Source organism: Dermacentor andersoni, chromosome 7 (genome assembly GCF_023375885.2).
Source record: "Dermacentor andersoni chromosome 7, qqDerAnde1_hic_scaffold, whole genome shotgun sequence".
NCBI classification, from domain to species: domain Eukaryota; kingdom Metazoa; phylum Arthropoda; class Arachnida; order Ixodida; family Ixodidae; genus Dermacentor; species Dermacentor andersoni.
The window spans coordinates 124,782,780-124,850,449 of record NC_092820.1 but is presented as its reverse complement, the minus strand read 5'-3'; the positions used below and the strand labels follow the sequence as shown (position 1 = coordinate 124,850,449).

General features: G+C 45.2%; 2 protein-coding genes and 1 non-coding gene across 4 annotated transcripts; 1 reads left to right on the top strand and 2 right to left on the bottom strand.

Moving 5' to 3' along the window:
* Positions 1-9,024: 9,024 nt before the first annotated feature.
* TRNAR-ACG (transfer RNA arginine (anticodon ACG)) lies at positions 9,025-9,097 on the bottom strand. The gene has a single exon. It is a non-coding gene; the product is annotated as a tRNA-Arg (tRNA).
* A 5,723-nt stretch (positions 9,098-14,820) lies between these two features.
* Positions 14,821-18,598, bottom strand: PolG1 (DNA polymerase gamma, catalytic subunit tam). The gene has a single exon (XM_050181061.2). The coding sequence runs from the start codon at positions 18,486-18,488 to the stop codon at positions 14,976-14,978; it is 3,513 nt and encodes a 1,170-aa protein (XP_050037018.1). The 5' UTR covers positions 18,489-18,598; the 3' UTR covers positions 14,821-14,975.
* Positions 18,599-19,148: 550 nt separating this feature from the next.
* On the top strand, positions 19,149-45,640 carry LOC126533873 (ubiquitin thioesterase OTUB1). Of its 2 annotated transcripts, none has more exons than XM_072289319.1 (8): positions 19,149-19,329; positions 19,718-19,770; positions 23,362-23,460; positions 31,562-31,680; positions 34,720-34,804; positions 38,989-39,092; positions 41,824-41,914; positions 43,140-45,640. In XM_072289319.1, the coding sequence occupies exons 1-8, from the start codon at positions 19,251-19,253 to the stop codon at positions 43,338-43,340; spliced, it is 831 nt and encodes a 276-aa protein (XP_072145420.1). In that variant the 5' UTR covers positions 19,149-19,250; the 3' UTR covers positions 43,341-45,640. The 2 variants fall into 2 exon arrangements, with proteins under 2 accessions (XP_072145420.1, XP_072145421.1); XM_072289320.1 differs by lacking the exon at positions 19,149-19,329 and adding an exon at positions 19,421-19,581.
* The last annotated feature ends 22,030 nt before the right edge of the window (positions 45,641-67,670 follow it).

The window sequence follows — 67,670 nt, the reverse complement described above, 5'->3', positions numbered from 1 at the left end:
GTTTTTGGTCCCAGCGAAATGCGGCGGGGTTCGAAACAGCGGACACTGTTGAAGTTTGGGCAAGTTGGTGCGACATTATTTTTTATCAGCGCAAAGGTCAAGGACGGGACAAGTGAGCCTACACAGCTATGAAATGTACACTCGTCTCGTCCTTGTCATTTGCGCTGTTGAAAAAGAGTCGAAACAGTGACTTCGAGATCAGCAACGCAACACCATGGCCACTGTGCCACCATGGCGTGCGGTTATTTGTCAAGGAAATTAAAAAAAGAGTGCATAAGATGAACGTAAGTACGTACGTAAGAGGAAAGTGAAAGTGGACACCCTCGGCTTGAACTTCGCAGCTCGAACATGTGCTCTAAAGTTAATGATCACAAAGTTAATTCGCGTTATTATGGTTGAAACTTTTCAAGCGGCCAAAGTTCGCCAAGCCAGGCAGCCTATTTTCGAAAACGACATGGGTACGTACATGGCATGTTGTTTTAAGAGTCGCACCGTAAAAAATAAAAAATAAAAAAAAAGAAGCACGTGGTTTGTCAACACATCTTGAGCGCTTATTGGCTCTTCAACTGCAACATGTTCAGAAAAGAAAATTTTAAATATGCAATCCGTTAATTAGGCATTAACTAGTGATTAACTCACAATTCCTAGTCTAAAGCGGTGTGCATTCAGACTTCTTTTACCGCCTTTTATTTTCTGCTACGTCACTGCAGCAGTCACCTTACACGACTGTCCTCTTTTCTTCGTCAGGCCTCATAACGTTTAAAATCTGAACACACACAGAAACACCCACACGCGCACACACGCGCACAGACACACAACGCGAGTTTGTCGACTAGGGGGGGGGGGGGGGGGGGTTTGTTTGCTGACTCGCTCGATATCTCTCGCAAAGATCGCACGCAAACTACGTTATACTCAGCCACTCGAAGTCTCCTGAGAACCATTCATTAAAACGGACCCCTCGATCCCTAAACTGAAACAGATAAATGATGAAAACAAACAGACACATGTCAAAACAAACAACAAAGCTACAGTGCTTATGAAGACGTCTGGCACGGTGATGTGACAAATGACGGGCGGGTTGCCGAACACGCGTTCGGAACGCGACATATGGCTTGGTTTCAGAGCACGGGGAGAAAGCGTTTTTCACTCAACTTTCTTTTTCTCTTTTAGTATCTTTTACATCCCGCTATCCGTTCCCTGCAGGAGGTGGCGGGCTCGACCGGGGAGACAATGGGCATACATTGGAAAGAGAAACAAAGCAAAAGGAAACAAAAGCACACACAAAAAAAGGCAGCGTCAAGGAAGCGCAGGTTTAATAGACAAAAATGAACCTACTCAATTCAACACTGTGGTTTACTCTGCATTGTTTGCTGTTCTTTTTTTTTCTTGTCCTTCCTTATCTCGCAACGTTTTTGCTCTTGAATGATACTTGTCGGTGTGCCGTCTGCTTCGATCGCACACTGCCGTCTGTTAGATGGATAACGATTCTATATTGTTTTCTATTTTTCGCTTGCTGATTTGGTACTTAGAACAGCTTCGAACGCGCAGTAATGCCCACGTGTCACGTGGAAGCTATCTGAACCTGAAGGTTCTTCTTTCTCCTTTCTCTGTTTCTTTCTTTTTTCATTTTCTTCTTTATTTTTTCTTGTTCCGTCATCTGTTAGTTTACGCAGATGCGCTTCTCCGTTGACGCGTCCATTTCAACAACAATGCCAAAAATACTGCGCTGGTTAAGAGAGCAAAAGCCATCGTCGGTTATCTCGTTAAAAAACGAAACAAGCAGTTTTTCAATAGGTCGTGTCACCTTTCAGACGCTGTTATCACTGTAAAAAAGAAGAAAATAGAAAAATAAAACGCTATGCACAGAGCAATATTTCAGTTCTTTGGAAGGATAGTGTTTCTTTGCCAGTTGGTGTTATACCCTTGTGAACTGCGGACGAGTTTGTTCAGCGTCGTCTGCTTGCATGAACAAGTATAATATTTGATGCCGGTGTGTGCTGTTGGCTTTGACAGAACAGTAGAAATCATATATTTGCATAGTATATAGCTGCAGGAATGTCGCCTTTTTTCGTCACGCTATCAAATCGCGTAAGCCACCATCACTATATAGTATGTATGAGTTACCATCGGAAACATATTTTGCGCCTTATCAGACATTCCGAGGAGTAAGGTGTCGCCTGCAAAAGTTATCTATGCGCAGACGACTGCGCTTTGTTATGTCTGAGTTTTTTTTTCCTTCTGGCGGGAAAAGTCATGCGCTTCGCACTAACAAGGCAATTGCTCTGCAAACACTCGCCATAAATCTGCGTGCTACATACATACATTACAACGCGTTACAACGCGTTACAATGCGTTGTAATGTGCGTGCGTGTGTGCGTGCGTGCGTGCGTGCGTGCGTGCGTGTGTGTGTGTGTGTGTGTGTGTGTGTGTGTGTGTGTGTGTGTGTGTGCGTGCGTGCGTGTGTGTAACAGCGACGTTTTCTGTCTGTACAGCCGCGCCATTCTTTCTGTAACTGCGCGTAATTAAAACAACTTTGACGAACAGCAAAGACACTTTCCTCATCAACGCTTCTCTACTGTACGCTGCGCAACTCGGCAGACGACAGAAACGGTGCGCTCTTGAACAGTACGGGGGCAAGAAAAAGAAAAGGAGCCGACAGAGATTCGGCCAAAGACGTCACTGCACAGAAAATAGCGCCCCTTTGGGCGGCCCTATATACGCAAACGCGAAGCCATCGCGGACAAAATATAAGAAAAGAGCCAGATTTGATGAGGAGAATCGGAAAGGAAAGGCGAAAGATGAATGAAGCTGCCGCGAAAGAAAGAAAAGCAGGAGAGAAATAAATAAGTAATGGACAAATGGGGCGCCAGTCTATGAACGAAAGGCTGGGAAGGGGGCTACGGCCTAACGCAATCCGACACCACCTGCTGACGACCCACGGACGGCGTCACCGCCAAGCAGTCATTTCTCTGCTTTTTCTTTTTATGTTACTGGCCCAGGGCTTTCGCCCTTGCGTCGTCGTCCATTGCATCGTCCCACTTTGCAGTGATTACGGCGTAATACGAGACGGTAATAATGCCTCAAGACCACCATCCCTCATTCCTTTCTATCCCCCCTATAGTTCCTTCTTCCCCGAAGCCTGCCCCGTTATCCCTCCATACTGCGAACTACTTTCTCGCTTTCTTTTTCTTCACTTGCGTCGTCTGCTATTCACTCGCCTTTCGACGCGCCGTTTTGTCGTCTGCTCCTTTTTCTTAGCCGAAACGACGCCTGCCGTTTGGCTTGACTTGACTTTGTTCTTATCTCACGTTATCTATGTGTTCCTTTTGTTCGCGCCTTACGTCGCGTGTTCAATTTCTTCTTTTTCTTTCGCGTACATTTATCGTCTGTTGCGCCTCTTCACTACATGCGGCAACGCTGTTCCTCTGCAAGGCGTCTGATCGGCTTGACTATGGCACTGGCTTGCCTTGCATTTGGCGTTCGTTATTTCACCCTTCGTCGCCGTTAGCGAACGTTAGTTCCCGAGTTTTTTGTTGCTTTCCTTTTTTTTTGGCTCTTTGAATATTGCCTGCTCGTCGTTTTTTCGGCGGTAGAATACACGGCCGTTTGTCATTCCAGCTTGCGTACCGCTCTCAGCGTCTCTGTTTGTAACTGTTATCGCACAATCAATGACATTTCTTTATGTTGTCATCGGAATTTGTCTTTGCCGAAGCGCGCAAAATATTTTCCTTGGTTTTCCTTTTACTTTAATGGCGACATTTACCCAAACCTGTACTCGATTACTTTCACAAATATTATTTTATCTTTCTTTATTCCCTTGTTGTAGGCCAGAGGCTCGTATATCTGCTTTCGCGCACAACAGCCATTATGCCACCCTCAATCATGGTCCTACTTCCCTTAAGACATGTTTTTTTTTGCTTTCATCAAATGTCATGATGTTATTCATCTCGTCTGAAACACTTTCCTCTATTTCTTTTTTTATCGCAGTGCTACAGTCAAAATGCCATTTCATTTCGGCCTGTAGCATAAGAAAGACGGAGAAAAAATAATAATTCTGGGGTGTCACAAAAATAAGACTTTTAAGAAAGGCAGGTAGCCTTTTCAATATAAAATCAAGCGCAAAAAAAAATATATGACTTCCCATCAAGTTAAACAATATCTGCCTTGTTCGGGTGTGTGGAGGGCTCACCGGTCAGTTGTGAATAAAATAAGCCTCTGACATTCTTTTTTAAAAGCGGAAGTCTTTCTTGGCGAATTACCTCCGCTTTTCCGTATCGGGTGTGGTTCTAGGCTCTTTCGGTGGGCCAATCCTGGAGATAGCGTATAGTCAGAAAAGTGTGGGTCAGTATGTGCGCTATAGTGGGTATATTGGCACTTGCACCTGGGGCCGCTGGTCTCCGTGGTGTTCCGAATACATCATCATCATCATCATCATCATGATAACGATAATCATCATCATATCTTTATGTTCACTGCAGGACGAAGGTCTCTCCCGGCGACCTCCAATTACCCCCTGTCTTGCGCTTGCCGATTCCAATTTGCGCGTGCGAATTTCCTCATTTCATCGCCCCACCTAATATTCTGCCGTCCTCGGCCGTACTTCTCTTCATTTGGCACCCATTCTGCAACTTTAATGGTCCACCGGTTACCCCCGTTTTCACTCTGATCCATATGTGTATTCATTATTTCTCCGACGGTCGGATTCCAGCAGAGGACCTCTAGCACAGAAGCCCAATACTGTAACCAATACGTCACGGACACCATTGCCCGACTATGGCGTGCCTCATAATCAGGTCGCATGTAACCTCGTGACCATACGTGAAAAATAAAGGCCCATCCCAAGGATAGTGTAGTCTAAACATATCGGCCAATCTCGAATTTAGTGCATTAAAAAAAAGTTAACCAGTGCGACGCTCCTACTCCCCATGAATTAGCTCCCCACTCTGACGAATAAAGTTGTCTCTCTCGGTCTCTCCCCTCACGGCAGGATGTCGCGCGCAGTGACCCTCATATAATTTTCTTAAATTAGTTGCTAGAAGGAACCTTGGCATCTGGCTCCATGGGGGTCATGTGCGGACTGCGCAGTACATTGATTTGTCTAATCGTCGTGCGTTCTTTCGATCGTTCTTGATTGAGAAGAAGGAAATCCGAGTGGCTCGATCTTTTATTTTCGAGGGGGGGGGATGCAACGACATGCAGCCAACACACACTTAGGCCACGGGAAGTATAGCGGGGACTTCGCTGGCATTTTTTAATTGAAATGTAAAAAATGATTAGATAAAGGGAAGTTAACATCGAGAAGGGTGAGTAACACATAATCAAATACACACGCAAGTATACGGGAGAGCAGCCTTTATTACCCTTCGTTAATGCAATAATTTATTGACTATTAAAGCAAATTCACTTCTGTGTCTAACCTCGAGGCGATATGGGCAAGTCGGAGGCGTAGCCATGGCGCCGACCTTTCCAGTAGGACACCGTTTAACCCCATCTAACCTACCTAAAAAGCCGTCGATGTGGCTGAATTGTTAGAACATCGCGGTTTAATTCAGCTCACACACACACACACACACACACACACACACACACACACACACACACGCACACGCACACGCACACGCACGCACGCGCGCGCGCACGCACGCACGCACGCGCGCGCACGCGCGCACACACACACACACACACACTCACACACACACACACACACGCACACGCACGCACACGCACGCACACGCACGCACGCACGCACACGCACACTGTGTTGTCCCTTGTGTCGTTGTTTGTGGGCTTCTTAAAATATATATATATATATATATATATATATATATATATATATATATATATATATATTGGCAGTATTGACACTGGCAGTCTTCGAATACCCGTATATATATATATATATATATATATATATATATATATAAGCTTGTGCTTCCATTGTTACACTGTCGCTTCTGTGCAGCAACTCCGACTGTATACCCTATATCCCTGAATGTGGGAATACCCAGGCTGTCCGAGCTATCCGCCAATTACTTCGCCCTCAACTTCCTCCGGAGGACTGCACCGAACAGCTCAGACCCGAAGGAGCATGCGACGGCTGATCCAGCGGGCACGCGAACCAAGGGAGCCCTGAGCCAAAGGATCTATACCCTGCAAGAAAGATGTACCACACTAATGTAAATTAATTATCTCCCTCTCGATTCTTTCTCCAAGATGTTCACTGGCAGTCTTCGAATACCCGTCACGCATGCGACGGCTCACTGTTCGTGATCAGCCGCTGCCCGTGTTCGCCCGAGTACGAAGAAAGAGCAAAAGGACTATAGGAGGAAGCGTCACGTGACCAACTTTATGCCTAGCCATAAAGACAGAAGGGAAATATTCATGGGAAATAAGCCCACGCCTGTTGAAGGCAAGCGCCAATTTTCAGCCGCCCAGTATGGAGCGGCTGGCGAGAGACGTGGTTATGTGTGAGAAAGGGAAAGGTTGACACTACCCTCTGCGGACCTTGAGAGAGTACGGCTTAGGGCCAAGTGGCGAGCGTGGAGTGGCGAAAGCCGATAGTGACGAGGGCGTCCACTAAACGCTACAAGGAATCAAACAATGCCTTTAGAAAGTCCGGCCACGATGGAGGGCCTGTTTTCTAACAACAGGCGCGCAGATAGACATCGAAGGGGGCGAGGACGCGGTGTCAGAGGAGGTTACCTTGCGTACGTTAGCTGCCTGCTGATGTCGTACCCCCATCTAGCTTTTTTTCCTTCCGCCATGCGTTCGCCACTGTTGCTCTTAGTGAGCTAGCTATAGTTGATTTTGCTCCTTATGCGAGGCGCAAGTTCTCAATATAAACGCACAACTTGCCGCAGCCTCGTCTTGCACGTGTGGTTACAGCCGTCGAGCATCATCCGTGGCGATATGTCGTTGAAAATGACGAACTTGGAAAAAGAAATACACAAGGTCGTTGAAGCCAGAACGACGAAGACTAGGCAAATCCGCGCACGACCCGCCATTCCCCAGCCCGGCCGAACAACTTGCACCTCCCGTACGCCACTAATGCCTATACAGTTACCTATTGCAATTTTGACGAGAAGGTCCTCTTAGCTGACTTCAAAGGGCTCTGGCGTATCTGAGTATCTTGTAACCACTTCTAGAAAAAAGGGTCGGTTAGGGGACTTGCAGATGTCGTATGAACATGAAAGTGGTATTAAGCGATACATCTTCATGCCGAGAACGTGATGTAATCATCAACGAATGATTCACATAAGCAAGAACGAGGGTAATTAGCCGTAAACTGAGTGGGATGCGTGTGTCTCTATGTCAATCTCTGCCGTGCTGCAGCCAAGTGTCCTCTTGCCTAAAGGGATCCTAAAACAATTTTGACGATTGTGCAGAAACGTACTGAGTTGGTAGGGTAGGTTTTTCTATCATTAAGAGGTAAATTTAAGTGCTCTGCGTGAAGCATGTAACAGAAAAAGAAAGAAAGAAATGACCTACTGGTATAGCACCCGCGACTGCCCTGCGTTAGAGTTGCTGTATTGCTACCAAAGGTTTCTGTTCATAAGACGCCAACAACCACAGATACCACGGACAACATGGGGAAGATTAGTTGTACAGTTGAAACTCGATTTAACCAAGTGACGACCACGCTCGAATTATTTTGTTCAATCGGGAAGTTCGTAAAATTGAGAAAGGAATTTTTCGTTCCTTCGAAATCTAAAATTGTAACGTATCGACACGCAAAAGCTACCGCGGGATTGCACTTGCCGCTAATCCAGCCATATGTCACATAAACCATGAAATAACGAAAGCAACCGCACCCGCCCTTACTTAGGCGGTGTTGAGACCACTATTCCGCGCATGGGTGCGACGTGCAGCCTCGTCAAAATAAAGCTAGGACCATTAGCATGGCGCCTATATGATTTAACGCGATAGCTCTAGAGCGCACGCTCGAAGAAAAGCACATCTGCGTCGAAATTAAAAAGAAATCACTGCTTTTTCTGCTCATTTATTTCGTTGAGTCGAGATCGGACAAGTTAGTTTCGCTAATTTAAGTTGATAACATTGAACCCTACGGGTACCTACCAGGGAACGGAAATTTCTTCGTTAGATCGGGAACTTCGTAAAATCGGGTTTCGTTAGATCGAGTTTTAACTGTACTTACCAATTGAATTAAAGGAATGAAAGGTCTCTGGTATCATATGCAGTAACTCTATCCTGCACAGCTCGAGCCCACCGCACTCGTAGACTGGTTAGGGCCCCCGCGCCTGTCTCAAAATGGTGCGTGCGCGCTCCCCGTGCAGACGGACACGTTCCGCCGTGGTCGGAGGAGTTGGACAACCCTTTTGTCTCGCGGGTCGATTCTCTTCGCGCCATTTCTGGACCATGCGCGTCGAGCGCGGCGATGCCGTAACCGAGCAAACGTGACGTTTCTGCGGAAAGTTGCGCACTCGTGGGTCTCGTAGCGCCATGGTGGACCCTGGTTTGAGTTTGATGGGTTATACCCATTATGGTTGAGCCAACTCTGAAAACTCTAAGCGTACTAGCTGCCGTACTCTCTGAGCTCCGTGCGAGAGGTTAAATTTAGCTCGGACTGCGTCATGCGTGGGCGTCATCCGTGCATGCGACACATTCATGATCGAGTAATGGCTTCCTTCCTCTACACAACGGTACCAAAGTAAGGCGCGTGGGATTAGTACTGTACGGCATCAACGAGGTAAACCATAATGCTATATAACATGTTTTCGTTGCATATACGCCAGACTTGCAAATATTCCAGCTCTGTGAAACAACGTGCTCCTTGGTGGCTCCGCGTTGCTTTGGGGATACTGAAAGTTGCGGTGCTTCTAATTGATGACGCTAAGGGTCGTTTTTCACGGAGAAAGCTAAAAGAAAAAATGCGGATAGGGGATGACGAAGAAAAGGAGGAGGGTGCAGGGCGGAAACATGTATACACGAGATGAGGTGATCAGAGAGCAAGCAAAAAATGATAAAACAATAATACATCATAACATAATGAAAGAAAAAAAGTTGCGAGCTTGCCAGGATTCGAACCTGGAATCTTCTGATCCGTAGTCAGACGCGTTATCCGTTGCGCCACAAGCCCAGACGACGTCAGGGACATTACATACACGTATTGTACTCCATAATTTTGCTAACGCTAAGATTTCGCAGTATTTTGCTGTTGAACACGTTCTTCTTGAAGAACGGCGTAGGGACCCGGTTTTGTAGTTAAGCATTCCACAATTTCCGAAGCATACTGGCTCTTTCTCTGGCACAAAATGTCAACGTATACTGTCATTGCTTTTGCTGGTAACCCAATGGTTTATTTGTGCTCAAGCTTTGCCCAGAGATAGCATTGCGTAGCCAATTTAGTTTTATGAAATGTTTGAGAGAATTACTTGCTTGCTTCGTGAACAATAATTCCAAAAAAGGGGCGTCGTCTGCTGTGACGTGATGATGATGCTTGAGGTCAAATCCCATTGAAGTGGGAGAACGACGCGCATTGACCGGTTGGGCCAAAAGAGCAAACGAGAAAGACAAAAAAACTACTTGAAAAGTTGAAGCCCTTCAACAGCTAATTTGACAGCATATGTGATGCAGGCGATGTAAATGCTACTAAACGTGGCGCCATCTGCCGTAGGCACAATGAACACTGTGCATTCAATTGTGGCCTCAGAGCTACGCGCGATTGCGGATACCCTGGTTTGCCTTAGACATGACAGATGGCGCCAACGTTATTTTTGCGGCAAGGCTACGGAGTCGAAGCGCGCTCGCACAAAGGGGTGCAGTTTTCAAAAATGTCCGACGTTTTTATCCGCATTAGTTTAGGTTGGGGAAGAGAAAGCATAAACAGGTTATGTACAACAGCAAAACAAGAGAAATCACACCACTGAGAGTTAAATCGTGCGATCACGCTGCACTTTTCGAAAATGTCCGACGTTCTCATCCGCCTTAATTTAGGTTGGGGAAAAGAAAGCACAAACAGCTTATTTACAAAAGCAAAACAAGAGAAATTACACCACTGAGAGTTAAATCGTGCGATTACGCTGCACAAGATGCACGGTCACCGCTATCGCCGAGCTGCGCTCCATGATTAACAGCAGGAAGCGTTAGCTCACGGCTCACGGGCGTATCGTTCTTCTCGGCAACCGCTGTAATAAATTTGATGAGGTATGTTGCATTTAAAGGAAGAAATTACAATATATTGGCTGTTAGAAGCAAATTTTCGATTTAGACAAATTTTTTTCTAAAAAATTCTTGAAAATTGCAAGTTTTCGGAAAATGAAATTCGCGTTTGGATAAAGCACGTCTTCAGAAATATGACGTTTACAACACTGTAAATCCGCAGTGAAAAAAAAAAAAAAAAGTGAAGAAAAAGGCTATATCACAATTCGGCAAACTGCAGTTGGTGTACGATACATTATTCTCAACTACACGACTAATATGTGAACAGGACTTCTACAAAACCCCTGAAAACAATGTAACAAGTTCACATAAGATATAAATTGATGTACCAAATTTGGCTGCTTTAGGTGCCCTAACGGGTACAGTTTACAGAACTACAATATATATTTTTAATGCAGAGGTAGAAATATGGAAACTTCGGGCTTCCAATTTTTCTTAAAGCTTACCAATTTCTCAAACTCTTCTTGAAGATTCCAGGCCATAAATCAAAATTCTGCTTCTACAGCCACTATAATTTTACTTTATTCTTCAAATGCAACGAATTTCGTTGACATCGGTTGAAATTTCCTCATAAAAGCGTTTCTGCATTTTTACATGCACTTGAATATATAGGCAGCAGTAGAGTTGGCCCAAACTAAAGCGACCAAAGCTGCTAAACCTTCCTCCTAAAAGCAACTGCTATGGCATCGGTGCAAGTGAAAAATAAAAATAAAGAACAAAACACAAATGAAAACAAAAGGTGCAGACCCCAGGGCGCAGATTCCTGCACGCTTACACATTTCCGCACAGACGGCGGCATCACAATTACGTGACTCAGCTCCACCGTCAGGGGCATGTCAGAGGCACGTGTATAATCTCCGGACCTCCACACCAGCACTCACTTAATGGCAAGATAAAGCATGTCGCTATCTTTAGTTTTATTAAGGGAGCTTAGTTGAAGCACATTCAAAAATTTTAGCAAGGCGCCCACTTAATTCGGATTTACAAGGGATGGGCCAGGTAAGCTTACAGTGCCCGAAAACGTCGGTCATTAAACAAGGCTTAGTACAACATGCAAAGAAAGCGAAAAAAAAAAAGAAAGGCGACGACCCGCCAAGTAACAACTTTTCCCATGATACTAGAAATCAGCATTAAAATCTTCATATCGAGTTGTTGTCTCAAATAATCTATTTGCATGGCTTATTGATAGCCTACAGCACAGAAATACCTGGAAGGCTAGATGACCATAAAATGCGCGCTGCTTTAAGTAAAGTTTAAGAGCTATGAATGAAATCGTTTGCGAAAGTTCAGTTGTCTGCTATGCATAAACGCCAGTTCTTACGATGCAGATTATATTGTTGAAATTCAGGGTTATCTAGAACACTGGCAAATTGTGTGCCGATAGGTCAATGAAACGGGAAAAACCAGTCATACCGATAGAAAACCAACTAAAATGCGAAAGAACCAGCAGTTTAGCAGCAATATTCCACGCACACATATGGTGCTCCCATTTCTGCAGCATTCAGTACGTTGCCACTGCAGGCAAAAGCTGCCGCCTATCCCGACGCGTGGTCTCGCGACCTCTCGCGTTCCCTGAAAGTGCGACCTGTGCAGCGTAGCCGCACGAGTTGTCACGATACACAAACCATGCCGTGTGGTTGCAATGGTGAAGTGCCACAGTGGAACCTACTCGTGCCATGTGAAGCCCACACAACTGTGAAGGTCTACAAATCGCCGAAACGGTGACAAGGGTGACGGGAAGTGTTGCATGGATGCTTTCAGACGGGGCACAAATGACCTGCAGCACTACACAGCTCTGTGCTGAAGCCAGGAAAGCCGGATGTAAATGCATTGGTGTTCTGGAGAGCGCACTCTTGGGAACCTGAAAACGGGACCATTGCTTGTGAAGTTTGTGCAGCAGCACAAAAGGGTTTTTTGCTAAGCCTCACACATCGCTCACACAACACGAGGCAGTCACCTGGCGAAGACTGCAAGCAGGTACGTTCTTCAACCTGCACACACTACACAAAATGTTCCCTACCCAGTACAGGGATACATGTCCGTGGTGCGGGGCAACCCCTGCGTTATACCCCATCATGTGGGAATGCAAGCGTAATTTCGCATTCCATAAAGTAAATAACCCAACTGCGGAAAAGTGGGAGGATCTGCTCACCAGCAGCGAGCTCGCAGCCCAACGGGCAATTGTGCAGCATGCCTGCGAGGCAGCAAGGCTCAGCGGTGCCCTGGAATAGGGGCGCCGACCTTGTGAAGCGGCCAGGACTCAAGACATGAAGACACCGGCACACCACCAATCTCTCTGAGATGTAGAGCAATAAAGTTTTTCCATTCCATTCTATTGCTAGGCCTGCATAGGAGTAGCTGCCAGCTCAGAAGACTAACCGCATGGCATTGAGCCAAACACTGTTTAATATGAATTTTAACCCTTTGGGGCTTGAGGTACTTTAAGGTCACGAAAGGCGCGCGCGCATCAGCGTGGCGGGGCATTCTTGACAGGAAAGCAGCAAGCGCAGAGTTTAAACGTAATTAAACACAGGCAAGACAGACGACGATTGTTACCCGAGGACAAGATAAGCCCCGAACATTGTCAATGTTTTTTTGAGAGTGTAGAGACACAAGCCCATTTTTTTCATTGCTTATCGCAGCATTAGTGAGATGAGCGAGTAAATTCTATAACTGCAGTTGCAGCAAACCTGTAGGATCATTTGGCATATGCGGTCCCTCAGAGTGAAGAGCCATAATTTTTTTTTGTTTAGCCATGGTGCAATAAACAAGCCAGACATATATTTCACACTAAAGCGTTTGTGTGCTACATGAAACTGCAGGCAGAAGTGTACAGACATTCAGTAAAAACTTTTTTTTTAAGTTTGGATTCTGCAGTGTCTTTAGAATTGAAGCAGAACACAAAACCTAGGACAAGGTGACAGCTCATCACATCTCCTAAAGCTTAACACCATTTCTTAGCACCAGTACTAGCGATACATTGAGAATCACTTCACTGAATTTTCTTGCACATGGAGAACAGCAGCAGATAGATGTTACTGCGACGGCGAACGTGATGCATGACCTTCGCTGATGTTCCAATGGCCTTCTGAAGCGTGCCAACTGCATACGGTAGAGGACCAATCCCACACATGTGATCAATTCTGCCATAAATAAAGATGCAGATAACAGAATGAAGGTCATCGTGAAACTGGTGAAACCACGATACACATCCCTATTATGCAGGTTTACTGCGCCACTATAAACACAAGGCTAACAACCAAAGCACAGGAACAAGTCAGGCGTGTTGGTTCTGGTTGTATTGGTGGTGCTCCTCACCACGTATATATATTTTTTTCTTAGTGCCCCCCCCCCCCTCCCCCCTTGTGGTAATGGTAGGAACTAACTCTGGAGTATTGGCCAATCCGATCTGTCCTGCCCGATTGGGTGGGATGGAAATTCTGCACTTTATAGGGTGTTTTTTTTTTTACAGTTACAAGAATTTTTCAAAAATCACCCATAACGTGAAGCACAATTATACTTCTTGAGCTAGATTACTTGTAGATGCAGGCATTATTTGCATGTGAAATCAGAACGAGTATTTCAATAATTAACATATTTCACAAAGTACTCTTAAAGTTAATTACTTTACGGCACATGTTGCAATTAACAAAATATTAGCTGGTGACCCTGAATGTCATATTTACTTAAAACGAATTCCGCAGAAGACACCAGTTTTGAAGTGTGCATTCCCAAAGTTTGCGACGAAATGCATTGGTGTCCCCATAATTTTTGAGCTTCAGTGTATCAAAATACCACTTGTTAAAGGTAAGTCGAACAGAGTTCCTTTCTACAGCAAATTTTTTTGCGCTTATCTCAAGACTATTCAAGATTTTCAAGACCAAACGTTTCAAGATTTGTTGCAAGTGTATATGCCTCATGAAATCACCAGCTTCAGTTTGTGTATTTCAACATGTGTGCTAAAGTAATTAGATAAAAAGTTCATTAGTAAAATATGATCAAAAATTGTTACTGTTAGCAATAAAACACCAGGTAAAACACTAGCGTTTTTGCCTAGTCTGCTTGTGCCAAGACTACGTTGCAGTTTCAACCATAGTAACAGCATGTCGTGACTTTTCTTCTGAGCGGGTTGTAGATGCGTTTAGAGAAAAGTTTGCAATTTTAACCTAACCATCAAACACAACGCCTGAAAGTTATGAATCATGGGACAGTACTGTGCAACTAGGAGACAACCCAGATTCGAAATTGTGCCCTTGAAACAAAGACAAGAAAATAAAAAAGAGAGGCTCGCATTAAGTACAAGTGTTCATAGCGCGCATCTGTTCTGTTTCGATAATAGTACCATCAACTTTATTCATGCATGCACTCGCTAAATCTCAAATGCAGTTATCATTAAATGCACAGTCTGTAGATTAACAGATCAATATACAGATGCTACAACGTAGACGGCGGTCAAAGCCTTGCAGTTTCCCAAGAAAAGTGTGAATCATTGATATGACAGATGCAAGCTGAATAACACAACAAATCTATTAGGGAAGCTGTTTCTTCGTCTGCTTAAGAACTCCGACACTGCTTCATCCCGTTAATCAGTATTGGCCTGGCCTGACGGTAATGTAAACAAATCAGCAACACAAGTTATAGTGAAGTTGCAAAAGTCATCATTTAATCACCTAGAAGCATGATGTTAGTCTATATGAACACAGGAACACTTGCCTTACTCATGTGAAATGGACTAGAACTTAAGGAAAGGAAGCAAACAAAAAATCTGGAAGTAGCTAATTACACATTACAGATGATCAGGCTGACTCAGCCTCACGTGACAGGAAGCCCCCTTTTGTCTTTTCAAGAACTGCATAAATGTCCAGCGCTTCACCAGGAGCAATGCCATAGCCCTCTTTCAATCCCTGAGGATTCGACGGCGTCACGCAATCCATGTCCACCTCTTTCCTCAGCACAGTGTCAACTTCAATGCTGCTGAAGAAAGCCACACTTTGCGGAAGATCCCGCATTCCCAGTCTCCAAGCAAAAAAAGAGCGTGTGAGCAGATTGGTCACCTGCAGTGCCAAGGCAGCCCTGTACCTGTCCTCAGATGCAACTAAGAAGCGCACCTCATCGTGGATGCTGACGGCAAAGCGGCCGCGAATCGCAAAGTCCTCCATGAGCCACCTCATGGTGACGAGCATGAGGTGAAGATAGTCCACCGCCGAGCTCTGCACGACCCAGTTTATGCGGCTGTTGAAGAAATTTGTGTTCACAGCAGCAGGCTCCAAGGCACGGCTGATGCAGCAATCCAGAACTGGAGTTTTTGGAACTTTTGAGTTTGCAATCGCTTCGAGTTTGTTGAACATGTGGGATTCGCTTCCTCCGGACCAGACCTTACGGGCACCTTGGATGTAGACATTTTGGCCACCGACATTTTCGCCGGCGTGCACCCTTACACCTTTCGTCTGGGCATACATCATCTTTGCTTTGGAGGCGGCCTCCTGCGAGGTCAGCCTGTGATTGAACTGCATGAAGAGGCGCTGCGCAAATGGTAACCCTGCACCGTAGATGCGGGCGTAATTGATAACTTTGGCTTGGTCCCGACTGATGCCGACAGAATGAGCAATGCGGCTGTGCATGTCGGTACCAGCTGCCTTGTTACCCTGGAGGGTCATCCACCCAAAGGCTGTGCAGCCGTGCATGCCCGCAAAGTGAGCATCGGCGAAAATGGAGGCAATCCAGAGTTCCTGGGAGTCTACGTCGGCACCTACAATGTGGTAACCCTTGGGAGCCTGAATCATGCACTTGAGCTCACTACCCACACGGTCCTTGTAAGCATTGCTGGCTGTCAGCCAGGTCGTCTCGACACCTCGTCTCGTTACTGTGCCGGCCGGAATGATCCGTGGCAGAATGACGCCGTAGTCGGAACGCTCGCCAGCTTTGAACGTTCTTGGCAGTTCGTCCCTGTCAAACCACACCACCATCTGTCCCATGATGCGGTCACGAGCGTTCTTCCAATACGAAATCATCTTGCTCAACGACAACACCTGATTGGCTTCGGGGTTGTCACTTGACTGCAAGGTTCCATCAGAAACCTTGGGCAGAAAGTCTTTGGCAAGTGGGTTTCCAACTCTTTTGTGAGGGCCATCCTTGTGTGGGAGTCTAAAGAAGCTGCACCCTTCAATGCCAATGTCTATGTCGGCATTCTCCTCCAGTTGTGGAGTATCATTTTTTTCTCCCAGAACTTTCCGCCAGAGTTCCTTTGCCCCTTCTTCTGGAATTTTCTCTAGTTTTTGCCATGCTGAATCAGTGTCACTATTCTCTGCAGAGCACCTCTGGTAGCCACAAACCTTCAAAAATTCTGCAAGAGGAAACTTTGGTTTTTTTTCGTCTGTGCCTGCGTCTTCCTTGACAGCTGCAGAAACAATTATGGACTTGTCGCTCCCAGCCTTTGGGACCAAGTAGCCCCAGCCATGCTTCTCATCATAGTGAACAGGATAACCATCCCACTTTAGCCTAAGCAGCTTTGGCACTGAACGCATTTGGGTGCTTATTAGGTAGGGCCCAGGAGCCCAGTCTGGGTTGTCCTCGGGGTTTGAGGGAGGCTTCGTGCAGAAGTCACGGTACCATGCGGGATAGCCAGGCATGAATGGCTGCACCTTATACAACAGCTTTGAAGTATCAAAGATGTTCCGGACTTGCTTCAGCAATTCTGTTTCAGTAGGAACTGGGCTACTTTTAAGGTCTGCCTCTGAAAGTGATGATGTCCTTGAGGATGGCTCTGAGTAATTTTCGAAGGGCTTTTGCGAACTAGATGAATTTGGTGAAACTGCTGTCTTGCAACTGGTTCCTGAGCCTGCTTCTGCCTCACTCGTATGAGCCAATGGCTTCCTTGAGGATGTCATCGACTCCTTTGTGCTCTTTGAAGAGGCCTTTGCAGGTGTCTTTTTGATCCTGATGCTCTGAATTGTCCAGTCAAGGTCCCAGAGCCATGGGTCCTTTTTGTATGCTTCCCCATGCAGCAGACGGCAAGCACCATTGGCAATACTTGTCAGCATCTGCTTCAGCTCCTGTTGGTAGTCCTCGTAGATCGAGTCCGCCTCTTTGAGGTAACGCTCCCAATTCTGATTCACTGGAAGATATGCCGTCGACATCTCCAACATGCCAGCAAATGACACTGGGTGTGGGAACCGCTCAAAGTACAGCGGGAGAAGCTTCCCGAGTACCAGATGGGCAGCGACCACGTCATTGGCACAGTAAGTCATCAGCTCCTGGAAGTTGCCAGCAACGTCCTGTAAGGTACCGTTCACGAAAGTGTCCCTAGACTCTTTTTTGAGCGTGCTGCCTCCAGAATAGAGCTTGTACACGGCGGCGAGATTGTTGAGGGAGCTGAGGTCCTCCCACAATTCGACCGGAGGACCGCGCGTAGCCGCTGTCATTTCCAACGACTTCTCCGACTTGCTAGCCATCGAAAGAGCTCGCTGGAAGCTCGTCAAGCCGGACACGCACATATGAAGGGACATGGTGTCCAGAAACCTCAGACGACTTCCTTCGATCATGTACTGCTCCCTAATGAAAGATCTGTCGAAGCCGACGTTGTGACCGACGATTATCCTCGCCGGCGACTGATGCGGGCCAGTGGTACTTTCTAGGGGTATAAGGTCGCTCAACTTGACGCGCTCTTTCCACCTGAACCGCTCACCGACTAACTGCGGACTGCACCAGGAGTACCAGCAGTCGCCGGAAGCAGCCGTCGCAAGCGTCGGAAAGTGCCCTTCTCTTACACACACCTCGACGTCGATGACGAGCGACGTCTCATCGGGGTAGTCGACTACGATCGCGTCCCTCCCGTCGTTATGGTACTTGGTCCATCCCGGCGCGAAGTTCCAGCGCGGCGGCAGGCGGGGCAAGGTCGTCGCGCTCAGCGCTTCCGCGGCCAGCCTGTAGTCCTTCGAATAGCGACGGCCGAGCTCCAAGAAGTGCTCTTCGAGATCAGAGCCCAGCAAAGGCGGAAGCTTGAAGTCGACGTCGGGCAGCGGGGTCGTTGTATGGCCCCACAGTTTTTGCTCTTTCAAGTGGCGCACGCTCCTGTCAACCGCTTCGCGATCGAGCTTGTCGCAGACGCCGCCGAAAACTTGCCGGTGCAGCGCCGGCGACAGCATTTGCACTCCGATGGGATTGAAGCGGCGCGCGTTTTCCGTTTCCTCGACGCCATTGTTGCGGTCTTGCAACGCAGTCTCCGAAAGCGAGGTCGCATTTTGGCGTCGGCTAACAACGACGGATCTCTCACGAAGACGAGGGAGGCGGGCACGGAGCTGCGTCAACATCGAGAGCTGTTACTACAAAAGTTCACGCACATCTTTCACCAACGGACTAAAGAGCTTAAGCGCAAAGTTGCGCTTTCCTCCGACCACGCGTGTTTTGTTTACGACGGTTCCTTCGGCTCATTTATCTAGATTTGACTCCTACATAAAAACTCGACGACACATCATGAAGCATGATGTTTAGCAGCGCCGCTTGTGATACGTTTAGCCATTTGGCGGCGTGCAAGCTTGCGCGTCCTTAATCTTGAAGGCTTGCCTTAACGCACACATAATTTGCATTATAACGCGGAAACATTCGGGAAATGTAAAATGTGTGAATTGTCCGTACTAGCCAGAAGTGAAACATTTTATCGAACAGTTTGAAATATAAAGTTACCCGTACCCCGCATTATTTTCGGGCATTAAACTGACAGTTTAACTTTGAGAAAAGCCTTGACGTGTTCATCTTCAAATTTGTTATATTCAGTAAGAATGACGCACGTTTTGATACGTGTTCTTAATTAACACGTCCGTTTATGAACTGAAACATGGCGGCGACAGCTGAAATGCTGTTTCAATAGAAATTTGGCAATTAGCGACCTTCTATACATTACTATAGGAAAAAGATATATAAAAAAGCTCTCGCGCATTTGAACAAGCAGGCGTTTATAAAAGCATCTTCACCTGGCTGAGTTTTTACCGTATCTTCGTTTTCGGCCGCGCGGAAAACGAAATGAAACGTCAGACGCCAGCAGGCAGCCAGAGCGCAGATGTCGCCACTCGAAAATGAATCCTTCAAACGTAAACATGGCTGATGATGTGCGGCAAGCCGCCCCAAAATCTCCCTCGAATAACGTGATATCGGGTACGTTGGGACCAGCGGTTATTGTTTTTTAAACTGTCGCTGGACGTAGCATTTCGAAGCTAAAAAGCCTACAGCGCAGATGAGCGCCTAACGCTGCTCCGAGCTATTCGGCGTCCATTGTATCGGCTTCCTAAGCCTGAATCCGTGCTTCCATTTGATATAGCGGGGTCGATTTATTTTTTTTCCGCTATGAAGCGAGCGTTAACGTCCGCGTTTCATTTAACCCTAACGAATCCTTACGTAATTCTCACTGTGAGTGCTATACGATTTAATCTCCTGTCATTTGTATGATGGGAAACATTTCGTTCTTGTGTGCGAAGCTGTGACGGCGCTCAATTCGCGCACGCAAGTTGACAGCGTGTTTTTTTTTTTCCTCTCCTTTTTTCAGATATGAATCACGATGAAGCGATACTTGCACAGGAGAAAGAGATTGAGCGCGAGGTGAGTTGCATCGCCGTGTCATTTGTCTTTCAGAAAGGCATTCAAACTTTGCATGTCGGCGCGGAGCGCTTGATCAAGCCGCTTCCTAGTCCAAGCGCGTTGGGTATCTTTCGCAAGCCGGCTGATTTTACGGAACGATCGCTGCTGTTTGCCGATGCGTTCAAATGTTTTCTTCTGGGGAGTATGATGGTACAATGAAACGCAGTCCATGCAAGTGAATATGCTGTTTCAAGTAACCCGGCGCCGAGTCCGTTTGAACCAGCGCAATGCTACCGTCTGATTCACGGGAGCCGAAACCTGCTACCAATTCAGTATTTATTTCTTGCACGTTAGCTTATTCATTGTGCGGTTGTCGCGAGGTTATCAGTGGTATTCCAGAATGGACGGGGTTTTCTCAGCAAAGCAGCTAATTAATTTGATGAGAGAATCTTGTGTTGTATACATTTCGTGGCTGTTCGTCCCCAATGCTGATTTTGTGATAGCATTAGCAGCGAAACACGTTTAAGATTTCTTGCCGTAGACAAATGGTGCAACGTTTCTGCTTGTAATCTGGCACACATATACCGGATGGCATTTATGCTTAGGACGAACTGTTGAGAGTATCTAATGCTCCTGTCATGGCCAACAAGTACTGTTTAATTTTGAGTGTGTGCTTCACCGTGCGGGTCATTAGGGCAAGGTTTAAGGACATGCATTTATTTAATGCCTCTTCTGTTAATTTCTTTTACAACTTATGCCTTGTGCAGGCCACCTGAATAAAGCAAAAAAAAAAAAAATAATACCTGCCAAGTCTCCCGAATTTTCTGTGAAGTTTAGGAATTTGAGCTCATTCTACGACCTTATGAACATTGTGTTAAGTTTTGCAAAAATTAATTTGCAAAAAAAAAAAAGACGTTTTGATTGTTGATTTCCGGTCATGCTGTGGAAAGTCTTCCAATGTTGAAAGGATGCACAAGGAGGTGGGGGGGGGGGGGGGGCTACTTGTTTTCAGCAAGTTCATGCAGATTGACAACTGGAATGTTGCTGAAAAGTCATTCCTATGTAAAAAAGCAAGTGTCTCATTAATTCCAGGTCTGTTGCTACTTGTGTGCTGCATATAAAGGCAAATCAGTGGTAATTGCATATGTATCCTTTAAGGTTTGGCCAATATTGGAACTGCTGTAGCCACGAACCAGGCAGAAATGATGATGATTAGCGGGGATTTGCAGTAGCGCCACTTCATGGGGCAGCAAGGAGGCTCCGTTCAAAACAAAAATGGCGTTCAGCAAGTTGAACCATGTACTGGTCAGAGTCGATGCATGGTGCTCTCAATCGAGTTGGCTCAAGGAGTGTCCGAAAAATCAGACGAGAGGTTGCAAGGTGTCCGAACTTTCGGCAGTTGTTATACATTATGGTCTATGGGGAGAATGGCGGTGCCGCGAAGCAGACCGAATAATCGAGCATGTCCGAGTTTTTGGAGCCTGGAAAATCAATCGGCAGCTGTATATGCAATGCAGTATCATTGAGCTATTGGATCAACTGGTCTCCCGTGCATATTCTTGGGTATCTGTGTGTGTACACTAGATCTAGCACTGGGAGTGTTAGCTAGCACCGCTCGTGGCTGTGGCAGGCATCACACACAACACTTGGGAGCACGGAACTGGCTTCTGAAACGAAATTTTTTGAGGTGCTCACTATGCAATGAGCAAAAAGAATAAGGGTAGCCATGAGCTGGATTTTTTTTTGTTAGTTCGATTTTTTGGTTAGTTGCAGCTGCACAAAACCAGCAGACCAGTGAATCCAGGCAAGGCATAGGGGAGATGAAGTGTTCTTTTTGATTGAAATGTGTACTTGAAGTGCAGTGAGTGAGGGGGTATGCGCAGGGGTGCTGCAAAGTGCCCGACTCCACGCACTACGTGACTCCTCCGGATGAAAGAATGTTTCGTATGCGCCACCATATCCACTCCCAGGCCTATATTTAGTGCACGTAAGCAAATACCCAAGAAAGTTGACGGGATAATGGTCCCGCGGTAGCTTGCCTAAACACCATACATGTAATGCCTTCCGGAAGGCGTGGGTTAGGCTCCCACCTGCGGCAAATTGTCTTTACGTCCACTTTCATTTCCATATTTCTAAATTTAAAATAAGAAAATAAAATTTTCCCTATGCTCTCTTTGAACTCATTGCCTGTAGGCTTCATGTGGTGGTTACGGACAGAAATGCCAAATCCTCAGTTCCCCTTACCCTTGTCTGTTGTTCCAAGTTTGGTGCTGCTTAAGTGCTGTGTGTAAAGGTGAATAATCGTGTATAAAGTGTGTGCATATCTAACAAAAGGTGGGTACTAAGCTGAGGGCAAACTTTGAAAAAGAAAAAAAAAAGTGCGTGCCGTCCCTCCCTCCTGTCTCGACGCAGGATATAGTTCCTGCAGGACTTCAGAATCTTAAAGTTCACAAGTTGGCAGGCATCCTATTGTATAGTGCATGTTAGTTGCCATATACAAAGGAGAGAAAGAAAAAAAAAATATTAACAGAAAGAAAAACACCACACAGGTAATAACTTGTGTACCCGCTGAATCGTCCTTGTGTCTCTAGCGCAAAAATGTTCAGGCACATTCAAAGGCTTTGTGACAAGTCCAAGTATAAGACAAGCGTGCGCTAACAAGAGCAAGAACGAGAGTTCTTCTGATAGGCACTTGTCACAAATATGTACAAAAGTTCACTCTTCAGTCAACAGTCTAGAGCAGTCAAACGCCGCGCTCCACAGCAGAGAAAGAGCATTAACGCAGCAGCTGCTAGGGTCAAGCTACTGGGCTCAATCCCTCTTGCGATGAAAAGATCGATCCCTCTTGCGACGATCGCCGACACAGTTGGCGATTGGCGAAAATCTGATCAGTCGGTCAAGCCCGTCGGCTTTTATACATCAGTCGTCGAATGTTCCAGAGTAATCGCTGGGACCTGCGTGCCTTCCACAAAGTTCTACATTATTTGCGTCCTGCACACACGCGATCAGATTGCACAAGGTTTGGTCACAGGCAGTGGATGGAAGCGTCGATAACATTCCAGAAACTTCGGATACATGCAGGTGCGTCCTGCGCTGTGCGATAACATTTGTTAGGCGGTGAAACGTTTCGCCTGATAAAGACAAACAAGTACACGTGTCAGCACTGTGTTACGCACACATCCTTGTGGTTGTTGCAAACATTCTCTCAATTGGGCCAGCAATGCATAGATATTGGTTCCGTTGCATTGCAGCGGCACCGATTCACTGCTCTAACACAAGTGTGGACAACTGTACAAGAATTGAGGCACTTGCGCATTCTTCTACATTCTTGCACGTACTTATCCTAAGTGTCTTGGCAAGTTTTCATGCAAGACGCTTGTGCCTTATTCTAGGCTCTTTTGGCGAGAGGCACAAGGTTTTTTTTTCTGTCGGAATGACAGTCCCCGTGTCTGTCGCTGTCCCAGTTTTTCGCCGTTGTTTGAGCGTTAACAATGAGCCAGTGGCTAGTTTCCGCGGTTTACTATTCTCTGTGTGCAATAATCACGGCTCACTGTGTTCCACCGGGTTCAAGTTTAGTCATGTGCACGCGCGTGGCAACGTCTCGTCCTGCAGATTGCCGAGCGCATACCACTGGTAGACACGAAGCAGGATTTGGCCATCCTCGAGAAGGAGTACGCCCTGGACGATGAGGTCTACCAGCAGAAAGTCAAGGTAAGGCGACTCTGTTTGACTGGTTTCTTTAGCTGTGTTGCAACAATAGCAAAAGTACCATTCTAATAGGTGTGTGCGCATAGTGATTTTTGGGGCCGAATCGAATAGCGCCAGCATAGAGTTGAACTTCGAATAGTTTTCAAATAACGAGCAGCCGATATCACAATTTATATATAATTGTGTTCACATTTTAGTATTTGTATATTTAGCAATTTCCTGCCATAAAATGGTATGTGCGTTATGAAGCGTTGTTTATTTGAAGCATAAATGGAGCCATCAGGGGTAAACAAGTAGTTTGTTTGCATGAACAGGACTCTTCAGAGAGTGGGAGTGTGCTGTACAGCTTGTAAAGTATGGCTACCTAAGTGACGCAGCCTGCTCCACTACGCAGATTCTCATGTTTTATGTCTATACGATACCCGCAGGGGTGAAAATTTACTGTACTATTGCTACAATTTTGTTTTATTGGGTGCAGTTAACGTTTTGAAATATTAGAAAAATGTTCGCATTTACGAATAGACTACACAGTTCGAAGACCATTCGATTCATTCAAAAGTTTCAAGTATTTCTGCATCCCCTTATTCTAACCTCCATATTAAAAAATGTGCCTCCACTCAGTGTTTCGTCATAACTCACTTATGTCAATAGCAGTTCTACCTAGCAGCTGAAATAGTCACTGCACTTAAATGTAGTCACTGCACTCAAATGTAGTCGCTGCCCTTAAACGCAGTGCACTCAGAAGCATTTATTGAGTGAAATTTTTGCGGTCAGGTGCTCATGGAGATTACACAAAAATACACCTGTCCAAAGTTTCTTTTCTCAAGCAGCTCCTCCGTGTAGGAGTAATCCTACATGGAGGAGCAATAGCAATCCCGGATTGTTATTGAAGTGCAGTTTTTTCTTCAGACTGAAAGATTGTGTGTCGAGGAGAAGCTTTGAGTCGAGGCTTCTACGGGAAGTCGGGCCGTTGTTAGGCTATCTTCCGATGTAAGGTAATTGTACTCCAACTTTTGGTTTGCATCATCCTTGCCTCGTATGCTGCTCAAAAAGGCTGTTCTTGCACAGCAGTTCACCGAACTGTGTTCTCATGCCAAGGGCCAACTGCAGCGAAATTTCGCATTGGTTAAATGGATGGCAAATGAGTATTGCTACATGCGTGTGGTATTTGTTTGAACGAGGCGCGTGGGCGCCATCATTCCAGAAAAGAGGAGGAAGAACGAACTAAGCTCGTGCGGTGAATCTAACCAGTCAGCACTGCAACCGCTGCTGTAAATATAACCTGTAAATAGTTGCTCGTCTTACTGACTCGTCCTTCACGTAACATTGTGGTGGACGTGGAACGTTCCCCATCCTCGCCACGGAGCTCCGAAGCCGCTGCACCGTCCTCATCTCAGCCATGGCTTCCGATGGACCCACCCCATCACCACTACACCTGTGGCACCATCCAGAACGTACGTTACGATTCCTAGTCTCCGTGATCTTGGGACATTCTCCGCCCAAAATGGCGTTGACGTCGACGACTGGCTCAGCATGTATGAGCGTGTTAGGCAAAACCACCACTGGGACCCTACCATCATGCTTGCCAACGTGATCTTTTATCTGGATGGGACACTGCATGTCTGGTATCACACCCACGAGGTTGAGCTCTCCAGCTGGGACATTTTCAAAGAGAGGCTTCGCGACCTATTCGGCAACCCATCAGGTCGCCAACAGGCTGCGCGAAAGGGCTTGCCACCCGTGTCCAATCGTCAACTGAATCATATGTCTCCTACATACAGGAAGTGCTTTGCCGGAAAGTTGACGAGCACATGACCGAGGTTGACAAGGCGGGCCATATCCTAAAAGGTATTGCGGACGGCGTCTTAAATTTGCTCGTCTATAACGACGTCTCAACCGTCGACGCCATCGTCAAAGAATGCTGCCGCTTCGAAGTAGCCAAAAGCCGCCGCATTGTCCCACAGTTTTCCCGGCTCCCCAACACCCCTGCCACGTCCTCTTGCTTCGCTCTTACCGCCACACGACCATTTCAAGAGAACATCACACATATCATTCACTGTGAGATTGAAGCAGCGAGTCTGGCCCCCCTTCATTCATGGCCCCTTGACGACACCTTTGTTTAAGCGGCTCCCACTATTTCCATTATTCAAGCAGTTGTGCGGCAAGAAATTGCAAAACCTTGGCATCCCTACCGCCTGCTCTGTCTCCCGACCTGATTCGGCACCCATTCCCATGTCCACAAGCTGTAATGACCAGTATTTCATTCCCAGACCACGCAATCCTGTTGAATGGCGAACCCCAGATCACAAACCGATCTGTTTCAGCTGCCACCGCATTGGTCATGTAGCCTGCCACTGCCACACCACCTGGATGCCGCCGTACTGGAGCTCATTCCCTCCTCCTCGGCCATACGCCGACGCTCGCTGTTATTCACCTCGCTGTCTGTACTCTACTTCCAATGCCCCTGACAGCCGCTCCTCCGTGCGATTGCCGTCGCCTCAGCGCCGTCGCTCCCCATCATCCCAACCTCTCCTCTTTTGCTAGCCAAACCGGCGGATGGAAAACTAGGCCACGCAGCTCTTGGAGGTAGTGCTGCATCACGTTCGGCCTGTCCAAATCCTCCGTTTGACGCTCCTCACTAACACGAACCTAATTGAAGCAGACGTCGATGGTGTTCTGTTGACGGCATTAATTGACATCGGAGCCCAAGTGTCCATAATGAGCGCTAGCCTATGTCATCGCCTCAATAAAGTTCTTATCACGCGTGTGGTATTTGTTTGACCGAGGAGCGTGGGCGCCATCACTCCAGAAAAGAGGAGGAAGAACGAACTGGGCTCGCGCGGTGAATCTAACTGGTCATGGCTGCAACCATTGTTGTAAATATAACCTGTATATAGTTGCTCGTCTTAACTGACTTGTCCTTCGCGTTACAGTATTATTAAGCGATGTCGAAGCAATATTGAAGAAGTGGCAGGGCTGGTAATTGTCTAATTTCCTTATTAACAGCCTTGAAAGGTCATGTGAGCAGACAAACGGGCACCTAGTGGTTAGCAGACGTAACGCAAATCCCAGACCTCCCAAGATATACAGCGGACCAAGCAGTGTGTTTGAATGGAAAGAAAAATGGAAAATGAGAAGAAGCTATTTTTGACTTGGACAAAAACGTAACCGAAGTATTATGATTTTGTTTTGGAGTGAAGCTGAAATATTTTTGATAGGTTTTTCGATTCAAGGGAAAAGTCTGCAATCCGAAACAATCACCGTCAGGCAACGTCAGAATTGGCACGGATCTCGGGCAGGGATAGTACAAGCAATAACTGGTCGAAGGCTCCACTAATCTAAGGCTTCTGCCCAGTGCTCTATCAGATCAGTGTCATAGCAAAAGCCCGGGCTTGCACTCCGAAGAGCTTATAGTTCATCTTGTTCGTTTAAGCTCGTTTCATCGGAACAGTGGTCTTGCATTTCACAGAGTATACTCAGTGACATGCTGCTTGTGAGGTAACGCTCAATGCCTTGACTGAAGGCACTGAGCATGATTTCATAATTCATAATTCACTTATTGAGAAAAATAAATACTGTGTTTTTATTGTTAACTTCGAAAAGCTTTGCATATAAGCCACAACCGTTACAGTTAGCTTTTTTTCCCCCGTTCCGGAGCAGAATTATAACCGAACGTTTCTTCAGTGGAATGAAACTAAAACCAGAATGAAAAACATTTCGTTCTGCCACCCTGGCACCAAGAGTGCAATTTTCTGACGTAATGCCGAAAAACTGTACCGGTCTCAATGGTTCATGTTCTTTATTGATTCTGGCGAGTGACAATGGCACCATTTTTACTTTTGGTGTCAAAAACTCTTGCTTTTAATGGTATGTTCGATAACTTTTTGTAATGAATTCACCGGTATGCACAATGACAAGGAGTAGCTTACTTACAGTTAATTTGTCGTTCATTTTGAAAGGGAACAAATGGGGCAGACTGACAAAAACAGGAACACAGTTACAGGAGAGACACCACTACCAACAGAGGCTTAATCACGCAAAAGGTTCACTTTTAAGTGCAACCTACTAGCCACACTATGAAACGATGACACTGCAAGGAAAGAAACATCAGTTAAAGAAGCAGCATGTCTGATTATTGCCACGTGGCAGTGGGAACAGGTTGTCTACCAACTGGGAAGACTGAGAATTCTTAGAGATTTTAAATACTCTGGAAATACTTGGCGGAAACTCAGGGAATTTGTGCTTGTGTCAGGGAAAATGAGGTGTAATTTTTTTTAACAGGAACGAAAGTCGCGGCAATGCTGCCTTGAGTAATAGAGAGGGATCATAATGAATTGTCTTTGACACCATGTCGTCTGCTGGAGGAGTTGAGAGTGCACAGTCAACCACAGACTTTCTGGAAGCCCGATAATTCAGGCGGCTTCGCAGTGCCACCACGTACCCAATAGAGTCAGTTATAAGATATCTGACATTTTGGACCCAAGAACCCTTCGTCGTCCGATTTTCTGGACTTTTTGCCATGACCGCAGGTCCGAAACAGCATTAATCAAAGGCACCGCCGCCGCCGTTTTGATTAACTCGCTGCCTCGAACCACGCTCTCTCGCACGCAGAACCGCTGGCAGTCGTAGCCACCATCGCGGCAAACGGTAGGCCTAGCTCCTTTGAGGTCTGCTATTAAGCTTCATGACGTTCGGCACTGTTTCCTTAATTGAAAAAATTCGCCGCTGTTAGCAATGGCACCGACTACGCCTGTCTGGTCCTGGCCAATGGCTTCGAAGCTCGAAAAGTGTAACGCATTGCATAATGCCAGTTCCCAAAAGTCTGCTTCGCCTCCATACAGAAATTCTAGGCTATGAAGCATATGTGAAAGTACTGAGATGAAGCATAACAAGCGTAGCAAGGGGCAGTTGACACGGGACACTGTATTCCTTAATTGTACACGCGTCCACCCGTCATCTGTTGCAGTATGAGCACCGATATGTCAAGTAAGGGTACTGGCAGGCCTTTTCAGATGTGCCTATGGCGATTTGAGCCCTTCAGGGTAGTACAAAACATGCATTAATTTTTTTTCGAACTGCCAAATCTTTAAAATGTTTTTGCGGCCCCTAGGGAGTCTGAAAAATCGGACGTTGACTGTACAGCTGACCAAGAGGATGCTTGAAATGGTCCACAGGGTGGACGCACGATGGAAGAAGGACAAGAATAGAAATGACTTGCGCATTGAGGAATGAACAGGAAAGGAAGCGTGCTGCCGCTTCTTTCAAGGAGCTTGAGCTGAAAAGCTAAAGTGTTGGCTGACAGCAAGATGCAAGTGTCCCTCATTCGAACCAAAATAAACCCTTTAAAGCAGTAAAATGCTACACTGAGGCGTGCGCGGGCTGAGAGTTTGTCAGGACAGTTGAGGTTGACACACCAACTGTTGAGAGAGAATCTCACTTGTGACGAAGTTTGGGCCTCATACCAATGAGCTTGCTATCATTTGACAGAAGTAGCTCATGTCCCCTTCAGTCATGTCGTCCACATTTGTGGATTCTGATATCCTAAATTCCATTTTACTTCCGAGTGATATCTATTACAGAGTACAGCTTTGGTGAAGCTACTGCCGTGTTTTAGGTGGTGTTTGATGTGGGGCATGTTGGTAGCAAATATATAGTTTCTTTGTTGAAGTGCTTGAGGCCAATGAATAAGTTTTGCATCTAATTTGAGCAGTGGATTTAATCCCTTTGATGAAAAAACATAGCCTGACTCACTTTACGATATTCAAATATTTAGTTACTCTCTAATTATGATGACTCATCATAAAATGCTCAGAGAGTCAATCACCCCGATTTGCTTTCAGTGGAATCTCAAGCACCATCTATGTTTCATGCATGTATGGACAGGTCATCATAATTCGTGACTGAAGGGAATATTCGAAAATATTTGTTTCTGTTCGCATCTCGCATCTCCTTTTTTTTTTTCGTATTTCAGAATGTGCGACTCGATTTGCAATGAGTTTTACCATATTTTTTTCAAAAGATATTTTATTCACTGTGTATTTTACTAATCCCTCCTTTCTGATGTTCTTTATTTTTTTAACTAAAGTAAAGGCTACTTCTTACCATCCAGACTGGATTAAGTTGTATTTAAAGAAAAAAAAAAAAAGGAATTAAGTGACATCTGGGGGCGTGGTGTCAGCCTGTCTTGACATGAAACAAACTTCTGCGTCACTCAGGGAATTCTGCGGAGGCGCTCAGGGAAAACCTGGAAAACTCTGGAAATTTAGAAATGTCAACTTAGTAAACACCCTGAACACAGCAGTGTTACGTGGTGAAGCCTATGCAAAAGCATTGCGGTGAAGCATAAGTAGGGAAAGGGGCATTTGTCACGGCACACCGTATGTGTTCATTAATTATACACGCATGCAGCCTTAAGTCTACAGTACGAGCACCAATATGCCTAATAAGTGTACTGGCAGGCCTTCAGAGCTGTTTTGGGTGTGCCTGTGGCAGTTCAAGCCCATAAGGGTGTTTTTGTGGCATTTATGGCAATTTATGAAGGGCGCTCACTCTGTTCTCTGTTCCTTTTCATTACCCCTTCCACCTTACTTTTTGCTCATTCTGAGTTGCGCTACATACAAGCTTAAAGAGTCATGACATACCAACTCGCCTAAACTGCCACGCTTTTGACCCATAAGGGCAGTAAAAGACATGCACGCATTTTTTTTTTTTGACTGCCCGATTTTTCGGACGTTCTCGCGGCCTCTAGGGAGTCCGAAAAATTGCACGTTGATTGTACAGTTGACCAAGAGGATGCTTCAAATGGGCTGTGGGGTGAACACGCGATGGAAGAAGGACGAGAGCAGAAAGGACCAATGAGCAATGAATGGGAAGGAAGTGTGCTGCAATTTCTTTGAAGGAGCTTGAGCTCAAAAAACAGTGTTGGCTGGTGCAGAGATGCGGGTGTTCCTCATCCAAACCAAATTAACTCTTTAAAGCAGTGAAATGCAACACTGAGACGTGCGCGGGCTGAATGTCAGGACAGTTGAGGTTGACTTTCCAGCTGCTTGGAGAGAATCCTACTTGTGACAAATTTCGGGCCTCATGCCAATGAGCTTGCTGTCATCTGATAGAAATAGCTCATACTCGAAAATATTTGCTTCTGTATGCATCTCTTTTTATTCGTATCTGAAAATGTTCGATTCACTTTGCAATGGGCTTTACCATATTCTTTTGAAGATGTTTTATTCCCTGTGCATCTTACTAACCCCCTCTCGTCTATTTTATTTTTGAATAAAATAAACACTACTTCTTAATGTTTCAACTGGATTAAGTAGTTTCTTCATAAAAATATTTTTTAACGTGCTTGCTATAGAGTGACAGCATCCGGCGACGTGTCAGCCCATCTTGACATAAAGTGCTGTGTCGCTCAGGGAATTTTGCGAAGGCACTCGGGGAGAATCTGGAAAACTCGGGGAACTTGGAAAGGTCCATTTGGTAGACACCCTGTATGAGTCATGCGGTGGACATGAATAAGGACAGTCACCTAAAAACGGCAATTTTTTCTCGAGAGGGGTAATGAAGGCACGTTGATGCACTTTTGCCCCTGCCTAATTTGATATCCTTCTGTGACCTCGTGCTCCATCCTGTTACTCGGGGTTCTTGTCCTTGTTTTGCGCTGCTTGTTACCCGTCGACACCGACATTGCTGCTGAGACCGTGCAGCATTTGACGGGACACAAGGGGAGAGCGGGTTTCTTGCATTTCCAAGCGAAGCACATAATTGGGAGGGCAAATTTGGCAGCTCTTGGTGACAGTTATTTTATTTCCTTCGAGCGGACACACTTTGGGCAGACTGGCGCACTCTTGTTCGTGATGCCATGTGACCACCACCTCTGCCTTAGTGTACATGAACAACAGTGCGGAACTTGGTGGATGTTTTGAACGTGTCTCGTAAAAGTGCAGTAAATATTTGTGTCGTTCTGGAGGAATTGAATTGAGGCTGTGCACTGTAACGGTGAAGCTGACAGTTACAAAAAGAAAGGGAAAAAAAAAAAAAAGAGCGGGACGCGAGATTTTTGTGTCGGTACTCCTCTGAAGTGTCTGGCTCTTGGCTGGATGTGCAGGACCTCCGCAGCAAGTACCAGTCTATCCGCAAGACGCGACCAGACGGCAACTGCTTCTTTCGCGCCTTCAGCTTCGCCTACCTGGAAAGCCTGCTGAATGACCAGCAGGAGTACACAAGGTACTTGCATATGTCCCTGCTTTGGTTTAGGAACGGCCTGTGCAAGGATACACTAAACTCCATTTCATATTTAGCAGGCAATGCTACAGAACCCACACAAAGAAAAGTGTGATAATAGTATAGCCAAACCTCAATATAATGAATTGGTACTTGGATCGAAAAACTTTGTTAAGTCATCAGTATCTTTAATTCGACATCTTGAGGTTCTAGCTGTAAGAACAGCTTCACAATTTCCCAGAGAATTTCTTGGTGGATAGCATCTTGTTAGTAAGCATTTATAAACAAATTGCAAGAAGGTCAGGACATAGTAGTGCAGTTGTGAGCGCCAGTGCTTGCTGTGCAGATCGCACCAAGAGCCATACATCGACATGGCTCGTGGCACCGTAAGTCTTGGACGTCATGACCGACCATGCTTAGTGCCCGCAATAGCTGCCCACAAGTTAAAATCAAAAGTGTGAAAAGATATGGACATTAGTCCAGGGCACACAGAAAAGTCAGTTTCACCAGAAAGAAACGAGCATTGATGGTGTTGGCAGAGAGACAACTACACGAAGTAATGTTCGTAGTTTTATCGATGTGATTCGTGCTCAGGCAAACATTTAACAGATCTGACTCGAGGGCCACCAACTCGCTGTCATAACGTGAGTGAATGCTTCCACACAAAGGGAAACCAGTGCGCGCCAAGGTGCCAACCTATCCGGCTCGCAACATAGCAGTGTTTCCTGCCTGCCCCCTCCCGTGCACACGCGTTGATGGCTTTCTTGTCGCTGTAACTTTTCATACGTGCGCTTTCATTGAGCCTGAGTGGGGTGGAATTTTTTGACAGCAGTTGGCTCCGTTCCGCAATTTGCACAGAGAACCCAATGACCAACAAATTTCATCTCGATAGCCTTCTATGGTGATCAAAAGTGCACCTTGTGACAACCGTATTAATCTGCATGTTTCTACACCTATATATGGATATAAAAACGCAGTTTTGCCCAACAGGCTAAGCATTGATAGCGATACTATTAGACAACGGCAGGTTTATCGGCCACATAAATGGCTGCAACCGTTTGCTTACCATTGTATTTTTCTCATGTACAACCCACCACCACTTATAACCCGCATCTCAAATTACAACAGCCTGGAAAAAAAAAAAGAAAGTCTGTTCGTATAACTCGCGGAAATAACTGCTTACAACAGTGCTCCAATCTATGCAAAAACAGTCTCCATTCACAGATGCAGACTGTACATGTGGTTTCCTTGGCCAGTGACTCTGTTCCCCCCCCCCTCCTTCATCCACGATGCTGATAAAGCTGGATTCCAACGATGGATGGGATCGCAGACGGATCAGTCTCTCACGTGACGTGAATTGGATCACATAGCGGCTGACATTCACACTACAGAGGGTGACAGGGTGGACGCAGTAGCCTATGCATGGGAAATGGTGACGGAGCAAATGCAACTGAGGTGAAAATCCCAACGGTGTTTTGGCTCTTCACCGTATTGTAAAGTGCTTCGCACAGACTGAGGGAGCTCTGCTGCAGGCACAGGTGGCATGTGATCACGTGATATGCCGTCCGCAATTGGAAATGGCGATTAGCTCTCTCGTTTGAATACAGCTTTACCTTTGGCTTTTGCTGCACTCCTAGGGCTCATTGTAATCCAAGTTCTAGTTTGCCTGCGCCATGCGTTGCGAACTTGTGGTTACCCTCCAGGATTCAGCTTCTTTTACAGGTGGCAGATTGCGCCAAACAAATGGCGCGGGCGGCGCCTGCTCGTTGGCACCAGCTACGCACAAAGCAGTGATGGAGTCACGCGATGTGTGGCCCTTTCGTCTGTCGTGCAGATTGGCCTTACAACAACCCATCTACCCGTAAAATTGCGATCGCTGTTCTGCGTTTTGGAAAAAACCAGCGAAGCAGAACTTTCTGTGTAATAAATAAAATATTGCTTATTGCTGCGCAGCAGAGGACCACTATTATGTTGAGGAGCTCATTGGTATTCAGTACAGCAGAACGTCACTAATTAATCAGTTACGGAAGAATCAAAGTGCTTTCTCTTGAACACAAGTTCTGTCAATGGCAAAAATATTTTCCAGACCTTTGTATGCTAGAACTGAGCTGTAATCAGTACTGGCATGCTAATTTGGTCTTATCCTCAGGATGAGTAGACCGTACTGTATATCTTAATTTCTATGCACCTGTGTTTTTGATAGCTTGCTACATTCTTGTTATGGAATGCTTGCAGACTCCAGAGCGCGTACAGCACCGTATTTTCTTGCCCAAAATTTGTAAGCTTTAAATTTTATGAAAAATTTTCTGTTTGATTTGATATCTGGCTTTTTTTTTTTCTTCATTCGATTCAATACTTCCTTTGAAATCAAATATTTGGTATTCACACACCCCTTCTAAAGACACGTCGGCCCCCTTGGGTACTGAAACCAAAACTTGTTGCTAGAAACGTGGGCTGCCATGATGTAGCTATTCCTATTATTTCATTCCATACTGTACCTAACTCACCCACCGATTATGATCGACCAATCTTGCTGATAACATGAGGGAGTGCCATTCATACCACTTACAAAGTGGCTAGACGAAAAGGATTTGAATAGAATCATTACATCATCCCTTGGCAGTGCTATCGTAATAGATTTAGAGTGAGCTCTGACGCTTACAGTATCCACCTCCCCCTTTTTTTTCTTCGAAAGGGTATAGATTAGATAAGGGGATAAAGGGTCCCTTCATGAAGGCTTGGACCTTCGCTTAACATGTAAAAAAATAAAAAAAAACATTGTGCAAGTCGAGAACTTCATGGTACTGAACGTCCCAGAGAGAGTCGGATATAGCAGTTGGAGTGGGCAGTGGGAGAAGGAGCTTGTAGTGTGGACCTCGCGGTGATGCATGTACTCAGTGCATGGCTTCTGGAGGGTCAGCGTGGTGCTTGGGTGTTTGCTTTTCCCCAGTTCCCGGGCACAACGTGCATAGTGGAATTGCATCTGGCCCTAAATTAGCTGGCTGCGGGCATCAAATGTCTTTCCACGCTTGCACCATGCAGGTTCAAGCAGCTGGCCGAAAACAGTAAAGAGGTGCTCGTCTCGCTTGGCTTCCAGCGGTTCACAATCGAGGACTTCCACGACACGGTGAGTGGTGACCCGTTGTGCGAGCTCTGGTTGTCTTCTTGGTTTCAGTGGTGGCTTGTTATCTCCGATTCATTGCCTGTAGCAGTAGCTCAGTGTCTGTGGTGTTGCACTGTCGAGCACGGGGTTGAAGGTTTGGACTCCCAGCTGCGGCAGCCACATTCCGACGTGCAGCGGTTTGCAAAAGTACCCGTGCACCGTGCTTTGGGTGCACCTTAAAGAACTTGATTTTGCTTTTAAAGCATTAGCATTTTTTAGTTCATTGCTCAGTTTTGTGTCATCTGTTGCCATCTGCAGCGCAGACCTTCGCAGCATGCCAGAAGGTGCTTCCATTAGTGGAAGCGCACACGCTGCCGCCTGTGGTTCCAACAATGAAAGGGCAGAGTTCGGTCACATGACGAGAAGACGTGGCGGTGTTCCCTGCAACACCGCCAGATGGTCCTGCCCTCTGCGTATCGTGGAAGACTTGCCGTGACGCGGTCACGCCTCACCTTTCCGCTCGTGAGTTGGTAATGATGTGGGCTCTTGCCGCCGCAGCGATACGCTGAAGTGTTGAGGAGGAATCGGTACCTTTGTCGCTGGGTGGAATCGAACCCACGTCACAAGGGTTCCTCAAGGACGGCAACCCGATACATTGGCACAAGTGCATGGGGTATGTGCCATGCTTCAACGAACCTTTCGCCAACTTGAGTCAATGACTATGTGCCACTGGGTGTGCGGCAGGCAAGTGAACAAGGCTCTGCATTTGCAAGCACCGGCTTGCCACGCTTGTGGGACGGTCCCACAGATTCATGAATGATCCTGGATGCACTTACAGATGCACATTGGTATCTTGTCGTACAGCTTCTAGCATCGTTATTGAACGTGAGACATTTTGGGTGTTGCAGCAAGGCATGTAAAAACGCATCTGCCATTTCAAATGCACGTAAAATACTTGCTTCTGCTTTTTGTCCTATGCCTGAATGCACACATTTTTCATCATCATTTATTGACCCTTAAAGGCCCCTGTTGGGGTATTACATGAGGGGGGAGCATACATAAGAAAAAGAAAGGTACAAACAGTCATGAGTGAAGTAAGAAACAATAACATTCATAAGGGGTAAAGAAGGTGTAATCAAATGAATGTCAAACACAAAAAGTAATAACCAATGCACTAAAAAATGTGTGATGTAGTAAAAATAAGTCATATCCACTAAGCATCAATACTCAGAAAGTTCGTTAGTATGTTTCGAAGCTTGGTAGGGTTACGTTCGATTACTAGCGCGGTCTGGTAAACTATTCCTGTAAACTATTTCTGGTGCAGTCGTAATTTTTTGTCTTATGCCTGGCCATATAGCTTTGTGCCTGGCCATATAGCTTTGTTCTTGCCAGCCAAGAAAATTTGTGTAATTGTTTACAAAAGTTTACTATCCACCCAAATGAAAGTCGGTTTTCAATATAGCGTGTGGTGGTACACCATGCGTGGGAAGAAAATTTAATTGGCTGCTGCCGACTGTTGGCCTCTTGTCTTTTGCTGTTGATCAGCATTTACTGGTTGCGCAGTAATAATAAGCTGTACCAAATGACCACTTCATGCTACTTTACTACTCCAAATGTTACACAGAGGTCAATGTTGCTGCTCCAAAACAGCTCTAAAAGGCTGGTGTGTCGGGTTCTAAATTGTTCCAGCGCTGCTTTCTTTCCTTGTCAAAAAATCGCCTCAAATCCCAGACTGACTCAACCACCACTGATAACTTCATAGCAGTGCACATAGCTGTATAGCTTCAACAGGCCACGCTAATACAGTAAAACCTCGTTAAACCGTACGCGCTTAAACAGTAGTTTCATTTTAAAAGTAGTAAAGTTAAATCCCTGACTCAGCAGCCATTGAACATAATGTGTTTTGTATCCACATAAACTGTACCAGCTCATTGCGTACGCATCGGTTAAAATGTAGCGTTTCCACTTTTCCTTGCGCAAACACGGCGGTTCTTCGTCTCCATTGGGCGGCCCGGCAGAACAACAAGCCTCAGAGATCGGAACGGAACAACGGCCTCCAAGTGCCCTGTGCGTTTGCGGGTGAAGCCACATCAACATCAACATCATTTTGGCACCATGCCATAGAGCGTTTTGGCGTCGTGTAAGCGAGGACTCGCGTCATGCTGAAGTTCGGATAAAAAAGCCGCTGGGTCCTCAGCATAGAAGAGAAATTAGACATCGTCCCTGCTATCAAACGTGACACGAAGAGGTCAGCACTGGCATGGGCAGGGATCTGCTGTTGACTACGGCGTGTGACATTTGGAATGCGAAGAAGTTGCTCGGCAGCGCTGCTGTGACCGCGAAGAGATGTCGGCTACGAGCTTCAACGTTTCGCCATTGTTGCCGAAGTGTCGACTAGCGACAGCACGGGCGATTCAGACCTGGCAGTGGCAGAAGCTGCGCGTTGGGCTGCTGAGCACGGGGTCGCGGAATTGAATCCTGGCCACGGCGGCCGCATTTTCGATGAGGGCGAAGTGCGAAAGTACCCATGTACTTAGATTTAGGTTCACGTTAAAGAGCCCCGGGTGGTCGAAATTTCCAGAGTCCTCCACTACGGCGTGCCTCATAATCAGAAAGTGGTTTTGGCACGTAAAGCCCCATAATCTTTTTAAGAAGCTGCGCTTTACGTCAGCCCCTTGAATGCAATCGTTGCGACGAGAAGCACCCGGCAATGGAAAAGACGCCCCGGGACTTCTGCAACACTACCGCATGCAGGCACAGAGAATATGTAACGCCAACAAGGAATCTGCCATGCGAGTGTTTGCCGAGAAGAGGGGGCTGGCTGAAAAGCTGGCACACAGCTTCAATAAGTTTGAGGCCGCTTTTGTCGTACTAGGCCGCCACGGCATCAAACGAAAATAACACTTTTGTCGCGTGAAGTGAATAAATACTGCATGTTTTTTTCCCCTTTCATCACACTCTCTCTGAGTTCCGTTTTCGACAGGTAAGTGGGTGATCTCATGCTATTTCGGTTAAACAGTACTACCGTTTAGTAGGTACTTTTTCTGAGCTCCGGCTAACTATGGTTTAACGAAGTTTCACTGTACAGTTGAACCCACTTATAACGATACCGGTTATAACAATGAGAAGCTGCTGAACAGTCGACTTCTGTGTGTTTTCCATGGTGAAATAACCCGCTGTATTATCGGTTATAACGATGAAGTCTGGCTGCTGGGTGTCCGAGCCGAAAGGTGGTGAAATGCTAAATCCTTGGAAAAGAAAAAAAGAAAACGAGAAATTCGAGGCACTGCACGATGGTCCGCTGCTTCAACGGCCGCCGCGCGCTCATTTTCCAGCCATCTCCACGTATCCACCCTCTGATCATCGGCAATGCACGCTGTTGTCGGTGAAAAGAAAGCACACAGCCCTAGATTTGGAAGCTAAGTGCTTCTAACCGATGAGACTATCATCGCGAACGTGCTTGTATCAGATAGGGACGGCGACGATAGCAGTGATGACACAGTAGGGCAGGCTGCCTCAACGTTGTCCTCACAGGAGGCTCGGCATGGTTCAGTCCCTCTGGGGTTTTGCGTGAGGAACCTTCCGCTGCACTACGTGGAGCGCTTTGGTGCCTTGGAGGAGGATGTCTGCAAGCTTTGCGTAAAGCATGCATGGCTGACGGACATAGGCTTTTCTCGCGCGAGCCAGCGAGAAGTATCTGGCGAGATGCTTGTGGCGATCTCTCCTCAGCGTTTCTTCTGGATTTCTCAAGCTGACGACAGGCTGCTGTGGCGGCCTTCTCGCAATATTTAAAAGGCCCCTTATTAAAAAGCGATGCCTCGGTGGTGCTCACATATCGCTTGCCACTCGTGACACCTCTTTGCCATTCTTTAACGCCGACAGCTGCAGTTTGTTCCACACAATCGGAGTGCCCAGGAAGCAGTTAAACGAGCGCACGCAATCTGCAGTCGCCCGGAGGAAGGTGGTGGGGAGGGGCACTGGCCTCCCTGCCTATATCGTTTTCTCAAGTCAGCTCTGGCATCCCCCTATTTTGATTTTTTTCATGTGACTTGGTTTATAAGTATTATCGGTTACAACAATGCAATTTTTGTGGCATTTGATGTTGTGAGTGGGTTCGACTGTACAACTGGTTCAGGAGTAGCATGAAGAAAGGCTTAGGTTATTCTTTTGATGGTGTGTTTGGTTCTTCTCTCTGCCATGTTTTTCAGTTTATGGATGTCCTCAAGAGGATTGAGAACAACATTACCTTGGATGACTTGCTGAAGATCTTCAACGACCAGGGCTACTCTGACTACATTGTTGTGTACATGAGGTGCGTGCCACAATTGGGCTATTTGTTAAAGCCCCCCCCTCCAGGTTTGGGCATTGCAAACAGACAGGTACAACACATAGATGAAGCACATGGGGGCAGTTGCAAATGATAAAACTGCTGCTCAACACAATAGCAGACGAAATTTAAATCTGAATTCTGCATGCCCTTCCTCTCAAGGGAGCCTCGTTACCAGCCAGAGTCAATGTCAGATGCTCAAATTCCCCTATGTATGATGTCGTCGATTATGGCATGTGAGTTCGGAAAGTTATCGAGTGCAGAATGCGTAAAATCGTCCCTGAAAGAGCACTGGGCAGCTACAAAAAAAAAGAATGAAAGACTGGGGTCACCACATAAGCGTGCCGCATTCCCTTGGCTACTGAATGGGAGAAGGCAGGAAAGGATTGTTGCCTGTGAAACAGGATTCGAGGCGATGGCAGAGCACCTGTGCTGGCAGGGAAACTCTCCTTCTGGCAGCATGTAAATGTAACATTTCAATTCCTCTTCTCCTCTAGTAGTGAACCAAATTGAAAGATTGTTGGGGGAAAAATGCTCCCTAGACGGCGTCCTAAAGTTTCCGGTGTGCAGGAGACTTTCGTTAAGTTGTCTCTGGTTGATTAAATTTTCTGGTTATTTTGATCCCAGCCGAATGTCCCGGCCGGTGCCATTATGGGCCCGAACTTTTGTTACTTCGATCCTAAAATTACCCTTTGCCGGGTAATTCGAACTTGACAAGTAAGCGTGCGCGTGCCTGACCCTTATTGTGACCCCATTGGCAACCCGTTTAGTGGCATTGTCTGTTTCTGTTTCGGTGATGCTTGAGGGGGAAGCAATTGCATTGAACACATGTCAGCTCCCATTGGGAATGCCGATTTTCGGCTGGCCTTAGGAATGTTTTCAAACAATAGCCTGACTCACGATGTTTGATTGCGGTATTACCCGATTCTAATGTGCGCCTTAATCCAGATACGAAATCAAAACTGCCTTTGCAGCATTTCTGCGCTTTAATGCATAACATTAGTGTATTGGCTTGAAGCTGACTTTAGGAAACTGGCTGCCAATTCGCAACACCTAATGTAACCTTGCCCCCCCCCCCCCCCCCCCCCGCCATCTTTTTACTGAAAAGTCGGGTACATGTTATTTATATTCCTACTTTGTTTAGGAGCTTTAATGTCGTTTTGACATTAGCATCTTACTTGGAAACAGAAAGTGGGCGCACATCCAATTTAAGAGTGTGTTAGACTCTAGGAAATACTGCCAAGTGAATCGGTGGTGTGTTTGGCATTTTTTCTGCATGTTTAATTCGACCCGGCGGATAATTTGATCGATTTCTTGGGTCCATATGGGGTCGAATTAGTGGAACTCAGCTGTATAACCAAATTTTGCTTTGGGGCCTGGTTGAGCGGCCCTTTTGGGCTTAATTTATGTGTGGATTTTGGGAGGAAATTGGTGCTCGCATAGTAGCCCCCCTCTGGTGATAACAAGGTGTGGGATGCGAGCCATGTAAAAATTTTAGTAAGGTTGGGCAATATTGGTGCTTGGGTTCATACAGGTAGTTCAGGTTGCAAAGTAAGTAGACGGTTTTTTTTAGCTGGGGAAACTGAACGCACTTTCTGCATTCATGGTTGCCATTGCCTGGTGAGGGGGGGGGGGCAGGGGGGAGGATGTGTTACGATGAGTCGCGACGGGGCAAAACCGAGGGAAAAGCTCGTGGTACACTGCTGAAAAAGGGCTACAAAAGATGGTTTTCTGCCACATATTTAGCTAGATTACTGCTTTCTTTAATGCTGCTAGTAACACTAGTCCTTCTTTGGTGTTGTCACGTGCACAGAACTAGCAGTTCAACTCGTCTTATCACTTGTTTTGTGAGTATGCTGGTGGATTGCTGCAAGCTTCTGATTTCACAAAAACAAAATGCATCACTTTACACCAGCAGGCTTAATTTATGTGTGGATTATGTGGACAAGCAACAAGGTAAATTGTTTTTTTACGCTGCGTTCAAATGATAACCGTTGTACAACTTTCGATGCTTGAAACATTCCACCGACCTGTTGACGAAATGCTGACATGCTAAGTTATTGCTGAGAACTTGAGAGCAGATGTATTTTGTAACATTCCGTTTCTCTTCTCACTGCTTGTTACGGCGAGTGGCTGATCTCAAATGACTGTGGCGTGGCTTTTTCTGATACGGATGAACACAAAAAAAGGAGTATAATAGAAACGGATCATTATAAAGTAAGAATTCAGGAGGCAAAAAAGAAAAACCCTTGACTTTGTGCGTGCAGCGCATTATAGTGCCCATGGTTCGACCATGCAAATTTTACCGAAGCATCGTCCCTCCCATAATCAATGCACTCCGCTGTTTTGTTTTTCATCATGCGTACCACGCAATCTTTGACCGAGGTGCAGCATGTCACATTGCACAGAGGGCCAAAGAGTGAAATGGCAATGTGACCGTGTTAAACAGCACGCGTAGACACCGACTTGGCACAAAGATTTGCCAAACACACCTAGCTGTACAGGGGCACGAGGTTAGGAAAACTGGCTCTGGTGGGATGGAGTCGTGATATTGTTGACGCCAGGACCAGCCTTAGAATACCAACGTGAGTGTCAAACTAAAACGTCTCTCTCCCGACGTCCCTACTTGTCAACAGTTGTCCTGCTGCGTACAAGAAGCGTGCAGTGTCTTGCATGACGTTGCTGGTGATGGTTGTTGAGCATCGGGTGCGTGCAGGTTGCTGACGTCCGGCCAGCTGCAGAAGGAGGCATCGTTCTTTGCCAGCTTCATTGATGGACAGAGGACCGTGCAGGAGTTCTGCAAGCAGGCAAGTTCTTTATCACCTCCTTCCAGGAAAAATGTTGTTCAGAAAAATGTGCCTTCTACCATGTTCCTTAACCTCCTCTGCCTTGGAAGAAAGCTCAGTGATCAAGTCAGTTCTTATTACTGACCTGTACGTTGTGAACAGGAAAAAGTATGTTGTGAATATTAAAAAGACAAATTTTTGTTTATATACTCTGGTTAGATGCTGAAGGGAACATGTCCTTATAAGTGGAGAAAGTAACCATCTCCTTGTGTTCCTTGACATTATAAAGAAAAAAAGAAGTTATTGGCCTAAACACACAGATGAACATATAGCATTGCTTCAAAAGATAGCACGTTGATGATCGGGGATGAACATGATGTGTTCACCGCCGAGTTGGAAGGATTACAAACTGCGCAAGGGCAAGCTAGCCTATAGGACCCCTTGTGCTGTTTCCGAAGCTAGCGTTCCTGTGAGGCAGTTTGGCTAAGTAATGGTATTAATGGTATATGATCTTTTGCAAACAGTGTGTACAAGCATAGTTTGCCTGAATTATTACATGGAAAATGTTGGTGTGGCTCTGGTGATGAAACCATGTGTAAGAAGCAAGGCCCGGCATGGGCGTCTAGCACTTCAGTCTTCGTTTGAACTATGACTAGGGCCGAAATTAGTTGGGCAAGTATGGGGGGCAGAGAAGTGGACTTGTAGATTAGGGAAACTGTTTATTGGGGACCAAGGGACTGAGGAAGCCAATTCGAAGCAAGAAGCAGAGTTATGCAATTGCCTCATAGCCGGGCAGAACCAAGCTATTCTTGTTTGCCATTGCGTGGAGCAAGTCGGACAGCCTTTTGTATTTTGCCTAATTATATAATGAGCTTTTATTAATTAATCAACTTCTCAAATATTATATCTTGAGCAATAGTGTCAATAGGGAAATTGTGTGCCATCCTGAAAAATTCTCAATCCAGCCTTCTGTTGCTCAACGCATGTTACATAAAAGCTTTTTTTCGAAGCCTGAAGGAAGCCTTCGAAAACAACAACAAACTTTTTACATGCAGTAGTAATCCCGCAGAAAACCTCGCAGTTGAAAAACAACTGGCGTTGTCAAATTTGTGGAGTTAGGTGTTCATGACTGCGTTACTTTCGTGGCCTCCATTTCACTGACTGCTATCTATGAGACGTACGAGTCAAGCGAGTGGTTCAAGAAGGTCCTGTATTCCCTTCTCATTGCCCTGGTCCGTCCTCGCAGGAAGTGGAGCCCATGTACAAGGAGAGTGACCACATCCACGTCATCTCATTGACGCGCAACCTAGGCGTTGGTGTACGCATCCAATATATGGACCGCGGCATCGGCGGCAAGGTCAACACCCATGACTTCCCCGAAGACCGTGAGCCCCGCATCCACCTTCTGTACAGGCCAGGACACTATGACATCCTGTACCACTCATGACTGCTGTGTTGTTACGACCGTTTCCGTCAGGGTGCCAGGATGTTTCTCATCCTAAATTTTTGTTTGTTTCATTTTGTGTTTTCCTTGGGAAGAAGGAAAATCTCGGGGCAGGGAAAAGAGTGTGTGATTGTGACCTGGGCTCCGTTCACCCACAGCCATTTCCAAAATTTTGGAGAGAGAAAATTAAGTCTCTTGTGTTCAACATTGTCTTTCTTTCGCTATTTTGTTTTTGTTTTTGTGTTCTTTTTTTCTTTGTCCTGCTTGTGAATTTCAGTGCTGAAGTCAAAACAGACATTTAGAGGAGCGTCACTGAGGGATCTGCTTTCAAGCAAAAGTACGAAATCTGCAGAGAAGCTCGACAGCGCTGCTGGACTTTGCTTCTGCTCCGAGAAAGTGTCTCGTGCCAGGATGTTCTCGCTTCGACAAGTCAATAAGTAGCTTGCATCAGCTGAAGGAAGCTGAATTTTTTTTTACCTTGACAGCGGAGCACGCATTTTATTTATCCCAAAGCTAGCCCCTCCCCTCCCTTACCCATGCACCCGTGGAATTTTCATGCTCCCGTGGAATTTTCATGGAATGGACACACTCGGACTCCATGAAAAAAAATAGGGGGAGGGAGGGAGGAGAACAGCATGATCCAACTCGGGTCTTTTCCCCCAACTTACTCTCCTGGCGTTTGGAAAATCAGGAGAGTTAACAGCTGTATTTCCAAGCCTTCATATTGCTGCGAGTTCATAAACTCCTGAAAATCTGGAGTGTCGTAACGTTTGATGCCAGATGTCGTGTCAGAGGTGAATCAGCTGTAATGCCTAAAGTAGCTGGCATTGCATTCTGCCACTGCCCAGCTGCAGCTGCTTCGAGTGATTAAAATAGAATGCACTCATTCTTGGAGCCAGCCTTCTAGAGAAGTCTTCCACCACTGAAGTTGAGAGGCCTGTTTACAACCATTAGGCAACACAGAATCTTGTTTTCACACTTCTTTCTCTTTGATTTCTGGCAAACCAAATTCATTAAGTAGTAAGCTGTGAAGATTGGTTACTGTTGGATCATCCTTGCACAAAGTAATGTACAAGGATTGCAGCAGTTCACATTTTTTTTCCCCACTGTCAGATTTGAACAGCTTTCAGAAGATGGCATGTTGTAACTGAAAACTGCTCCTTAGTTGGTTCAGTGCCACTTGTAGGCATTTGACAGCTGTGGCTACAGCAATGCATCATCAACTTGCAGGAAGTAACTAGAAACGTAAATCCTGTTTAACTGTGAGCAGCGACCTGCTCAGTCCTGTTCTAAGGTAAATGTACTTTGAAAATTTCCTATGCTCTCAAGTTGACAATACAATTTTGTCAGCTTATTTTTTTTCCTCAGCACAAGCTGTGTTCTGTTTAGCCACTTGCATATTGAAGTTAAATGCGGTGTTTTGTTCCTGCCGTCAGCACGAATGTGTTGTGATGCAGCGGAAGATGATGTTAGCGTGTTTTTGTGTTTGCATTGGAATGTTTGGGCAAGGTTGCTGCAAAACGCCAGAACCATTGCCAGTTTGGGTCTTCAGTCCTGCTCATAACCTGAGTAGCTTGTTTGTAAACGTAAGCTGTCTAGGGTGGACTTCTTCCGTAGCTGTCGGGAACAGCTAGTTGTTTGCAGTCAACAATTTTCCCATAATCGTAATAACCATTACACATTATTATTGGCATCAAATCCTGAAGTCAAGGTTTGAAAACTGCCTGGTGGGCATCACACGAAACCATTTAGTCACAATGTTGTGAGCTACCAGGGCCTCGCCCTTTACGGGTCGCTGTGCTCGGTTGTTCCCCTCGGGAGCATCTTGCAACGGCCCGTGTGGGTACGACACAAGTGTGCCGCTGCGCTGGGAATTTAATCCCCCTGGCACATTAGTGAATTCTGCTTTTCTCGTTTCACAGTCCTTGTTCCAAAACCTGCATTGATTGCGTGGAAGCTCACTGCCAACTGCCCGTGCATTGTGTGGTGTTGGGTTAAGCAAAATAACTTGCGTTTGTCAACACTGGCATTGAGGCTCGCGCTCTGCACGGCAACTATTGCACGTGTTTTGGCCCAACTGGGGATTCCCAGCTCCTGATGTGTTACAGAAGTACATGTTCCAGTAAGTCGCCAAAGTTGCTGGTGTTTTTCTTTTGTCAAGACGGACAATGTTTTGCAGGTCATGCAAGCAGCAGGACGACATTCTATTTTGTGTAATTTAAGTATTCCCGATTTCTTTTTGCGCTTTAAAAAATGCCTTTATTGACTTGTGTTTCAATAAAGAGAGGGTTTGTTTGCACAAATTGCTCATTGGTGAGTTGTTCTTGCAAGGGTGCATCGTGAAGTAGAACTTACATTGGCTAAAAATCACTTGAGACAACATTTTTATTTATTTTAAACCTTACAGGCATTTCGAGGGCTCTTAAGGAATGACTAATGGCATTTTGCTTGAAATTGTGAGGCTAAGTTGAAAGCCGAACTTTTTAAACAAATGTTTGGTTTTGTTTTCTTGCCTAATAGATGTGCGGTTCATTGGAGAACATTGTGCGGCAAAATGTTGAAGTACGCCTTTGAAACCATGAGGCTGCAGCCAGCAAAAAAAGTCTAAGCCTAATTCATTGGTATATAGTATAGTATATAAATATAGTATATAATTCATGTATCCAGTGAAGGAGAGAGAGAGAATACTTTTATTGTCAAGTTTTAGTGGAGCTTTCTTTCCCAGCGGTGTGGGCTAGCGTGGCGTCTGCTTTGCCGCGACGCTATCAGCCCATTCCGCCAACCGTATCTGGTCTGCGGGTTGGAAGTTTTCGTCTTTTTCTTCCACTCGTCATGTGAGGGAGCTCGCCTAAAGAGTTCTCTCGGGGGAGGGTTCTTTTGGCATCCCCACAAGATGTGATCTTGGTCCGCAAGGAGACAGCTACAATGTTTGCAGTTTGGTGGATATTCACCACCGGTCACTGCAGCTAGCCTTTTTGGACTGAGTACAGATCTAGTCTGTACTCTCCTGAGGTTAGTGGCCTGTGTTCTTGTCAGTGTCTCGTGCGGGGATGGATATATTCGCCTGGATTCGCGGTAATAAACGGTCATTTCGTTGTAGGTGTGGATACCTTCATGTCGGTCAACCCCGTCGGGCAAGCCCACCTCCCGGTTACTAGCTGCTCGGGCGGCTAGGTGGGCGGCCTCATTACCAGGGTTGCCCGCATGAGCGGGTACCCACACCAACTTCAATTGATTGAGGTTTTTGTTAATTATCCTGAATGCTCGAGGGGAAATGAAACCTGAGGTGTAGTTACGAATCGCTGTTTTCGAGTCGGATATAATAATCTTGGTGCCCGGAATGGCGCCCGGGCGACGATGTCTCAAACTTCCGTACTGGTACTTCATCGGTCCATAAAGCACCGTCTAGTATATCTGCTGTATACAGAGGCAATCCAAGCCAATGAATCCGAGTTTGGCCTCCAGTAAAGGAGGCCAAACTCGAATTCATTGGCTTGGATTGCCTCTGTATACAGCAGATATACTAGACAGTGCTTTATGGACCGATGAAGTACCAGTACGGAAGTTTGAGACATCGTCGCCCGCAAGGTACTTCACTTTTCCTATACAAAGAAGCATACACTGCTTTAGTGCGTCGAGCATACCCAGGCACTCCAATTGGTGCTGTAAATGACCTTCGTGGTTTCAATTTTGAAGTTCTAGCGAGTGGATAAGCTCAAGTTGGCAATATGCCCCTCGCCATAACCACGGCGGTTGCTTTTGTTGCTGGAAGGGAGTGCCACATCGCAGAATTCATGGTGTTCGTAAAGTGTATACACTACATATTGCATGGAGCCATGTTAATAGCCATGAAAAGTGCCTTTTCTGAGTAGCTGTCCTGGAGAGCATGGTTAAAGTGGTGGCAGATAACGCAATAGTGCAAAAATGTGCGCTTAATGGGGGATGTGGGACTGAAAGGCGAACAACTCACGTGCCAGTTTTAACAATTGGTCTAGAGGCTTTGTCTACTTGTTAGAGCATTAAATTCGATCACCTTAGCACCATAAATAGCCGAGAAGGTATGCATGTTGCATTGAGAAAATGAGTGTTTCACATTAGGAAAAATATTTGAAAAATTGAAGGTGGTTAAACAGTGGCGTAGCTAGGTCATGCAATAGGTCATTTACAATAGGTAGTGAGGCACTGGAAGTGGTAAAAGAATGCATCTACTTAGGACAGGTAGTGACTGCGGATCCGGATCATGAGACTGAAATAATCAGAAGAATAAGAATGGGCTGGGGTGCGTTTCGCAGGCATTCTCAGATCATGAACAGCAGGTTGCCATTATCCCTCAAGAGAAAAGTTTATAGCAGCTGTGTCTTACCAGTACTCACGTACGGGGCAGAAACCTGGAGGCTTACGAAAAGAATGCTACTTAAATTGAGGACGACGCAACGAGCTATGGAAAGAGGAATGATAGGTGTAACGTTAAGGGATAAGAAGAGCAGATTAGGTGAGGGAACAAACGCGAGTTAATGATATCTTAGTTGAAATCAAGAAACAGAAATGGGCATGTGCAGGACACGTAATGAGGAGGGAAGACAACCGATGGTGATTAAGAGTTACGGAATGGATTCCAAGGAAAGGAAAGTGTAGCAGAGGGCGGCAGAAAGTTAGGTGGGCGGATGAGATTAAGAAGTTTGCAGGGACAACATGGCCACAATTAGTCATGACCGGGGTTGTTGGAGAAGTATGGGAGAGGCCTTTGCCCTGCAGTGGGCGTAACCAGGCTGATGATGATGATGAGCTAGGTCATCTGGCACCCGGGGCCCATAGGTCTTCTGTCAGCGCCCCCTCCCCACTCCCCCGGGTGTAGTTGAGGAAGGCGAGGATATCAAGTTTCCGGTCGTCTTCAGACATATTAATAAATCAAGATTTAGATTAGCGAAGGCAGATCCACAACTCTGGAAAGCGCGGTGCCATCACAAACAGCTCTCACGGCTGAAGCATGTTGCCACCTATTTACGCGATGAATAAGCGAGTTTCAGAAATTCGGTTTTTCTAGAAGGAATTTCCGCGGAAGACCGGTCTGCTAACTTCTCTGCAAAGCGCTGCGCCGTCACATCCATAACTCTCAAGGCTATACAAGGCTAATGCAAGTGCTGGCGCCTATTTACGCGAAGAATAAACGGTTCTTACAAATTTTATATTTTTCAGAAAAAAGGTAAGCCTATAGCCCAGTGAAATTTCAGGCGAAGACCGGTCTACTAATTTCTCTGGAAACCGCAGTGCTGTCACATACATAACTTTCAAGGCTATACAAGGCTAATGGAAGGGCTGCCGCCTATTTACGCGATGAATAAACGGATCTCACAAATTTGATATTTTTTAGAAAGAAGGTAAGGCCCAGTTAAATTTCAGGGGAAGACCGGTCTGCTAACTGCTCTGGAAAGCACTGCGCCGTAACATACATAACTCTGAAGGCAATACAAGGCTAATGCAAGTGCTGCCGCCTATTTAAGCGATGAATAAACGGATCTCACAAATTTTATATTTTTGCGAAAGAAGGTAAGGCTATAGCCCAGTGAAATTTCAGGGGAAGACCGGTCTGCGAACTGCTCTGGGAAGCACTGCGCCGTAACATACATACCTCTCAAGGCTATACAAGGCTAATGCAAGTGCTGCCGCCTATTTAAGCGATGAATAAACGGATCTCACAAATTTTATATTTTTGCGAAAGAAGGTAAGGCCCAGTGAAATTTCAGGGGAAGACCGGTCTGCTAGCTTATCTGGAAAGCAATGCGTCGTCACATACATAACTGTCAAGCCTATACAAGTCTAATGCAAGTGCTCCCGCCTATTTACGCGATGAATAAACGGACCTCACAATTTTGATATTTTCTAGAAAGAAGGTAAGGCTATAGCCCAGTGAAATTTCAGGTGAAGACCGGTCTGCTAACTTCTTTGGAAAGCACTGCATCGCCACATACATAACTGTCAAGGCTATACAAGGCTAATGCAAGTGCTGCCGCCTATTTACGCGATGAATAAACGGATCTCACAAATTTGACATTTTTCAGAAAGAACGTAAGGCTATAACCCAGTGAAATTTCAGGGGAAGACCGGTATGCTAACTGCTCTGAAAATCACTGCGCCGTCACATACATAACTCTCAAGGCTATACAAGGCTAATACAAGTGCTGGCGCTTATTTAAGCAATGAATAAACGTATCTCACAAATTTTATATTTTTCAGAAAGAAGGTGTAGCCCAGTGAAATTTCAGCGGAAGACCGGTCGGCTAACTTCTCTGGAAAGTGCTGTGCCGTCATATACATAACTTTCAAGGTTATACAAGGCTAATGCAAGTGTGGCCGCCTATTTATGCGATGAATAAACGGATCTCACAAATTTGACATTTTTCAGAAAGAAGGTAAGGCTATAGCCCAGTGGAATTTCAGGGGAAGACCGGTCTGCTAACTTCTCTGGAAAGCGGTGAGCCGTCACATACAAAATTGTCATAGCTATACAACGCTAATGCAAGTGCTGCCGCCTATTTACGCGATGAATAAACGGATCTCACAAATTTTATATTTTTCAGAAAGAAGGTAAGGCTATAGCCCAGTGAAATTTCAGGGGAAGACCGGTCGGCTAACTTCTCTGGAAAGCGGTGCGCCGTCACATACTTAACTCTCAACGCTATACAAGGCTAATGCAAGTGCTGCCGCCTATGTACGCGATGAATAAACGGATCTTACAAATGTTATATTTTTCAGAAAAAAGGTAAGCCTATAGCCCAGTGAAATTTCAGTCGAAGACCGGTCTACTAATTTCTCTGGAAACCGCAGCGCTGTCACATACATAACTTTCAGGGCTATACAAGGCTAATGGAAGGGCTGCCGCCTATTTACGCGATGAATAAACGGATCTCAAAAATTTTATATTTTTCAGAAAGAAGGTTAGGCCATAGCCAGGTGAAATTTCAGGGGAAGACCGGTCTGCTAACTGCTCTGAAAAGCACTGCGCCGTAACATACATAACTCTCAAGGGTATACAAGGCTAATGCAAGTGCTGCCGCCTATTTAAGCGATGAATAAACGGATCTCACAAATTTTATATTTTTGCGAAGGAAGGTAAGCCTATAGCCCAGTGAAATTTTTGGGGAAGACCGGTATGCTAACTGCTCTGAAAAGCACTGCGCCGTCACATACATAACTGTCAAGGCTCTACAAGGCTAGTGCAAGTGCTGCCGCCTATTTACGCGATAAAGAAACGGATCTCACAAATTTCATATTTTTTAGAAAGAAGGTAAGGCTATAGCCCAGTGAAATTTCAGGGGAAGACCAGTCTGCTAACTTATCTGGAAAGCAATGCGTCGTCACATACATAACTGTCAAGCCTATACAAGGCTAATGCAAGTGCTCCCGCCTATTTACGCGATGAATAAACGGACCTCACAATTTTGATATTTTCTAGAAAGAAGGTAAGGCTATAGCCCAGTGAAATTTCAGGTGAAGACCGGTCTGCTAACTTCTCTGGAAAGCACTGCGTCGCCACAAATATAACTGTGAAGGCTATACAAGGCTAATGAAAGTGCTGCCGCCTATTTACGCGATGAATAAACGGATCTCACAAATTTTATATTTTTCAGAAAGAAGGTAAGGCTATAGCCCAGTGAAATTTCAGGGGAAGACCGGTCGGCTAACTTCTCTGGAAAGCGGTGCGCCGTCACATACTTAACTCTCAACGCTATACAAGGCTAATGCAAGTGCCGCCGCCTATTTACGCGATGAATAAACGGATCTTACAAATCTTATATTTTTCAGAAAAAAGGTAAGGCTATAGCCGAGTGAATTTTCAGGCGAAGACCGGTCTGCTAATTTCTCTGGAAAGCGCAGCGCTGTCACATACATAACTTTCAAGGCTATACAAGGCTAATGGAAGGGCTGCCGCCTATTTACGCGATGAATAAACGGATCTCACAAATTTGATATTTTTTAGAAGGAAGGTAAGGCTATAGCCCAGTGAAATTTCATGGGAAGACCGGTCTGCTAACTGCTCTGAAAACTCCGCCGTAACATACATAATCGTCATAGCTATACAAGGCTAATGCGAGTTCTGCCGCCTATTTACGCGACGAATAAACGGATCTCACAAATCTGATATTTTTCAGAAAGACGGTGTAGCCCAGTGAAATTTCAGGGGAAGACCGGTCGGCTAACTTCTCTGAAAAGTGCTGTGCCGTCATATACATAACTGTCAAGCCTAACAAGGCTAATGCAAGTGCTCCCGCCTATTTACGCGATGAATAAACGGACTTCACAATTTTGATATTTTCTAGAAAGAAGGTAAGGCTATAGCCCAGTGAAATTTCAGGTGAAGACCAAAATGCCCACTGCTCTGAAAAGCACTGCGCCGCCACATACATAACTCTCAAGGCTATACAAGGCTAATGCAAGCGCTGCCGCATATTTACGCGATGAATAAACAGATCTCACAAATTTCATATTTTTTAGAAAGAAGGTAAGGCTATAGCCCAGTGAAATTTCAGGAGAAGACCGGTCTGCTAACATCTCTGGAAAGCGCTGCGCCGTCACATACATAATTGTCAAGGCTAATGCAAGTGCTGCCGCCTATTTACGCGATGAATAAACGGATCTCAAAAATTTTATATTTTTCAGAAAGAAGGTTAGGCTATAGCCCAGTGAAATTTCAGGGGAAGACCGGTTTGCTAACTGCTCTGGAAAGCACTGCGTCGTCACATACATAACTGTCAAGCCTATACAAGGCTAATGCAAGTGCTCCCGCCTATTTGCGCGATGAATAAACGGACCTCACAAATTTGATATTTTATAGAAAGAAGGTAAGGCTATAGCCCTGTGAAATTTCAGGGGAAGACCGGTCGGCTAATTTCTCTGGAAAGCGGTGCGCCGTCACATACTTAACTGTCAACGCTATACAAGGGTAATGCAAGTGCTGCCGCCTATTTACGCGATGAATAAACGGATCTCAAAAATTTTATATTTTTCAGAAAGAAGGTAAGGCTATAGCCCAGTGAAATTTCAGGGGAAGACCGGTCTGCTAACTTCTCTGGAAAGCACTGCGTCGCCACAAACATAACTGTCAAGGCTATACAAGGCTAATGCAAGTGCTGGCGCCTATTTACGCGAAGAATAAACGGATCTTACAAATTTTATATTTTTCAGAAAGAAGGTAAGGCTATAGCCCAGTGAAATTTCAGGGGAAGACCGGTCTGCTAACTTCTCTGGAAAGCACTGCGTCGCCACAAACATAACTGTCAAGGCTATACAAGGTTAATGCAAGTGCTGCCGCCTATTTACGCGATGAATAAACGGATCTCAAAAACTTTATATTTTTCAGAAAGAAGGTAAGGCTATAGCCCAGTGAAATTTTTGGGGATGACCGGTATGCTAACTGCTCTGAAAAGCACTGCGCCGTCACATACATAACTGTCAAGGCTCTACAAGGCTAATGCAAGTGCTGCCGCCTATTTACTCGATGAATAAACGGATCTCAAAAATTTTATATTTTTCAGAAAGAAGGTAAGGCTATAGCCCAGTGAAATTTTTGGGGAAGACCGGTATGCTAACTGCTCTGAAAAGCACTGCGCCGTCACATACATAAATGTCAAGGCTCTACAAGGCTAATGCAAGTGCTGCCGCCTATTTACGTGATGAATAAACGGATCTCACAAATTTTATATTTTTTAGAAAGAAGGTAAGGCTATAGCCCAGTGAATTTTCAGGCGAAGACCGGTCTGCTAATATCTCTGGAAAGCGCAGCGCTGTCACATACATAACTTTCAAGGCTATACAAGGCTAATGGAAGGGCTGCCGCCTATTTACGCGATGAATAAACGGATCTCACAAATTTGATGTTTTTAGAAAGAAGGTAAGGCTATAGCCCAGTGAAATTTCAGGGGAAGACTGGTCTGCTAACTGCTCTGAAAAGCACTGCGCCGTAACATACATAATTGTCATAGCTATACAAGGCTAATGCAAGCGCTGCCGCCTATTTACGCGATGAATAAACGGATCTCACAAATTTGATATTTTTTAGAAAAAAGGTAAGGCTGTATGTAGCCCAGTAAAATTTCAGGGGAAGACCGGTCTGCTAACTTCTCTGGAAAGCGCTGCGCCGCCACAAACATAACTGTCAAGACTATACAAGGCTAATGCAAGTGCTGCCGCCTATTTAGGCGATGAATAAACGGATCTTACAAATCTTATATTTTTCAGAAAAAAGGTAAGGCTATAGCCGAGTGAATTTTCAGGCGAAGACCGGTCTGCTAATTCCTCTGGAAAGCGCAGCGCTGTCACATACATAACTTTCAAGGCTATACAAGGCTAATGCAAGGGCTGCCGCGTATTTACGCGATGAATAAACGGATCTCACAAATTTGATATTTTTTAGAAAGAAGGTAAGGCTATAGCCCAGTGAAATTTCATGGGAAGACCGGTCTGCTAACTGCTCTGAAAAGCACTCCGCCGTAACATACGTAATCGTCATAGCTATACAAGGCTAATGCGAGTTCTGCCGCCTATTTACGCGACGAATAAACGGATCTCACAAATCTGATATTTTTCAGAAAGACGGTGCAGCCCAGTGAAATTTTAGGGGAAGACCGGTCGGCTAACTTCTCTGAAAAGTGCTGTGCCGTCATATACATAACTGTCAAGCCTATACAAGGCTAATGCAAGTGTGGCCGCCTATTTATGCGATCAATAAAGGGATCTCGCAAATTAGACATTTTTCAGAAAGAAGGTAAGGCTATAGCCCAGTGAAATTTCAGGGGAAGACCGGTATGCTCACTGCTCTGAAAAGCACTGCGCCGTCACATACATAACTCTCAAGGCTATACAAGGCTAATGGAAGTGCTGCCGCCTATTTACGCGATGAATAAACGGATCTCACAAATTTTGTATTTTTCAGAAAGAAGGTAAGGCTATAGCCCAGTGAAATTTCAGGGGAAGACCGGTCTGCTAACTTCTCTGGAAAGCACTGCGTCGCCAAAAACATAACTGTTAAGGCTATACAAGGCTAATGCAAGTGCTGCCGCTTATTTACGCGATGAATAAACGGATCTAACAAATTTGATATTTTTTAGAAAAAAGGTAAGGCTATAGCGCAGTAAAATTTCAGGGGAAGACCGGTATGCCCACTGCTCTGAAAAGCACTGCGCCGTCACATACATAACTGTCAAGGCTATACAAGGCTAATGCAAGCGCTGCCGCCTATTTACGCGATGAATAAACGGATCTCACAAATTTGATATTTTTTAGAAAAAAGGTAAGGCTGTATGTAGCCCAGTAAAATTTCAGGGGAAGACCGGTCTGCTAACTTCTCTGGAAAGCGCTGCGCCGTCACATAATTGTGAAGGATAATGTAAGTGCTGCCGCCTATTTACGCGATGAATAAACGGATCTCAAAAATTTTATATTTTCCAGAAAGAAGGTAAGGCTATAATCCAGTGGAATTTCAGGGGAAGACCGGTCTGCTAACTTATCTGGAAAGCAATGCGTCGTCACATACATAACTGTCAAGCCTATACAAGGCTAATGCAAGTGCTCCCGCCTATTTACGCGATGAATAAACGGACCTCACAATCTTGATATTTTCTAGAAAGAAGGTAAGGCTATAGCCCAGTGAAATTTCAGGTGAAGACCGGTCTGCTAACTTCTTTGGAAAGCACTGCTTCGCCACATACATAACTGTCAAGGCTATACAAGGCTAATTCAAGTGCTGCCGCCTATTTACGCGATGAATAAACGGATCTCACAAATTTGACATTTTTCAGAAAGAACGTAAGGCTATAACCCAGTGAAATTTCAGGGGAAGACCGGTCTGCTAACTGCTCTGGAAAGCACTGCGCCGTAACATACATAACTCTCAAGGCTATACAAGGCTAATACAAGTGCTGCCGCTTATTTAAGCGATGAATAAACGGATCTCACAAATTTTATATTTTTCAGAAAGAAGGGAAGGCTATAGCCCTGTGAAATTTCAGGGGAAGACCGGTCGGCTAACTACTCTGGAAAGCGGTGCGCCGTCACATACTTAACTCTCAACGCTATACAAGGCTAATGCAAGTGCTGCCGCCTATTTACGCGATGAATAAACGGATCTTACAAATCTTATATTTTTCAGAAAAAAGGTAAGGCTATAGCCGAGTGAATTTTCAGGCGAAGACCGGTCTGCTAATTTCTCTGGAAAGCGCTGCGCCGTCACATACATAATTGTCAAGGCTAATGCAAGTGCTGCCGCCTCTTTACGCGATGAATAAACGGATCTGACAAATTTGATATTTTTTAGAAAGAAGGTAAGGCTATAGCCCAGTGAAATTTTAGGGGAAGACCGGTATGCTAACTGCTCTGAAAAGCACTGCGCCGTCACATACATAATTGTCAATGCTCTACAAGGCTAATGCAAGTGCTGCCGCCTATTTACGCGATGAATAAACGGATCTCACAAATTTTATATTTTTCAGAAAGAAGGTAAGGCTATAGCCCAGTGAAATTTCAGGGGAAGACCGGTCTGCTAACTTCTCTGTAAAGCACTGCGTCGCCACAAACATAACTGTCAAGGCTATACAAGGCTAATGAAAGTGCTGCCGCCTATTTACGCGATGAATAAACGGATTTCACAAATTTGACATTTTTCAGAATGAAGGTAAGGCTATAGCCCAGTGAAATTTCAGGGGAAGACCGGTGTGCTAACTTCTCTGGAAAGCACTGCGTCGCCACAAACATAACTCTCAAGGCTATACAAGGCTAATGCAAGTGCTGCCGCCTATTTCCGCGATGAATAAACGGATCTCAAAAATTTTATCTTTTTCAGAAAGAAGGTTAGGCTATAGCCCAGTGAAATTTCAGGGGAAGACCGGTCTGCTAACTGCTCTGGAAAGCATTGCGCCGTAACATAAATAACTGTCAAGGCTATACAAGGCTAATGCAAGTGCTGCCGCCTATTTAAGCGATGAATAAACGGATCTCACAAATTTTATATTTTTGCGAAAGAAGGTAAGGCCCAGTGAAATTTCAGGGGAAGACCGGTCTCCTAACTTATCTGGAAGCATTGCGTCGTCACATACATAACTGTCAAGCCTATACAAGGCTAATGCAAGTGCTGCCGCTTATTTAAGCGATGAATAAACGGATCTCACAAATTTTATATTTTTCAGAAAGAAGGTAAGGCTATAGCCCAGTGAAATTTCAGGGGAAGACCGGTCTGCTAACTGCTCTGGAAAGCACTGCGCCGTAACATACATAACTCTCAAGGCTATACAAGGCTAATACAAGTGCTGCCGCTTATTTAAGCGATGAATAAACGGATCTCACAAATTTTATATTTTTCAGAAAGAAGGTAAGGCTATAGCCCAGTGAAATTTCAGGGGAAGACCGGTCTGCTAACTTCTCTGGAAAGCGGTGAGCCGTCACATACAAAATTGTCATAGCTATACAACGCTAATGCAAGTGCTGCCGCCTATTTACGCGATGAATAAACGGATCTCACAAATTTTATATTTTTCAGAAAGAAGGTAAGGCTATAGCCCAGTGAAATTTCAGGGGAAGACCGGTCGGCTAACTTCTCTGGAAAGCGGTGCGCCGTCACATACTTAACTCTCAACGCTATACAAGGCTAATGCAAGTGCTGCCGCCTATGTACGCGATGAATAAACGGATCTTACAAATGTTATATTTTTCAGAAAAAAGGTAAGCCTATAGCCCAGTGAAATTTCAGTCGAAGACCGGTCTACTAATTTCTCTGGAAACCGCAGCGCTGTCACATACATAACTTTCAGGGCTATACAAGGCTAATGGAAGGGCTGCCGCCTATTTACGCGATGAATAAACGGATCTCAAAAATTTTATATTTTTCAGAAAGAAGGTAAGGCTATAGCCCAGTGAAATTTCAGGGGAAGACCGGTCGGCTAACTTCTCTGGAAAGCGGTGCGCCGTCACATACTTAACTCTCAACGCTATACAAGGCTAATGCAAGTGCTGCCGCCTATGTACGCGATGAATAAACGGATCTTACAAATGTTATATTTTTCAGAAAAAAGGTAAGCCTATAGCCCAGTGAAATTTCAGTCGAAGACCGGTCTACTAATTTCTCTGGAAACCGCAGCGCTGTCACATACATAACTTTCAGGGCTATACAAGGCTAATGGAAGGGCTGCCGCCTATTTACGCGATGAATAAACGGATCTCAAAAATTTTATATTTTTCAGAAAGAAGGTTAGGCCATAGCCAGGTGAAATTTCAGGTGAAGACCGGTCTGCTAACTTCTTTGGAAAGCACCGCGTCGCCACATACATAATTGTCGAGGCTCTACAAGGCTAATGCAAGTGCTGCGGCCTATTTACGCGATGAATCAACGGATCTCAGAAATTTGACATTTTTCAGAAAGAAGGTAAGGCTATAGCCCAATGAAATTTCAGGGAAGACCGGACTGCCAACTTCTCTGAAAAGCACTGCGTCGCCACATACATAACTGTCAAGGCTATACAAGGCTAATGCAAGTGCTGCCGCCTATTTACGCGATGAATTTATTTATATTTTTCAGAAAGAAGGTTAGGCTATAGCCCAGTGAAATTTTAGGGGAAGACCGGTATGCTGACTGCTCTGAAAAGCACTGCGCCGTCACATACATAACTCTCAAAGCTCTACAAGGCTAATGCAACTGCTTCCGCCTATTTACGCTATGAATAAACGGATCTCAAAAATTTTGTATTTTTCAGAAAGAAGGTAAGGCTATAGCCCAGTGAAATTTCAGGGGAAGACCGGTCTGCTAACTTCTCTGGAAAGCACTGCGTCGCCACAAACATAACTGTCAAGGCTATACAAGGCTAATGAAAGTGCTGCCGCCTATTTACGCGATGAATAAATGGATCTCAAAAATTTTATATTTTTCAGAAAGAAGGTAAGGCTATAGCCCAGTGAAATTTTTGGGGAAGACCGGTATGCTAACTGCTCTGAAAAGCACTGCGCCTTCACATACATAACTGTCAAGGCTCTACAAGGCTAATGCAAGTGCTGCCGCCTATTTACGCGATGAATAAACGGATCTCACAAATTTTATATTTTTCAGAAAGAAGGTAAGGCTATAGCCCAGTGAAATTTCAGGGGAAGACCGGTCTGCTAACTTCTCTGGAAACCACTGCGTCGCCACAAACATAACTGTCAAGGCTATACAAGGATAATGCAAGTGCTGCCGCCTATTTACGCGATGAATAAACGGATTTCACAAATTTGACATTTTTCAGAAAGAAGGTAAGGCTATAGCCCAGTGAAATTTCAGGGGAAGACCGGTCTGCTAACTGCTCTGGAAAGCATTGCGCCGTAACATACATAACTGTCAAGGCTATACAAGGCTAATGCAAGTGCTGCCGCCTATTTAAGTGATGAATAAACGGATCTCACAAATTTTATATTTTTGCGAAAGAAGGTAAGGCTATAGCCCAGTGAAATTTTTGGGGAAGACCGGTATGCTAACTGCTCTGAAAAGCACTGCGCCGTCACATACATAACTGTCAAGGCTCTACAAGGCTAATGCAAGTGCTGCCGCCTATTTACGCGATAAAGAAACGGATCTCACAAATTTCATATGTTTCAGAAAGAAGGTAAGGCTATAGCCCAGTGAAATTTCAGGGGAAGACCAGTCTGGTAACTTATCTGGAAAGCAATGCGTCGTCACATACATAACTGTCAAGCCTATACAAGGCTAATGCAAGTGCTGCCGCCTATTTACGCGATGAATAAACGGACCTCACAATTTTGATATTTTCTAGAAAGAAGGTAAGGCTATAGCCCAGTGAAATTTCAGGTGAAGACCGGTCTGCTAACTTCTCTGGAAAGCACTGCGTCGCCACAAATATAACTGTCAAGGCTATACAAGGCTAATGAAAGTGCTGCCGCCTATTTACGCGATGAATAAACGGATCTCACAAATTTTATATTTTTCAGAAAGAAGGTAAGGCTATAAGCCCAGTGAAATTTCAGGGGAAGACCGGTCGGCTAACTTCTCTGGAAAGCGGTGCGCCGTCACATACTTAACTCTCAACGCTATACAAGGCTAATGCAAGTGCCGCCGCCTATTTACGCGATGGATAAACGGATCTTACAAATCTTATATTTTTCAGAAAAAAGGTAAGGCTATAGCCGAGTGAATTTTCAGGCGAAGACCGGTCTGCTAATTTCTCTGGAAAGCGCAGCGCTGTCACATACATAACTTTCAAGGCTATACAAGGCTAAAGGAAGGGCTGCCGCCTATTTACGCGATGAATAAACGGATCTCACAAATTTGATATTTTTTAGAAAGAAGGTAAGGCTATAGCCCAGTGAAATTTCATGGGAAGACCGGTCTGCTAACTGCTCTGAAAACTCCGCCGTAACATACATAATCGTCATAGCTATACAAGGCTAATGCGAGTTCTGCCGCCTATTTACGCGACGAATAAACGGATCTCACAAATCTGATATTTTTCAGAAAGACGGTGTAGCCCAGTGAAATTTCAGGGGAAGACCGGTCGGCTAACTTCTCTGAAAAGTGCTGTGCCGTCATATACATAACTGTCAAGCCTAACAAGGCTAATGCAAGTGCTCCCGCCTATTTACGCGATGAATAAACGGACTTCACAATTTTGATATTTTCTAGAAAGAAGGTAAGGCTATAGCCCAGTGAAATTTCAGGTGAAGACCGGTATGCCAACTGCTCTGAAAAGCACTGCGCCGCCACATACATAACTCTCAATGCTATACAAGGCTAATGCAAGCGCTGCCGCATATTTACGCGATGAATAAACAGATCTCACAAATTTCATATTTTTTAGAAAGAAGGTAAGGCTATAGCCCAGTGAAATTTCAGGAGAAGACCGGTCTGCTAACTTCTCTGGAAAGCGCTGCGCCGTCACATACATAATTGTCAAGGCTAATGCAAGTGCTGCCGCCTATTTACGCGATGAATAAACGGATCTCAAAAATTTTATATTTTTCAGAAAGAAGGTTAGGCTATAGCCCAGTGAAATTTCAGGGGAGGACCGGTTTGCTAACTGCTCTGGAAAGCACTGCGTCGTCACATACATAACTGTCAAGCCTATACAAGGCTAATGCAAGTGCTCCCGCCTATTTGCGCGATGAATAAACGGACCTCACAAATTTGATATTTTATAGAAAGAAGGTAAGGCTATAGCCCTGTGAAATTTCAGGGGAAGACCGGTCGGCTAATTTCGCTGGAAAGCGGTGCGCCGTCACATACTTAACTGTCAACGCTATACAAGGGTAATGCAAGTGCTGCCGCCTATTTACGCGATGAATAAACGGATCTCACAAATTTGATGTTTTTTAGAAAGAAGGTAAGGCTATAGCCCAGTGGAATTTCAGGGGAAGACCGGTCTGCTAACTGCTCTGAAAAGCACTGCGCCGTAACATACATAATTGTCATAGCTATACAAGGCTAATGCAAGCGCTGCCGCCTATTTACGCGATGAATAAACGGATATCACAAATTTGATATTTTTTAGAAAAAAGGTAAGGCTGTATGTAGCCCAGTAAAATTTCAGGGGAAGACCGGTCTGCTAACTTCTCTGGAAAGCGCTGCGCCGTCACTTTATTCTCAAGGCTAATGCAACTGCTGCCGCCTATTTACGCGATGAATAAACGGATCTCAAAAATTTTATATTTTTCAGAAAGAAGGTCAGGCTATTGCCCAGTGAAATTTTAGGGGAAGACCGGTATGCTAACTGCTCTGAAAAGCACTGCATCGCCACATACATAACTGTCAAGGTTATACAAGGCTAATGCAAGTGCTGCCGCCTATTTACGCAATGAATAAACGGATCTCACAAATTTGACATTTTTCAGAAAGAACGTAAGGCTATAACCCAGTGAAATTTCAGGGGAAGACCGGTATGATAACTGCTCTGAAAATCACTGCGCCGTCACATACATAACTCTCAAGGCTATACAAGGCTAATACAAGTGCTGGCGCTTATTTAAGCGATGAATAAACGTATCTCACAAATTTTATATTTTTCAGAAAGAAGGTGTAGCCCAGTGAAATTTCAGGGGAAGACTGGTTGGCTAACTTCTCTGGAAAGCGGTGCGCCGTCACATACTTAACTCTCAACGCTATACAAGGCTAATGCAAGTGCTGCCGCCTATGTACGCGATGAATAAACGGATCTTACAAATGTTATATTTTTCAGAAAAAAGGTAAGCCTATAGCCCAGTGAAATTTCAGGCGAAGACCGGTCTACTAATTTCTCTGGAAACCGCAGCGCTGTCACATACATAACTTTCAAGGCTATACAAGGCTAATGGAAGGGCTGCCGCCTATTTACGCGATGAATAAACGGATCTCAAAAATTTTATATTTTTCAGAAAGAAGGTTAGGCCATAGCCAAGTGAAATTTCAGGGGAAGACCGGTCTGCTAACTGCTCTGAAAAGCACTGCGCCGTAACATACATAACTCTCAAGGCCATACAAGGCTAATGCAAGTGCTGCCGCCTATTTAAGCGATGAATAAACGGATCTCACAAATTTTATATTTTTGCGAAGGAAGGTAAGCCTATAGCCCAGTGAAATTTCAGGTGAAGACCGGTCTGCTAACTTCTTTGGAAAGCACCGCGTCGCCACATACATAATTGTCGAGGCTCTACAAGGCTAATGCAAGTGCTGCGGCCTATTTACGCGATGAATCAACGGATCTCACAAATTTGACATTTTTCAGAAAGAAGGTAAGGCTATAGCCCAATGAAATTTCAGGGAAGACCGGACTGCCAACTTCTCTGAAAAGCACTGCGTCGCCACATACATAACTGTCAAGGCTATACAAGGCTAATGCAAGTGCTGCCGCCTATTTACGCGATGAATTTATTTATTTATATTTTTCAGAAAGAAGGTTAGGCTATAGCCCAGTGAAATTTTAGGGGAAGACCGGTATGCTGACTGCTCTGAAAAGCACTGCGCCGTCACATACATAACTGTCAAGGCTCTACAAGGCTAATGCAAGTGCTGCCGCCTATTTACGCTATGAATAAACGGATCTCAAAAATTTTATATTTTTCAGAAAGAAGGTAAGGCTATAGCCCAGTGAAATTTCAGGGGAAGACCGGTCTGCTAACTTCTCTGGAAAGCACTGCGTCGCCACAAACATAACTGTCAAGGCTATACAAGGCTAATGAAAGTGCTGCCGCCTATTTACGCGATGAATAAACGGATTTCACAAATTTGCCATTTTTCATAAAGAAGGTAAGGCTAAAGCCCAGTGAAATTTCAGGGGAAGCCCGGTATGCTCACTGCTCTGAAAAGCACTGCGCCGTCACATACATAACTCTCAAGGCTATACAAGGCTAATGCAAGTGCTGGCGCCTATTTACGCGAAGAATAAACGGATCTTACAAATTTTATATTTTTCAGAAAGAAGGTAAGGCTATAGCCCAGTGAAATTTCAGGGGAAGACCGGTCTGCTAACTTCTCTGGAAAGCACTGCGTCGCCACAAACATAACTGTCAAGGCTATACAAGGTTAATGCAAGTGCTGCCGCCTATTTACGCGATGAATAAACGGATCTCAAAAATTTTATATTTTTCAGAAAGAAGGTAAGGCTATAGCCCAGTGAAATTTTTGGGGAAGACCGGTATGCTAACTGCTCTGAAAAGCACTGCGCCGTCACATACATAAATGTCAAGGCTCTACAAGGCTAATGCAAGTGCTGCCGCCTATTTACGCGATGAATAAACGGATCTCACAAATTTTATATTTTTTAGAAAGAAGGTAAGGCTATAGCCCAGTGAATTTTCAGGCGAAGACCGGTCTGCTAATATCTCTGGAAAGCGCAGCGCTATCACATACATAACTTTCAAGGCTATACAAGGCTAATGGAAAGGCTGCCGCCTATTTACGCGATGAATAAACGGATCTCACAAATTTGATGTTTTTAGAAAGAAGGTAAGGCTATAGCCCAGTGAAATTTCAGGGGAAGACCGGTCTGCTAACTGCTCTGAAAAGCACTGCGCCGTAACATACATAATTGTCATAGCTATACAAGGCTAATGCAAGCGCTGCCGCCTATTTACGCGATGAATAAACGGATCTCACAAATAAAGAAGGTTAGGCTATAGCCCAGTGAAATTTTAGGGGAAGACCGGTATGCTAACTGCTCTGAAAAGCACTGCGCCGTCACATACATAACTGTCAATGCTCTACAAGGCTAATGCAAGTGCTGCCGCCTATTTACGCGATGAATAAACGGATCTCACAAATTTTATATTTTTCAGAAAGAAGGTAAGGCTATAGCCCAGTGAAATTTCAGGGGAAGACCGGTCTGCTAACTTCTCTGGAAAGCACTGCGTCGCCACAAACATAACTGTCAAGACTATACAAGGCTAATGCAAGTGCTGCCGCCTATTTAGGCGATGAATAAACGGATCTTACAAATCTTATATTTTTCAGAAAAAAGGTAAGGCTATAGCCGAGTGAATTTTCAGGCGAAGACCGGTCTGCTAATTCCTCTGGAAAGCGCAGCGCTGTCACATACATAACTTTCAAGGCTATACAAGGCTAATGCAAGCGCTGCCGCGTATTTACGCGATGAATAAACGGATCTCACAAATTTGATATTTTTTAGAAAGAAGGTAAGGCTATAGCCCAGTGAAATTTCATGGGAAGACCGGTCTGCTAACTGCTCTGAAAAGCACTCCGCCGTAACATACGTAATCGTCATAGCTATAGAAGGCTAATGCGAGTTCTGCCGCCTATTTACGCGACGAATAAACGGATCTCACAAATCTGATATTTTTCAGAAAGACGGTGCAGCCCAGTGAAATTTTAGGGGAAGACCGGTCGGCTAACTTCTCTGAAAAGTGCTGTGCCGTCATATACATAACTGTCAAGCCTATACAAGGCTAATGCAAGTGTGGCCGCCTATTTATGCGATCAATAAAGGGATCTCGCAAATTAGACATTTTTCAGAAAGAAGGTAAGGCTATAGCCCAGTGAAATTTCAGGGGAAGACCGGTATGCTCACTGCCCTGAAAAGCACTGCGCCGTCACATACATAACTCTCAAGGCTATACAAGGCTAATGGAAGTGCTGCCGCCTATTTACGCGATGAATAAACGGATCTCACAAATTTTGTATTTTTCAGAAAGAAGGTAAGGCTATAGCCCAGTGAAATTTCAGGGGAAGACCGGTCTGCTAACTTCTCTGGAAAGCACTGCGTCGCCAAAAACATAACTGTTAAGGCTATACAAGGCTAATGCAAGTGCTGCCGCTTATTTACGCGATGAATAAACGGATCTAACAAATTTGATATTTTTTAGAAAAAAGGTAAGGCTATAGCGCAGTAAAATTTCAGGGGAAGACCGGTATGCCCACTGCTCTGAAAAGCACTGCGCCGTCACATACATAACTGTCAAGGCTATACAAGGCTAATGCAAGCGCTGCCGCCTATTTACGCGATGAATAAACGGATCTCACAAATTTGATATTTTTTAGAAAAAAGGTAAGGCTGTATGTAGCCCAGTATAATTTCAGGGGAAGACCGGTCTGCTAACTTCTCTGGAAAGCGCTGCGCCGTCACATAATTGTGAAGGATAATGTAAGTGCTGCCGCCTATTTACGCGATGAATAAACGGATCTCAAAAATTTTATATCTTCCAGAAAGAAGGTAAGGCTATAATCCAGTGGAATTTCAGGGGAAGACCGGTCTGCTAACTTATCTGGAAAGCAATGCGTCGTCACATACATAACTGTCAAGCCTGTACAAGGCTAATGCAAGTGCTCCCGCCTATTTACGCGATGAATAAACGGACCTCACAATCTTGATATTTTCTAGAAAGAAGGTAAGGCTATAGCCCAGTGAAATTTCAGGTGAAGACCGGTCTGCTAACTTCTTTGGAAAGCACTGCTTCGCCACATACATAACTGTCAAGGCTATACAAGGCTAATTCAAGTGCTGCCGCCTATTTACGCGATGAATAAACGGATCTCACAAATTTTATATTTTTCAGAAAGAAGGTAAGGCTATAGCCCAGTGAAATTTCAGGGGAAGACCGGTCTGCTAACTTCTCTGGAAAGCACTGCGTCGCCACAAACATAACTGTCAAGACTATACAAGGCTAATGCAAGTGCTGCCGCCTATTTAGGCGATGAATAAACGGATCTTACAAATCTTATATTTTTCAGAAAAAAGGTAAGGCTATAGCCGAGTGAATTTTCAGGCGAAGACCGGTCTGCTAATTCCTCTGGAAAGCGCAGCGCTGTCACATACATAACTTTCAAGGCTATACAAGGCTAATGCAAGGGCTGCCGCGTATTTACGCGATGAATAAACGGATCTCACAAATTTGATATTTTTTAGAAAGAAGGTAAGGCTATAGCCCAGTGAAATTTCATGGGAAGACCGGTCTGCTAACTGCTCTGAAAAGCACTCCGCCGTAACATACGTAATCGTCATAGCTATAGAAGGCTAATGCGAGTTCTGCCGCCTATTTACGCGACGAATAAACGGATCTCACAAATCTGATATTTTTCAGAAAGACGGTGCAGCCCAGTGAAATTTTAGGGGAAGACCGGTCGGCTAACTTCTCTGAAAAGTGCTGTGCCGTCATATACATAACTGTCAAGCCTATACAAGGCTAATGCAAGTGTGGCCGCCTATTTATGCGATCAATAAAGGGATCTCGCAAATTAGACATTTTTCAGAAAGAAGGTAAGGCTATAGCCCAGTGAAATTTCAGGGGAAGACCGGTATGCTCACTGCCCTGAAAAGCACTGCGCCGTCACATACATAACTCTCAAGGCTATACAAGGCTAATGGAAGTGCTGCCGCCTATTTACGCGATGAATAAACGGATCTCACAAATTTTGTATTTTTCAGAAAGAAGGTAAGGCTATAGCCCAGTGAAATTTCAGGGGAAGACCGGTCTGCTAACTTCTCTGGAAAGCACTGCGTCGCCAAAAACATAACTGTTAAGGCTATACAAGGCTAATGCAAGTGCTGCCGCTTATTTACGCGATGAATAAACGGATCTAACAAATTTGATATTTTTTAGAAAAAAGGTAAGGCTATAGCGCAGTAAAATTTCAGGGGAAGACCGGTATGCCCACTGCTCTGAAAAGCACTGCGCCGTCACATACATAACTGTCAAGGCTATACAAGGCTAATGCAAGCGCTGCCGCCTATTTACGCGATGAATAAACGGATCTCACAAATTTGATATTTTTTAGAAAAAAGGTAAGGCTGTATGTAGCCCAGTAAAATTTTAGGGGAAGACCGGTCTGCTAACTTCTCTGGAAAGCGCTGCGCCGTCACATAATTGTGAAGGATAATGTAAGTGCTGCCGCCTGTTTACGCGATGAATAAACGGATCTCAAAAATTTTATATTTTCCAGAAAGAAGGTAAGGCTATAATCCAGTGGAATTTCAGGGGAAGACCGGTCTGCTAACTTATCTGGAAAGCAATGCGTCGTCACATACATAACTGTCAAGCCTATACAAGGCTAATGCAAGTGCTCCCGCCTATTTACGCGATGAATAAACGGACCTCACAATCTTGATATTTTCTAGAAAGAAGGTAAGGCTATAGCCCAGTGAAATTTCAGGTGAAGACCGGTCTGCTAACTTCTTTGGAAAGCACTGCTTCGCCACATACATAACTGTCAAGGCTATACAAGGCTAATTCAAGTGCTGCCGCCTATTTACGCGATGAATAAACGGATCTCACAAATTTGACATTTTTCAGAAAGAACGTAAGGCTATAACCCAGTGAAATTTCAGGGGAAGACCGGTCTGCTAACTGCTCTGGAAAGCACTGCGCCGTAACATACATAACTCTCAAGGCTATACAAGGCTAATACAAGTGCTGCTGCTTATTTAAGCGATGAATAAACGGATCTCACAAATTTTATATTTTTCAGAAAAAGGGAAGGCTATAGCCCTGTTAAATTTCAGGGGAAGACCGGTCGGCTAACTACTCTGGAAAGCGGTGCGCCGTCACATACTTAACTCTCAACGCTATACAAGGCTAATGCAAGTGCTGCCGCCTATTTACGCGATGAATAAACGGATCTTACAAATCTTATATTTTTCAGAAAAAAGGTAAGGCTATAGCCGAGTGAATTTTCAGGCGAAGACCGGTCTGCTAATTTCTCTGGAAAGCGCTGCGCCGTCACATACATAATTGTCAAGGCTAATGCAAGTGCTGCTGCCTCTTTACGCGATGAATAAACGGATCTCACAAATTTGATATTTTTTAGAAAGAAGGTAAGGCTATAGCCCAGTGAAATTTTAGGGGAAGACCGGTATGCTAACTGCTCTGAAAAGCACTGCG

Excerpts from the sequence above, each read along its gene's own strand:
- PolG1 (XM_050181061.2), bottom strand. The coding sequence starts at position 18,488 with ATGTTGACGCAGCTCCGTGCCCGCCTCCCTCGTCTTCGTGAGAGATCC.
- LOC126533873 (XM_072289319.1), top strand. The coding sequence starts at position 19,251 with ATGAATCCTTCAAACGTAAACATGGCTGATGATGTGCGGCAAGCCGCC. Across the intron at positions 19,771-23,361 it reads AGAAAGAGATTGAGCGCGAG|ATTGCCGAGCGCATACCACT; the intron begins GTGAGTTGCATC and ends CTCGTCCTGCAG. Across the intron at positions 41,915-43,139 it reads TGCAGGAGTTCTGCAAGCAG|GAAGTGGAGCCCATGTACAA; the intron begins GCAAGTTCTTTA and ends CCGTCCTCGCAG.